The sequence below is a fragment of the Glandiceps talaboti genome, chromosome 10 (assembly GCF_964340395.1).
Source record: "Glandiceps talaboti chromosome 10, keGlaTala1.1, whole genome shotgun sequence".
NCBI classification, from domain to species: domain Eukaryota; kingdom Metazoa; phylum Hemichordata; class Enteropneusta; family Spengelidae; genus Glandiceps; species Glandiceps talaboti.
This window is the reverse complement of record NC_135558.1, coordinates 10,874,955-10,947,043: the sequence shown is the minus strand read 5'-3', so window position 1 is coordinate 10,947,043 and position 72,089 is coordinate 10,874,955. Positions and strand designations below refer to the sequence as shown.

General features: G+C 35.7%; 3 protein-coding genes across 3 annotated transcripts; 1 reads left to right on the top strand and 2 right to left on the bottom strand.

Moving 5' to 3' along the window:
* Nucleotides 1-14,461: 14,461 nt before the first annotated feature.
* LOC144440571 (ciliary microtubule inner protein 2B-like) lies at nucleotides 14,462-23,694 on the bottom strand. The gene is made up of 6 exons (XM_078129957.1): nucleotides 23,633-23,694; nucleotides 18,258-18,493; nucleotides 17,279-17,451; nucleotides 16,493-16,631; nucleotides 15,476-15,697; nucleotides 14,462-14,658 (listed from the first exon to the last, which is right to left on the bottom strand). The coding sequence occupies exons 1-6, from the start codon at nucleotides 23,692-23,694 to the stop codon at nucleotides 14,561-14,563; spliced, it is 930 nt and encodes a 309-aa protein (XP_077986083.1). The 3' UTR covers nucleotides 14,462-14,560.
* Nucleotides 23,695-30,013: 6,319 nt separating this feature from the next.
* Nucleotides 30,014-39,301, bottom strand: LOC144440569 (uncharacterized). The gene is made up of 10 exons (XM_078129956.1): nucleotides 39,213-39,301; nucleotides 37,969-38,029; nucleotides 36,298-36,389; nucleotides 35,545-35,716; nucleotides 34,606-34,707; nucleotides 33,685-33,817; nucleotides 32,738-32,900; nucleotides 31,753-31,910; nucleotides 30,941-31,103; nucleotides 30,014-30,308 (listed from the first exon to the last, which is right to left on the bottom strand). The coding sequence occupies exons 1-10, from the start codon at nucleotides 39,299-39,301 to the stop codon at nucleotides 30,014-30,016; spliced, it is 1,428 nt and encodes a 475-aa protein (XP_077986082.1).
* Nucleotides 39,302-40,499: 1,198 nt separating this feature from the next.
* On the top strand, nucleotides 40,500-68,602 carry LOC144440568 (guanine nucleotide-binding protein-like 1). Its single transcript, XM_078129955.1, has 11 exons — nucleotides 40,500-40,593; nucleotides 48,381-48,528; nucleotides 56,498-56,585; nucleotides 57,526-57,723; nucleotides 62,248-62,530; nucleotides 63,791-63,880; nucleotides 64,357-64,518; nucleotides 65,079-65,257; nucleotides 65,990-66,161; nucleotides 67,523-67,663; nucleotides 68,315-68,602. Exons 1-11 carry the CDS (start codon nucleotides 40,500-40,502, stop codon nucleotides 68,545-68,547), a joined length of 1,788 nt encoding a protein of 595 aa, XP_077986081.1. The 3' UTR covers nucleotides 68,548-68,602.
* Nucleotides 68,603-72,089: the final 3,487 nt, after the last annotated feature.

The following is a 72,089-nucleotide window of genomic DNA, read 5'->3' as shown; positions in this document are numbered from 1 at the left end:
TCCTGTTACTAGCACAGTGCGTGTCAACTTATTTTGAATAGACGATTCATGGTAAATGTGTGGCTAGTATATTCTCAGAGAAAATAGATAGTATACAGTCTCTAATTTCCTTTCAGTCTTGCAAAAGAATTGGAAAAGCTGTCATTTGTACAAAGATCTGAAGTACTTTCAGATGTATCACTCCCCGCATTCTCGTGAACCAGAGTAAATATATCCCTCTCACATGCGCAGAAATAGTACGATGGATGTGTACGTGTGTTTACCGTTACCGTAAACAGGTCTTGCGATTTTACGACAATGCGTTCTCCGGAGTATGTTTACATCCTAGTGGTGGGTTTTACGACAGTATTGCTTTGCCATGCGCACTGAGTTACAGTGTCACGCAACGTGACACCTGCGGTATGTTCACGTCGTCATCATATCTCCATTTATCACCGTCGTAACTCTGCAACGATGTAATTTACGCTGTGACCCCTTGACCCTCAAGTCGTGTCACGACAAGCTTCTAATAAATATACTAGTATACAGAGTGTCCATTCATGGTCGCTTTTACAAATTGATTCACTGAAGACTTGTCTCTGCCACGGGGCTCATAAACAAAGTTGTCTTAGACAATTACGTTCCGCAGTTTGAAGTTTCACAATATATTTTTTTTTCTGGAAAACGACAATCTTTAATCATAAGTGGAATTTTCAGTTACGTTTAATGCAGATTACAAACCGAATGCTCCTCGCATGGCTTCATGTTGGTACAGACCACCAAACAAGAGATTTGAGATGGTGGAAATGTTTCACTTAATTGCGTTCACATTTGATGGCGAGATCTCTCCATTTATCACGTAATGGTCTTGTGCAAAGGTACGCACAAATAAATCCTCCATCAGATTGGACCGATGCTTGGTGCGAAGTCAGCTTTAATTGGCCCCGTTCCAACCACTATGATTGATGGGGGATATTAGAGTCCGTACAAACACACCGTCTATATATTGTAATAGCAAATGCATTATTGTTCGTATAAACTTACAATAACACTCGAGGAAAGGAAAACAATTTCTCTTGACATTACAAAGTATTTCGATGTACGAGGCTATTGATTTCTCTGAAATTATCGAACTGTTTTAACAATTTTACTTTCTTTATAAAAAATGTGATGGAATTGAAATATTTTGTTTATTCTGGTACTTGCATTGTCGACGTCTCCGACCTATTCACTGGGGATTTTAAATGATATACTAGGAGCAAAGTGCAACAAATTTGGTATAGTCGCAACCATTTAGTTGTGTACGCAAAAACCTCCCCTCTGGACGGGCAACGCGCCAAGTTTGGCAGTGCTCAATTGAAAAGCCCCATTGCCAAGACAAACGAGGTATTCTGTAAGAGACGATGTGTACGGAGTGTCACGGAGCAGCAGCGAAAAGGAAAATTTCATTATTTGCTTTTAATCCGGAGAACTATTCGGATGCTCTAAGCCTGGCTATAATACTTCAAGTCAGTTGTGTTCAAGACCCGTTGCTTTGTTGCAATAATTGAATAACTGACACGCTCTCAGTAACTCTCAACCAGACACCCCTGGTTACACGAGCTTCCATCTGTAAATAGTACACAATCTTGTTTAAGAGGAAAACAAATACCTGGTTGTAAACAAGCGACGGAATTTTTAAAGCGTCACCTACGGATTGTGGGCTGGCCTTCTGGTTGCGAGGGACGCTATCTCGGCGGACGTGCTAGTGGTGATCTTGTGATCGCAAATTTTTCACCTGAGGTCGTTTTGGAATACCCTATTTTAGAGCTTTCAAAACATACAAGGTAGGTTCTATTCTGTTTAGTATTTCAGAATGCATTTCGTTTTATTTGAAGCTGTCACATCTTTCACGTGATTACGAACTCAGACCACTTTCCAGCATTCACAACTCTACTACTTTGCCGTGGTATGTATTAACCTGAAAAGCAACTAACATATCCCTGCGACTGAAATATTCCATCAAAATTTTTAATCGGTGGATTTAATTTACCACGAATCTGGGGCCTTGTATAAACCCTTGAAATAACTGCCATATATTAATACCTTTAAAAAAATACTATACTACTTCAGCTGGAGACACACGCGCTTGTCGATTATGTAAATTTACACGAGAAAATTAAACACTCGTGTTAATAACACCACCATTGAAAATGTTTTAATGTTGGTATTTTGTTATTAATACAATGTAATACAACGCCTTTACAATGTACAGTCGAATCATTTTGAAACTTCCGTGTAAATGTTGCATTTTTTTTATTTGACTTCTTTTTCGTGGTTTGACCCTCCGTCTAGTATGACTGGAGATTTTAATACTTTGCATATGACCTTTGCATCGCGTTCTGGTGTGTAACGCTGTATTGTTAAGCTATCACAATGCTTTTTGTTGACATTGTATTATGCCGTATCAAAAGATATGTTCACATGAAATCTGAGTGAGTGAGGTAGGACGTAAATCATTATCCGAACTTACTACTCCGAACCCTGCTGTCAAGTAGCAAACACGAGAAAGTACACTCGCGACAGCAATTCTAGTACGGTCGCTTATACTACGAATATCGCTGACATTTTTGACCGAGCATTAGTCTGAAATCACCGCTGTCCTGGTCTGTAGAACAAAAGGAAATGAAATTTCCTGTTTTACGATAATGGATTCAATTCTGTCCTGTTCAAAGTAAAGGAATTCTAAGGGAAACGAAATACCACTTTCAGTAGAATGCTTTGAGCTTTAGCAGAGACTGTAGCAAATTTGTTTAGATACACATGGATGGGTCGTAGTTCTGCAACAGTTCGGGTTAACACTATAAATTAGCATTTCTATCTAATTCTGAGGTATTAGAAATCGAGGCAGCGACCACAGTGATCCAATTCCGCTATATCGCTTCAAAATGACTCCATACTAGTTAGCATAATTTAATTAGTGGAAATATTAAATTACAAATATCGAAAGTAGCGCAAAGAGTAAAGGTCAACTAATGACCTCAACAAAACCACCTGTTGATTTCATTCACCCATCGGTATGCAATGCGTTTCGTGGGTTGTGTCAACCCCGGCTGTCAACCTCGGAATAGAATGAAAACAACCCCCAACAGGACGTTAATTTGAACGCGTACATCACAAGGACACGTATAATTGCTCCTAAGGAAAATATCACACGAATCCTGCTACTACAAATGCTAGAAGATAGCTAGTGTTTTTTCCAGATATATTCAAGCATAGACAGTGTCTATGATTCAAGTCAAAACGTTCTTATATATTATAGCCTGTAGACAAGGTAAACAACAATCTGTAGAAATACTACACGCCCCTATGGCGTACACTGAACTTGCCGGATGACTTTTCCATGTCTAAGTTGAATGACCTGTAATTCAGTGATACTGTGGTTTTGTTAAAGGAGAATACTCACTATAAATACCTAATTAAATTAACCACTCAAAGTGTCTGACACCAGTCTAATTGTCTACCGTAGTATTCAAATGAGCGAGTAATTGACACTGTCCTGCTTTGTAAGGATGGGTCCAAAATGTATTTTGATAACTTCCGGTCTCGTACACCCCGGAACACCAGGATTCATTGATTGATTAATTGATTGATTGATTGACTGACTGACTGACTGACTGACTGACTGACTGACTGACTGATTTATTGACTAATTGACCGACCGAGATTGATTGATTGATTGATTGATTGATTGACTGACTGACTGACTGACTGACTGACTGACTGACTGACTGACTGACTGACTGACTGACTGACTGACTGACTGACTAATCAAAACAAATAAATTCCTTATCTAAAACAAATAAATTGATTCTCTGATTAATTAATTAGTTTTAATAATTCAATATCCTTATTTGTCACCTATTCCATTTAATTAATCAGTAGATAAGGAGATGGAGAGCTAATTAAATTAGGTCGTCGATATTATTAAATTTTGTTAGATGGCAACTATGAAGTTTATAAGTCATTGATTTCTATAGATTGATTAATATGAATTACATTAAATAGACTAGAGTTTATTCCCTCTGTGCATAGTGACAATTGACACACACATATTCACCACATTCATGTGCTGTGTTTTGATACTGTAATTTCAAGGTTAAAGTTACACTTATTTTCCTTCCTTTTTTTTTCAGGTTCTGACGTACAAAATGTCTTGGCGACGAAGTCCGACGATATCGGCCAAAAATGCGAGTATTTTACGGGGAGACCGCGTGTCTTTCCCGTTCGATCTCCCAGCAACGTCCATTCACAGTTGTTTGGAGCATTTGGTAATTCCTTACTTTGGTGGAATGGCTGGTGAACGGGTGGCCTTGATCTGTAACGATAAAACACTCACTTTTAATGAACTTAACACCAGAGCGAACAAGTTGGCTAGAGCAATCAGAAAACGTCTCCAGGTTAGACCAAGATCTTCAACTCCGCCATGTATCGGCCTCCACATGGGTCCATCAGATAGCGTCATCATTGCGATATTCGCTACTCTAAAATTAGGTCTCGCGTTCTTGCCCTTAGACCCGACATACCCTCCCAAAAGACTGAAGCGGATGGTCGAAACAGCCAAACCCTTGTGTGTTTTGACAGAAGAGGAATTTGCAGACTCCATTATGAAAATTGCGAAAGATATTCCGAAAGATAGGGCTCCGAAAGTGTTCGACATCAATGAGCTAGAGAAAGAGAACGAGAACACGAAGTTGTACGGTTACAGGCTTGATGAACGAGATAAGATGACATACACATCAAACGGAGACTCGGCCACGGCTTGTATTTTATACACCTCGGGTTCTACAGGATTGCCCAAAGGTGTGATTATTTCACACAAAGCAGTAATACACAGAGCGTCTGCTCTTTGGAATTCATTTAATTTCACTAGCAAGGACGTTGGATGTTTTAAATCTTCGCTGAGTTTCGTCGACTCCATCACTGAGATATTCGGGTTTCTGTTGCGGGGCAACGCTATCGTGGTGGCGCCTTACTGTATCACTTCCACTCCAGAGAAGTTTGTCGATCTCCTCAACACCCATGATGTCACGTGGTTGATGTTAGTACCTACTCTATTGGCTGAAATTATCACCATATTGGAAAATAAATCCAACGAGGATCAAAATAACTTATTGAAACCCCTGCAATATTGGGTATCAACGGGAGAGGTCCTCCCCTTACAACTCGCTCGGCGATTTTTTGCTGTACAACCAGACAAAACTCTATGCAACATTTGGGGTGCCACTGAATTAACTGGCGATGTAACACACTCAGAGTTTAGAGCTAATGACATTGAAAATAACGAAAGCTTGGAAAAGCTGCCGATTGGCAAACCGATTCAAAATACAAACATTTATGTACTAGATGAACAAATGCGACCAGTTGAAGTCAGCGAACTTGGAGTGGCTTATGTTAGTGGTCCGAACCTTAGTGATGGCTATTTGAACGGCACCACCTACGATAGCAACGGTATTCAAAATGGCGGTTATGGGTATAACGGTAACCAAGGCAAGGCTCGGAAAGAACCCAAGCGGTTTCAGTACAATCTCTTTGATTACCACCCACAGCATACTACGTTGTACAATACTGGTGACTACGTAAGAGTAGTAAAAGATGATGATGCTAGTGGCGAGATGCATCTCGTGTTTGAAGGGAGAACAGATTCTCAGGTCAAGATTAGAGGATTCAGAATCGATCTAACGGAGATTGAAGCAGCCGTCTACGAAGTTCCTGGTATCATGCGATCACATGCCTTCTGTCATACGAAAGAGAGTGATGAGAGAATTGCAGTGGCGTACTATACAGCCAGAGAGTATAGTCCTGGTGCTGATCCAAAGATTGTTTCAGAGCAAATGAGGACAACTTTACCATCATTTTCTGTTCCAGCTGGTGTTGTACGAGTCGAAACCTTTCCATTGTCACCAAACGGTAAGTATTGAAATATATTTGATTGGGATTTTTTTTATGTCTGATATTTCACGACTGACTGCGAAAAACACTGAATTGACTATATATGAATTAATATATATATATATACCATGTCTTCAAGTCGACGCCAAAAATCGAAGTACCTATATGAAGAACAGTAGCTTAGCAATTTCAAGATGGTCACAGAAGGTGTGTTTACATATACATTAATTTTGCACGATGAAACTATTGAAAGCAATTTGAAAAACGAAATGTGTGTTAGTAAGTTTACTGTAGATGATAAAATGGCCAACCACAGAAGGTCAACCAGACTGTCCTATTAAAGGCTCGGTCCACCTTGTTTGGTGGTATGAGTCAAGGGGTAAAATTGTCTTTTATTTTCACAGGAAAAATCGATATTGATTCACTACATGAAGAATACAAAAACTCACTATTAACACCTGAGGAACGGGAACAGAAGAAAGAAGAGAAACTTGCCAGGGAAGCAGAGGAAAAAAAATTACGACAGGAAGAAATGGAGAAACGGGCAGAGGAAAAGAGACAACGACGAGAAGAAATTAGACTAAGAGCCGAAGAGAGGAGAAGAGAGATGGAAGAAGGAATTAGAAAAGCACAGGAAGAAGAGGAGAGGAGGGCAGAGGAACGAAGGAGACAGTTGGATGAAATGCGAAGACAGATTAAAGAAAGAGAAGAAGAATTGGAGCGGGAGAGACAAGAGAGTGAGAGGAGGGCTCTTGAAGTTGACTCAGACACATCCGAGGATGACTTGTCCGAACCAGAGCAAGCTCTAGTGACTGAAATCGAAGAGGAGGTTCCTGATACTGAAGTCGTAGAGATGAAGGACGCAAGTGACAGTGGGAAAGAATCAAGCGAGGATGAGCAAGTTGAGGAAAATGAGTCGGGAAAAGAGTCTGATGCAGATGAAGAAAAAGATAAAGAAGAAGTCGATGGGTCGAAGGAAGATACAAAGGAAGAAACAGAAGAGGTTGAGGAAGATGCTGAAGATTTGGCATCTGATGAAGAAATTGTTACTCCGGATCATCCTACAGAGGAACCATCAAAACCAGCTGTTGTCAAGCTGTCTGATGAGCATGAGATTGAACTCAAGGCAGCTAAAGCACAGTTAGTGACAGCTGGAGAGAGTGTAGTGCAACCACAGAATGGTCCTGAAAAAGAGGATGATGAAGATGATAGCAAAGATGATGCAATAATCGAGGAAGTGATAGAGGGGCCAACAATTGTTAAAGAGGTTGAGGCAGCACCAGCTCCTGCAGAGCAGGATGAGAAGACAGAAGATGAAGAGAGAACAGAAGAGAAAACAGAAAATGAAGAAGATAAGGAAGAGGATATTCCTGAGACCAAAGAAGAAACATCTAGTGATGGGAAGCCCACCCCAAGTGAAGACAAGGATACTGTTGCTGAGGTAACTGTCAATAACAAATCCCAATCTTCGTCAGCAACATCTTCTCCATCTTCTTCATCATCTGAAGATTCATCAGATGATGAAGATGGCAATAAAGATGGAACCCAAGAGGAAACGCCAGAGAAAGAAGCACAGAATGGAATGAGTGAGGACTCAAAAGTGAGGAGAAAATTGTTTGAAGATGGTGAAGAAGACTCAAAGAAGGGAGATGAGGATGGAGATGCCGAAGTCACAGAACCAGAAATTACAAAAGACGAATCTAAAGAAACTGAAGCAACGCAACCAGAGGAAGTCATTCCTGAAAAGTCACCTGAAGAAATACTGATTCTGTCAGTGGTGTCTGAAGTGCTTGATGTAACATACGACCAAATCACACTGGAGAACAATTTCTTCCAGCTAGGTGGCAACTCAGGTATGTTAGAAACACATTGGTACCTGTGTGTTTTTTTTGCATGTCAGTCAAAAAATGAGGGAGAAGAAAAAAGCTAAAACAGTACAATAGTGTGATTGTGCACTACCTCTACGCATAGTTAGGGACAACTGAACTTATTATTTGGGCACAAGCTGAGTTTATGTTTTTTGGGGGCTGTCATTTTTTCAACATGTTAAAAAGTACCCAAATTATTCTATTTACTGATTTATACTTTGCCATCACTGAACACAAATCTAGTATCAGGATACAACTTATAAACGATCCGATGACGTAATTTATTATACGTATCTTTGTATACAGGAACTCCCTGCTTTGCAATCACCAGTTCTAACAATGCCAGAACACAAATTGTAATGTCATAGGAAGCATGCATTGACATTAACAACACACTAAAATAATATTAATGAATTTTTTGTAAGTATTTTCACTTGAGTAAAAAGCTTACAACTCAGCTTGTGCCACTTTAAACAAACAATGAGGAACACTTTGTGATTGGTTTCATGACGTGGCTCACTAGTACTGGCACTGTATGAATATTGACATTCTTATTAAAATATTTTGATGTACATGTATTAAAATTTGAGCTGTGAATGATATTTTTTAGTATTATTGTCATGTTTTAATTTTATTTCTCAATAATTATTGGTTTAATTCATATTCTAAAGTAATTTTCCCATTTCTATATACAGTGAATGCGGTCCAAACTGTCGGCAAACTGAAAGATCGTGGACTTCAGATAAACATAATAGACTTCTTTCAAGCCGGTACCCTTGGTGACGTCATCAAAGCACTCGCGAAAGAGGCAGACGCAAATGACGAATTTGAAGTACCTGGATATGAAATAGTATCACTTGAAGACAGTACTGTAAAAGAACTTGAACAAGGATGTCAATTGGCTGTAGAAGGTTTCGTTAAATGTGAACCTCTAACCGTTGCCGTTGAAATCCCGGAAGAAGACAAGAGAGGTTTCCTAGATACAGGGATGAAGATGGCTGCAATCGATGGCAAAAACTTTTCGTTTCTTCTTCGAAAACTAAATCCACGTCGAATTGTTGGCATGGTGGTCAACATGGACTTTAACGAACGAAAGTTGGAAGAATCGGGTCTTGATCAGATTTCTTCTCCACAACTGAAAGCGTTTGCGGCCTATAGCACAGGACTGGAAAAGTGTGCCAAGGAAAGTTTAGCCGTGAACGAGGCTAACCAATGGTTGATACAACTTGCCACTGTCATATCACAGGACGAGGACACAAGTCTTAAAGCACCACTACAGAAATTAATGGAAGTTGGTAAGTGTAGTTAAATTACAAACAAACATATCGCATGTTCGGAATTGCACTCGAAACAACCAATCACAAGGCTAATATAAGATTTATAAATCTGAAGTCAGAAAAATGCATATTGGTTTCACGTATGTATTGTGTGTTCGTATTGTTTATTTATCTATATATGGTAATTTATTCATTTATTTATTTATATGTTGCTACTTATTTGTGCTCAGGCACACCGTGACCCTTGGCACTATGTTACATTAGGTACTTAACTCTGTTTTCACTTGTCTTCAGAAATGAAGTTATCCAGTTTAGCAAATCAAGTTCATTATTACATACATGCTTGTGATTTTGTTAATTACAGGTACTTTACAGATCGCAAAGTCCAGCAAATTCAAAGGCGTGTGTGGTATCTATACTCACCCTATGGCTCAAGCCGTTGCATTAGACGTTGGCATGGAAGAAAAGAAATCATTTGATCCAATCATAGACTACGAATTCGAAGGAGTCAAGTGTTTCGCTAAAGTCCAACCACCAGATTCGAGATGTTCGCTGATGGTCAAAGAACTTTAGAGTTCACCAATGCTTTCACTTTTCAGCCAAATGAGGGCGCTATTAAGACGTGCGATATTTTCAAAATTGATACACCACAGCCTGTATGATTTGATCATCCTGGAACTCAAACATCGGTATATCATACGGCTAAATAGATTATCCTGCGTCACATGACATTATATACCTCTTAACTTCATTTATTTACTCATGAATATTTCGGGAAAAAATATAAAATATGAAAATTTGTAAATTATTTTGATAACTTGTACTATATTTGTATCATAGATAAACATGAATCCGTAAGACTATCCATTGAGGTGTCAATCAAACTATATCCTTTAGTATACTTGAATAGACGTTATGTATATTGTAGATTGTCGTTTTATTTCATTTATACTCAGTATTTATTTCTCAATTATAATATTAACAAAATTCACATTTTTTTGAAGCACATAAACTAAGAAATTTAGAAAACTGTGATTTTAATCTGACATATTACGGAATGATAGAATGTTGGTCTTGCTGCAGCTACACACTTGGTGTAAAACTGCTTAATTTTGTGTGATCAAGGTCTTCCGCTCTAGAAGTGCTTCGACTTTATTCGGCGACTTTCGGAAGTCATCTCGCGGTTCGATTTTGACTCGGAAACCTTTCGCTGATAACGTCACTACTTACCAAGTAATTGTATGCTCATTAATAACATTTTTATTATTAATATTGATATATATGACAAAATTTAAAATCAATGTAAATGAATGTGTATTCCCAAGGTATAACGAGTAATAATGATATAAATAGCAGTACTTCTAAAAAAAATGTATTTACTACCACCTGTTGATTCACCAAATTCGATTCTGTCAAACTTACACCTTTTCAATATATTGAACAGATATTGTTAATAATCTAATGTGGATACTTACAATTTTGAATCAAAAGATAGATTTTTTGAGTCACCTGAAATTTATGCCAACACTGTACAGTGATTTAATGTAACTATTATGTTTAATATACGAGTATTGTTTAAGCTCTGTTTTGTTGAAATGCAAAATATCATCAGTATTGTTGAGTGTTGTTATTGATTTTATCGCCCATCTAAGACATCATAGCATTATCACACCAGTTCTCCTATCCTTGATAGCTTTCTCACATATCAGTAACGATGGCAACATGATTTTGCACTTGTAGTCTTTGTTGTGCTTTAATATTTATCACATTTTAAGTTTGTCCGTGTGGAGTCTTCATTCTGTTCAAATCATGATCAAAAAGCATGTAGCAACTTCAACGACAGCACAGTTATCTTACCAGATAGCTAAGTCTAGAAACGCCTACTGTTCCCAGTTTGTAGTTCACGAATCAATCACGCTATGTTTACAACTCAACCCGGTAGGGGTTCATCTTTCACTGTAAATTTTAGATTAATTTAACATCTTATTTGCTGTAAATATTGATTTTGTGCAAGAGTAACCTTAAATTTACCGTTAACTCGTGACCTATGTTGCACGCCTATGTCACTCGTCAGTTCCAGAATGAGATAATAACGTTGGTAATATGCAAATATGCCATCTTGAATGATGCATTGTGGGAAATTGAGTATCATTCCATTTTTGAACACAAGTTAACCACTGTTGTAAACAATCTTGTCATAGTGTTTGCAACAGCGAAAATAAACCAGTCTTGGTTACCCGGGCCATTTGTAGGAGTGTACTCGTTCCAGTTACCCCAAATCACATTTTACCGCAACTACAAATAATCCCATAATGCTTTGCAACTGAGCATGCTCAATTTAGAATGCAACTTGACAAACATTTGCATACTAATATTCCTTAAAAAATTAATATTAGTTCACTGTAAATACAAAATTTATAGATATACAATCAAAATATACTTTTATTTGTTTGTTTGTTAAGTCATGCCAATTTTTGTCGTGTTTCTTAGAATGTAATGAGTACATTATTGCAGTCAGTATTAATTTTTAGTTGTGTGTAAAAAAAATTGTTCTGCCCTGGTTTTCACCATAATGTGTTTTTTTACGCTCTGTAAGTTGAAAATCAACCCCACTGTTGACGGTGTAATTATAGTATTTTTAATCTAATGTCATATAAACTATTTTCAAATTGTTACCTGTCACTCACTGTGACAGTCCAAAGATGAGAGAGAAATTTTACATTTGTATTTCAATCATTATATCTCACACAAGCCAAGTTGAACGCGTTCAAACAACAACTATGGAATCGAATTTATACCCTAAGTCGTTCGACGTCATGACAATGTGCGTCTACTAGTACGTCACTACTGTTACTTGCGGAGGTATAATTATATTCACAATATTGTCCTTCCTTCAAACGAGAAACACTTGTGTGAACTAAGGGTGTCACTACGAACCTAGAGACTCGTATTGACATGGCCCCTTGGGTCACTCTTTTTTTCCTCGACTGATTCGATGAGAAGTATTGGGGAATAATATATGTGTCATAATATTTACCGACCAATATACCAATTGTTTGAAAGAAATAGTACTATTGATGTATTAATGTAACATTTTTTGTTTGATTTTTAGAGAGGGGGGAGGGGAGGGGGGCAATGGCCGTTGCCTATAGCAATTTAATTAGCATTTTGTTCCATTTACGGTGGTTACTTTATATGTTTCTACTTTGCAACTATTTCAACATGTACTATCTTTTTTTTTCGATTGAATGTTTAATGGCTGAGACGATAAGCAACAAAGTGTGGGTCTTATGATAACTATCAGATCTGTTTTCTTAAAACCTTTGAGGTGAAGAAATGTGAGGTTGATTTTATCTTAGGTACATTTATGTATACTTAGGGAGCTCATCAGCTTTTAAAGTCATGTATACCGATCATATCGTTCGCACCATGCTGTACTGTGCTGTTTAAAGCAATCTAGCGTATAGAAGAGGTCTGCTGTACACCGAGACGAGGCATTATGGGAAATAAACAATGCTAGGAGCTTCTGTTTGTTCTTACAGCTCCTAAATTTGATTATTTCCAGTATACTTGACTTTTCTTGATTTCCTTAACAAATGCGGCTAAGATAAAACGATGATGTATTAATCTCACTAATACATCCACAGATTGAACCAGACCACCTTTATTCCCCTTTAACTCTGTAATCTCATTTGCATATTACGTAACTTCTACAAATTGTTTGATTTGAGGCCAACTCCTTTAATCTTAATAAGATAAATGAATTGTTATCATTTAAAATATGACTATGCTAGTATCTACATTTCGATTAAGATTGAGGGTAAAAGTAAAAACTTACTAAATTATTGTAAAAATGTGATTTCCATGAAATGGAATAGTTTGAATTATTTTGATTAGAGCTTTTAATCATTTCAGACCGGAAGCAGAAAGTGGTACATTGTAATAATTTTAGTAGGTCGAACACATCAAGTCAGTGAGAAAATCTGACAAACATATTCCAGCATTGTATGTGTAATTGAATATTGAGATGAATAAAAGTTATAATGAATCAAATATTATCACTTTAATTGTGTCAGACATTCCACAGTTTCCCACAAATGATTTATATTGCAATACGTGACATATCACTCCCAACCTCTCCGTAATTACAGTTAGATTCTTCATTCCAGCCAGGGAAAACACAAGTTACCTGAGGGGCCTAGTCGCTATCTGCAAACGTAAACACTTCTCTGCACGAGCCTGCCCTCAGTGTCGGAATTGAAACGCTTGCCATCAAATGTGTTGTTGTTTTTCGAGATATGTATAGCATGACGTCAACAGTTGTCTATCAACTACCACTTTCCGCTCTTTTTTTTAGCTTCTAAACGTTTTCTTACTTTAATTACGTCATTATTGTTTATGACAAGTGGTCGTACACATCTCTGCCACGTAACAAAATAATAAAAAGTATTTTAACAACAAACCAATCGATCTGTTCGTTTATGTACCTGCCCATTAAATAAGTCATTATTTTGATAGTGTACATGTCCAGAGAAGATCACTCCCCTGACCCATCTTGTACTTTCTAACATTAGCAAAGGACCTCTTGATGTAACTTTGAATAGTTTTAATTTTTTAGGGGGTAAATTGCCTTTTAGTTTGTCGTGAATTCCGTCTTAGAAACAAATTTGGACAAGCCTACTGGTCGTTTATAGACTGTAAGACACGACATTTGTGCCACGCTATAATCTACCACTCTACCACACCATGCATGTGTGTGTGTGTGTGTGTGTGTGTGTGTGTGTGTGTGTGTGTGTGTGTGTGTGTATGTATGTATGTATGTATGTATGTATGTATGTATGTATGTATGTATGTATGTATGTGTATGTATGTATGTGTGTGTATGTGTGTGTATGTATGTATGTATGTATGTATGTATGTATGTATGTATGTATGTATGTATTTATGTATGCATGCATGTAGTGTATGTATGTATGTATGTATGTATGTATGTATGTATGTATGTATGTATGTATACGTGTGTGTGCGTGTATTGTTTGTCTATATGTGTCGTGGCCGATTGTAGACATTTATTTATTTATTTATTTATTTATTAGAGTGTTGCTATCTGGTCCTGGGTCAGCAATCCCATGCGTAAATATTATCTACTATCAAATTATATGATCAAAGCTGTCTTCGTTGTATCATCCATTCTCTCACTCCACTGATGTCTTCCATCAAAGTCCATGCAATTATTTATTATACAAGTAAAATCAGTTGACACAATATTACATTTGATGTCCTAATGTCAAAGACTAAATTGAACCAAAAAAACGTCAACTTCAATGTTGACATATATATTCACATTTGCAATGGACAACTAAATCACGTTCTGATGAAATTAACACAAGTCAGATGTTGATTTTTTTTCTTTTTTGAGTTTTTCTCGGCTTCTTTTCTTCTTTTCTGTGTGGACGGATATTCGGATAGGCTCGGAAAGGTTCGGAAAGTACTCGGATTGTGTTCCTAGTACACAGTTGCTGTTAGGAGATCGGATTCGCGTCTAAGTCTTCGCGCATTAAGGGTGCTATGACCGAAAGTGGTACCATACCGAAACTTCTGACCTACAAGAGAGAAAATAATGGTGCATGTGTATCATCATTTGTTTAGAGAGAGAGAGAGAGAGAGAGAGAGAGAGAGAGAGAGAGAGAGAGAGAGAGAGAGAGAGAGAGACAGACAGACAGACAGACAGACAGACAGACAGACAGACAGACAGACAGACAGACAGACAGACAGACAGACAGACAGACAGACAGACAGACAGACAGACAGACAGACAGACAGACAGACAGACAGACAGAGCCAAATTGGCCACTCTTCCTACGTATTTACACTGTTTCGGAATCAAAGCTAGTGAAAGAAATAACGAAATATGTATGGTTCATTTTCTTTCTCTTTTCTTATCATTTGTCTTAAATTGCGTCATCATAGACACAATTTTGTTTTCATTTGATGTTAATCACTTCGCTCTCTTTCCACCTTCTAAGTTCCTCTACCCCTTCATTTCCTCGGTATGTCGCCCTCTCACTCTTGCCTTTCCGTCTGTCTGTTTGTCTCCTCGTGTAGCTCTTACATCGTTCACCCCTCCCTCCCTCTTTCTCTCTATTTCTGTCTGTCTGTCTGTCTGTCTGTCTGTCTGTCTGTCTGTCTGTCTGTCTGTCTGTCTGTCTGTCTGTACATCTGTCTGTCTGTCTGTTCTGTCTGTCTGACAGTGTCTGTCTGTCTCTTTGTCTGTCTGTATGTCTGTCTGTCTGTCTGTCTCTGTATCTCTCTCCCTCTCTTATGTCGCCTACCATCTCCCCTCCTCTATCCACCTTCCCCTCCAAATACAGACAACCATTTTCATATATCAATAAGATCTCTACAAGATGATTGACGTACCAGGTATATGTCCGGTATAATGAGGCACCAGTCCAGACTTGATAGGGTAGATAAGTTTGGTGTCACGTACAATTCTCTCAGGTCGATCTAGAGTTACAGGCTGGTTTCTATTTCCAGCTACTATACCGCATTCAGAGCTGAATTCATTCAATGCATCATGAGTAAGCTGGGGATACCCAACTCCCAGAAGTCCTCTCGCTTTAGGAACGAAGCCAGTATAGCCTAGAGAACAGGATTAAATATTGCACATGCAAAAGCAAAGATGGTTGAAATGAGATAATATCTATGATATCCATGAATTTCATTGAATTATTTGATTCACAAAATGATTATATGAAAATAAAGGAAAAAATTAATAAAATCTATTTCATCACCTCTCATCGCTAGAATTCATCACAGTTACTGATTCATTTTTATTGATCAGTTATGTCAAACATCAATCCATCAATCAATCAATCCATACATAAACATACTTGTCACATCTTAACTGATTCTCAATCGCAAAATATAATTTAAAAAAAAACTATCCAACCCAGCCAGCAAATCAACAAACAAACAAACAAACAAACAAACAAACAAACAAACAAACAAACATTTAACTAACAATATCTATATATATTTATATTTATAACATATCACTCAATAAATCAACCAATCAATCAATCAATCAATCAATCAATCAATCAATCAATCAATCATACAGCGCCAAGTTAGGGCTCGACGAACTTCATCTTGCATTGAACTAATTAAGTATACGATAAACAACGACAGAATCAATCGTTCAACCACAGACAGTGGAGTCTACGATTCAATCATTTCGATCGATTAAACCATATTAACAGACTCGTATCTCATCTCTCGGTCCTATACAAATTCAGCACAGAGTCAAATTAACCTGTAGCCACGCAATTGAAAAAAAGAAAAAAAGAAAAAAAAACACGGCACACTTGAGTGATTGATTAATCGATTGATTGATCATATATAATGACCCAATCAAAGAAATAATCAATCGTTTACCTGACATAAAACATTTCTTAGGGTTGTCATGACCCATATTGTATGGTGACGTAGGGTGTTGTTTTGAGTACAATGATATATATGGTTTGGCAGTAGGCGAGATGGCTTTCAGCGGTGATGGATAACGTGCAGTAATCAACTGTAATAAAGAGAAGGACAGACAAACATGATTTTTAGTCATAATATGCTTACCACGATATGCGTAAATGTGATTGGTTGACAAGCGATCACATACTTTGCCATATATGGTAGGCCCTGTCATAAGGGGGTAATTTGCCACACTCTACAACATTCCATCGTAATTTACGTCTCAAAAATTTCATGCTATGCTTAGTTTGAACAACGGTTATATATCGTATAGGTCTGGACATTTTTTTACAAGTTTAGGGACCACATGAGCAATTATCAAAAACGTTATAGATTCGAAAGGGTCGTAATCACAGTTATTCACAAAGAATACACTCAAATGATACGTACAGTGAGTTCTGTAGTAGTAATACAGTAGAAAATAGTTTGAATTTACAACAAATTTGCAACTAAGCAGGCATTTTTATTTATTTTTATTTTTATTTATTTATTTTTTTATTTACTTATTTATTTATTTATTTATTTATTTTATTTTATTTAGGGGGGGGGGAGTTCCACTGTTATATCATTCTAGCTTAGTTTACGGTTGCCTTAAAAAAGACCTCGTTGTTTCGCGACAATGAGCGTTCCTAAAGTATGATTGTTTGATGGCATGGTTGAAAATAATGAAATTACATGTCACGAATCTTGTTACATTACCTGCTTTTGGGAACTAGGATCCCTTATTCTACCAGATTGTATGTTATTGATGTGCTGTAATTCGGCCATTTTACGGGAATGCGCTCTCTGGTCGCGTTCGAAATCGGAAATGGCGTTGAGAGAACTCTCTGCGTACCTAGTGCCGAAGTAATGTTGACCTTTTGGGATGTACCCTGATGAGGAAAAGAAAAAGATTCAGAATTGTCAGTGAGAATAACAACAGAATAGACAATATTTTAAAGTCACGATAGCAGCAGTTATTTGTGTATTAATGCAATCTCTTCTGTGTCGGTTACTCTATCACAATAGACATTTAAACATTTACACTTTTGAGACACTCACATAATTGGCATTAGCTGAGACCACTGTAGTGGCCTGGGATATTAGTGAACGCAAAATAAAAACTGACGCTGTCGTCCACACCTATGGACTTGTTCATTTGCGGATTTACATAATTTGTTTACAATTTGCTTTGTATTCAGTTCTTGTAATACTGTATCAACGTCTACTCTGGACAGGAAGATTTTTTTTTAAAAACAGCATTCGAAATTAAATTGACGCTTTTTTATTAAAAAACCAAAACAAATGTGGATGGAATACCAAGTGATTCAATTAAATTGTGCATTTAATTAAATCGGGCGGCTTGTGAATACAATGTGGGTACTAGTTTAATTAAATGGCATTTTCAATTTAATCGACACAAGAACAAATTGTGGATTGAATACAAAGTAGTTGATTAAACCGAATTTTTAATTAAATCGACAGTTTCATTTATTTTCAACCAACTGTGGATGGAGCCACCTATTACTAGTAACACATGCTAAATTATTAAAGCTTGGCATCATGACTTGACAGCACTATACCATCAGCCATCATTCTCCAAGTATCGGTGGTATACTTCTTAGGTTTTGATAAGAGCAACAACATCCTTTTAAATATGATCTTGTCAAAAGTTATATCTATTTTAAATTGCCATTACCTGTGTAACCGGGTACCATATTATCTACCAATTTTTGGTCACCCCAACTCTGGGTACGAGTTCTCAACAACTCCGAGCGGTCATCGATTTCGAAATCTGTGCTGGGGCGAGGGAATGTCTCGGCCAGTACAGGACGACCAGAGCTTGCAACTTCAGGGTTGGTAAGAAGCCTGGATGTTGTTTTGCCGAAAGTTTCACCAATCTGGTATTTGAATTGGGGACAAAATCCACAATACCTGGAAATGAAAAGTGTGACATCACGTTTATGAGAACGTGGAATTCTGAACAACAGTCCCCAAAATAACATACATAAGTACAAGAAGAACATCTCTGACTTTCTGTGTGACGTCGTGGTCAGACAGGGAATCACTGGTCGGTGACATTGGACAAAATGTTTCCGTTTTCAACATTGAAATAAATTACTATGATGAAGTCGCACTGGACCATTGAATACTAGTAACCACAGCATATTGAACACGCAACGTAGGTCGTTGACCTGAACAATTTGGCATAAAAAAGAGTAGAACAATATATTCAAATAAGCGTGTTGTGGTAGTCCATTTAATACATCAATTTGATGAGCTGATCTAAATAGCAATCCCTTCCTACATACAATTTTTAAAATAAAATGTCCGGATATTCGCTAAGAAATATACATAATAAAATTCATCGTTGAATGTCAGTTCACAAATTAAACCGTGTACGTTTCGTTTCATAGGTCAAACCACGGCATATCAATCACCATGACTTCCCAAATATCTTTTGTGACGATAAAGAGTTTTTTGTTGGTTGGATCTTAAACCACCTGTTTTATTTGTTATGCATTATGTTAATGACCAGGTGTATACACGAACTATTAATTGACACAGTCTTTAAATAGCGAAGAATACAATGCCACATCGGCTGTTTTATACAATTGCTGAGAGTTGAGGCAGTCAACGACTCGTTCCAGAAGTTTTCTCAGTGGTTACGTCAAAGGAGGTCCGTCTTCACTTTAGATGTGCGGAGTTAAATGTCGTTCTCGTAAAGTTGGACGTCGATGACAGTAAGCGGGCCCTGACGTATGGTATGGAATTGTGCAGATATTGCCGTAAAAGTCTGGAGAAATACTTCGAGGACAGTTCGGTACAATGGAAGAACCGTGAGTAGAAGTTTGTCCCACTTAGCCGCGCCACCTTCACCACTCAACGAACTCGATCGCCGTCGCGTCCTTTACTACACTTGGCTCTGTGTGCACCACCGGTAAGACTAAAAGTCGCGATATTCGAAAGTCAAGTCGCAAGTCAAGTCTGTGATCATGAACTGAACAATTTCGTTATTTAGAACAGTTGATGAACTACTTTAGTTTATAAGTTTGTAAATCCTGCAATGCACTTTCAAGACTTATTATTTTATTTCATTACAACTGAATTAAATAAGATAATGTATTAAAGTGTAATGCTGTGTAGTGTCCTGACACAGTTATTAACTTTCTCAGTTCTGAAACGTTCTACATGACGTCACAATTGTCAATCTCTGTATATTATGATGTTTAATCAAATGCAAATAAGATGCAAATATGCTTATTAAAATCGAAACTTTTCCACTATGTCGAATACATGAATACAAACCCACATGATAAAATACCACTCCTACTAGCTACTGTCTACATTTATGATACATAGTCACTAGATAAAACGTGATCCACAAACACACGAGTTTTGCATTATCGTTGGTTTTTTTATAAATGGGGGGGGGGGGGGGCATACTGTATCACATCGGTCTGTCCATGGTAAAAATCAATATTTTTGAAGATGTTTGGGAAGTTGTGTATAAGTCAGATTTTTTGTAAAAAAATATAAAACATTTTTTACGCGTAACTGGTACTAGTCAATAAGTTCATAATAAAGACTGAGTAAGGTGACGTGACGTACAACGTGGTAATGAAAATACGTCCATCAACGACAGGTCTCCCGAAATTGTGTTCGAGTCCGTACAGTGCACACACGCACCTGGCCCTCGCTAGAAATAAGGTAAAAACAACACACAGAAAAAAAGAGAGTGAATATTACCTATCACTACCACTGGTCAGATCATTGTCAATAACTTCAAATTCACCCCAAGAATCCACACAAGACAATATGTATCGTCAGTGCTGGTCAGTGTAAGTGTCAACTTGTTTTATTCCATCGAGCTAATGAAATGTTTGACACTATGCCTATTAATACTGACTGATCTATCTGTGGCCGAATTGCTTAGTTGCGTAGAAACTACCCCTATAACATAATATTTACGGTATTTAGGGCAGGGAGGGGGGAACGAATGGATAAATTCTTCATCTATTTTATGAAGAGTCTGATCCTTAAGATTCAGTTTGTTTACCTCGAGTTTACGATGTAGGACACGACAACAGATGCCCTGGAAGTTATAACTGCATTCAACTGAAAACGTTCGTGAGATTTGGATTTTAGACACATAGACTCGTCGACTAAAACACCCATGATAATAACAAAGTCCACGTCAAAAAGTTTCTACTTCAAATTAAAGAGTGTGTGTGGAAACACTGGAAGATCGATCATCACACATTGAATCCTTGATCCTTCACTCCCCTCCCCCCTTCGTTTTTTTTTTAAATACAATTTTTTTCCATATCACCATTACTTTTTTGATGAATGGTTCGACGTCAACATAATACATTGACACCAAGCATCAGATTGTATCTTATAACCGTACCAATTTCTGGTACGTTACACCATATACTTTGTCAGGCAACAACAAACTTAATGTCAAAGTTCGGTTGCACAATTTAATGGCGCGATTTAAATTTGTGTCATAATTGGAGAACATAGGACAAATTCAGAAATATTTGCAAGTAGTGCAACACATTAATTATAGGCCGGCTTGTTCTCTAACACTACACTGTCTGACGTTTACTGAGGTATCCATGGAACTAAAATTTGAACAACTTTAGTAAATGTTGTCCTTTGGAAATTAACAAAGTGGCTTTCAAGAGTCTTCGTAATAATGGCCTTACAATTAGATAATCCCTTCTTGCAAATACAGTACAATAACTCTGTTATATCGATAATCCCTTTATTCAATGTTCCCAGTCGTGTGCCATTATTGTTAAATGACAACATACCACCGAACGACATTGTTTCCATCCATGCATCCCACAACACTATAGGGGATATGGTATGTGGACTCACAACACGTGACTTTTGTACTTGAAATCAACACGGTGGTTGGTTCTTGCGACCCCGTGGTCCTATTATGTTCTTTGTGTATTGTGACAAATGGTAACATTGTGTACATTTCAATATACATTTCATGTACAGTGTCTGATTTCAGTACTCAATTGACAGGATCAGGAGTGCCACTTTGGTAAAGATCACTTTCCTGTCAAGTCCAGTGAACCCTAATATTAGTTGGCCATGAATAAGTATGTTGTTTGTCAGATTTAGATATGATTGTTTTTTGTCACCCATGGCAACAGAGGGAATGATATAATGGACATCATTATTTGTCCGAAGTTTTGGAGACGGTTCGTTCTTTTCACTTTCTTTCTCTTGTCATCCAATTTTATCGTCTTCATTGTCTGTCTTTACTGAGATTGTTGTTTACAGATTTATGTTCAATTTCTCTCTTCTCTGTATCCCCTCTCTGTCTATGTCTGTCTGTCTGTCTGTCTGTCTGTCTGTCTGTCTGTCTGTCTGTCTGTCTGTCTGTCTGTCTGTCTGTCTGTCTGTCTGTCTGTCTGTCACCCGCTCCATTTTTCCTTATTGCAATGTCTCGTTGATTGACATTCTCACTATATTTCCATTTGTCCGTCTATGTCGCTCCACCTATCCGCCATTCCGTCTCGTGTCAGTTTGTCTTCCTTTTTCCGTCTTCTCTACTTTCCTCTCCTCTCCTCCCTCTCTGTCTATCTGTCTGAAAGTCTGTCTGTCTGTTTCTCTCTCTCTGCCTCCCTCTCTTCCCACCTCCCTGTCTGTCTGTCTGTATGTCTGTCTGTCTGTCTGTCTGTCTGTCTGTCTGTCTGCCTGTCTGTCTCTGTCTCACTATCTTTGTCTCTCTGTCTCTGTGTACGTGTGTGTGTATGTATGCGCGCCTCTCTCTCTCCCCCTCTCTCTCTCTCTCTCTCTCTCTCTCTCTCTCTCTCTCTCTCTCTCTCTCTCTCTCTCTCTCTCTCTCTCTCTCTCAACTTTAAAAAAGAAGTTATTTTAGCCTACAACAGTGAGGAATTGCTCCCGTCGTTATTCATGATCATGCTACTTTGTCAACACTTCATCGTGTTCAAAAATATTTGACTTCTTCCTCCCGATCTGTGGTCGTTGTTTACATAATATAAGCAATAAACATGTGTTTGTGTACTAGAAAACATAACTATATGTTTTGGTGACATATCACCTAGTGATGACAAGTATTGCGGTGGAGTCACGGTCACATTACCAGGTAAATTATGGCGAGTGTGAACCGGAGTAACCTTAGCTAATTCGCGAATCGATATTTCATCTAAGTTATCACGGTATCAATAATACAGTTCTACGCAAACCGGTAAATAACACCGTTAAGTGTAACTAAATTCCCGTACTATTGTCACACACACAAATCCGATCTAGGGATTGAAAGGTTTAAGAGCTGTTGGTATCGAGTTGCTCTGAGAAGTTGACTTCTCACCGTGGTCATCTTGTGAGATTTCAGTGTACACACTCATGCATGTGGAGGGGATTTAAGTGCTGAGATGAAATCGGAACGGGTGATTTATTTGGAAGCAACTATGACGAATAATAATTCCCCCTATCAGTAGCAATAACGCACTCAATAAAAATCGATTCTTTCAATCGTAATGGACTCAAAATGGATTAACATCATGTAGTTAGTCTACTTGAATTTTGACAACATTGAAAATTGTACATCTGTTTGCTGGGCGACTCAGGAATGGACCGACCAAAGGCCACCAATCACACTTCTCTTGTAAAACGTAAACAGTCCATAACAACGCTCTTCATATCGGCTTATAATTTTTACAAATACAAAATAATAAACTTCTCACACAGCCATTGATTTTAAAGCAAATTTGTCGAGGTCTGGTGTTTTTTTTCTGTGTGTGTAACTCTATGTAATCCTACCACGATGACAACCGCTGAAATCGGTTATTAGGTAAAGAACAACGGCGTGAAATCGACATTTTAATAAATCAAATCTCTGTGTAGTTCAGTCAACAAACTATTTAAAAACAAATAAATTTAAATCTAAGATTACAGTCTAAAAATGAACGAGACAAAATGATGTCGATTGAATCAGTTTCGCATGGCAACAACTTGGAAAACGTCATATATATGTGTTAACAAATGATGCTCGAATATAAACAGTAACTTTAGCGGTGAACTTACCCTGGGGTATGGTAGGGGTCCGGAGTCATCAAAATGCTTTTCCCCGGCTTTCCTTGCGGCATTTTCGCTGCTATTTCGGTTACTTCTGCCAAAAAAATGCCCACTCATGCGCTGATTTTCGGTTAGAGGGGAATTCTAGTCGGCTACATAGGGGAATGCGTAACAATGTGCGAACAACAATCATACACTGTGTGCCATTCAGGTCTGTGCGTTCGAACTGAACAATAGCGTGGCTGCTGTGGTTGCCAAGGAAGCCAAGAGCACTCGGGTGGTTGCTATACAGACCGGGTGGTTATGTTTTTATGTCACTGCTATGCGCACTTAATTATGCATTATTTATAAAGAGAAAATGGCCACAGTGCAATGAAGTATAACGAGGACTAATACACTTTGCAATGGAATAATGGTCCATTACGATTGTTACGACTATACCTATTTGTCAATTGAAAAGTTTTCATCGGAAGTGTACAAAACCCAGAGACAATCAAAACGATAACGAGGAAGGGGGTTGGCGAGAAATTCCAAAGCAATGGTAGAACGATTTCCAAGGAGTTTGTTTACAAAGCAAAACATTACGGAAAATGCATCAAGAAAGTGGATTTTTACTTTTGCAATAATATCTTTTCATCATGATAATAGATACAAATTTTGCATAATGTTGCCTAGCAACGATACATATCAAGTTGTTTGTTTTACTAAGTTACAATATAGTATCCGATTCCATGAACTCTATTCATTCCCGAATCCTTTCCTTGTTACGCTTGTTTCATTTTTCCATGGCAGATTAATCACATTTCCAGACATACGTATGATCATGATGTCTTTCCGAATGCGACATGGTCTTTATATTGTTTCATTACATTTGTACTTGTGATTAGCATCATTGCTGAGTACAAAAACAACGGTTTTTTTGTTTGATTTTCACGTTGTGTACTAAGTCTTTCAAATGAATTTCTACTTGAGCGAATGACTGGTCAACTGCATCTCAATTGCAAGTCTCATGTGGTATTATGGACGCACAGTGCGCATGTCTTATAAAAATAGTGGCAATGGCGTTGTTATCGAATATTTCATTATTAGAGGTAACATTATTTTCTTGTTTCTCATGGCCAGGCCTACCATACATTTCTAGAAGCTGATCACAGAATTCCACCATCTACCGGTATGGCCCAAATTTGTAAGCAGACAATTAGACGTAACGCGTAACTGATGGTAAGAAGGAAACACACCACATGCATGTACAAGCTTATGGGCTAACTTTTCGCTAAAATTCAGGACCGTTGAACGGTGCTTACCATCCCTCTGCCATTACTGAGGCCTACAGACTGGTAAAACTAAGATTACGTACTGAAAGCATCACCGACCTTATTTTCATACATTTTTTCCAATTTACCTTTTTTTTCAACCGTGACCGACCCGTTGTAATTCAAGTGTTACGATGAGAAACATGAAATAAGGACTTGATATGGATAGTTCAGGGCCAAAAACTCATTGTCCAAACCCAATCCACTGTCAAAAAGTCATGCAGTTGTTGAATGTATGGCCTCTGGCGACTGATACTTCTAGACTCAGTCTGGATGGCTTTTTTTCTTAGTACACTCATATTCATATTTGTTTTATCCCGAAAATCTACGAAATGTTCTGTTGCTATGGGCAAGGTCATTGTTGCTAGGGATTTTTTTTCCATATAGATTGGATGAATAAGTACATTCGTTCGGATTATACTTATGACATCACCATATAGACTTACAACCCACGAAAAAACATTGGTGCGTTTACTTGAATGAAGTGAGCTAAAGGAAAGACTTCATGCAAAGACAAAATTTAGTAAAAACAACAATACAAAAACAACGGCGGGGCTCTCATGTAGGTTCTCTGACACTTTTATCCGTTTGTTTTTATCAGTGAACGTTACAGTGTAACACTAACATACTCAATTGTTATAACATGTAGCATTCTATCAGTAAACACAGTTATGGGATCCTGGCTCCTATGGTGTTTATGCCGTTGATAAACTACTATACCAACACTAATATACATCGTATGTCTCGGTATGAAACTTTTTTACTGGTTACCACAAGCAAGCAAACACACTGGCATTTTTTGGTGGGTTGTATATCCCATCTCAGATGAAGGTGAGTCTAATGAATACCGAGGCTGTAGCATACTCACACCATGCAAATTTTGACTTGAGTCTGTCTGCATTATGTATGTATGTATGTCTGTATGTATGTATGTATGTATGTATGTATGTATGTATGTATGTATGTATGTATGTATGTGTGTGTGTGTGTGTGTGTGTGTGTGTGTGTGTGTGTGCGTGCGTGCGTGCGTGCGTGCGTGCATGCATGCATGTATGTATGTATGTATGTCTGTATGCATGCATGTGTCTGTCTGTCTGTCTGTCTGTGTGCAGGGGTGAGATGGGGTGGATGGGTGGTGTATAAGGCAGGATAAGAAAACTCAACAGAATCTTATTTACTTTCAATTAATTGATCTTTTTATTTGAAGTTTCTTACCATTTTCTAAATATGCTAAAATTGGCAAATGCCTAAGCAACTACTGTCTGGAAATTGTTAAAAACGTAAAACACAGTTAAAAATTAACATTCCACACCAAATATATTTTAATAAATTTTGAAAAAAAACTTACAAAATATGTTTTGACATTTAACACTGTACAACTATTTACAATATAAACTTTTGAAGAAAAAAAATGAAATTGTTCAGATGGACAGAACACAATAAGTTCGGTTGATTAAGTAACAATGACTAGATCCTGGAATTTAGTGGAATATCATTATAATGTGCAAACTCTTTAAATAGAACTCGTGTTTTGAATGTTCAAGTAATCTCCCTGATACAGTACATGCATTAATATACATATAATGGTCTTGTATGTTCAAAATCGAAAAATTCTTCAAAAAACCTTTTGGAAGATTTCTAGTAGTTTTTGCCACTTAGACTGTTTTATCAAATTTCTTTAACCTAGTGATTATTTACATTTTAACAAAATTCTTGAGGAAATTTTTAAAACAAACAAGGTTTGGTTTATTGTCAGTGACCACCAAAACTAACATAAGTACCCAAATTTTTTATTCAGAAATATAAATAAATAAGTACTTTTTGTTTATTTTTTTATTTGAATTCTAAAATCAACTTCACATTTTTTCACCATTGTGAGGGCAATCTAAAATGCTGTGTCAAGATGCTAATGCAATTTTTGGTCTGAATATGATGAAACCGAATATATAATTTTTTAAATGACTTTTGTAAACTTTATTTTCATTTCTGTAAAACTTTACCATGCTGCACCTCTCAGACTAATAAATATCTAGTCTCATATGGTAAGACCTTGGGTCTCTGTGTGTTGAAGGTTACCAAATACAAGGAGAAAAAGGTAGAGGGGACAGCAGCTCTGTTCAGTCCCTATGGAGGACAGCAAGCCCTCAGGTACGTGACCAACGTTGCTGCTAAAGTTAGCAGAAGAGGGTCTAGCAACTAGAATAATAAATACAGTGTATAACATAAAAATAAACACTACAGTGGTGATATTAATTTCAACAAGATAGACACAAAGTAAAATCAATCTTGAATAATCAAGGCATTATAACTATAATATCTATCTCTCTATCAAACAGAGAGATGGATAGCATAGTCATTATGCCTTGATTAATCAAAATGACTAAAACAATAATTGTAGCATGTATAGATCATCACATATATGTAGACATGTAAAATGTGTAAGTTTAGAAGCCATGAAAGAATGGTTCAGTCCATAGGAAGCATTCTCACAAACCAGAGCTAATATTTCTTCTGCAAGACTGCGAAATCTTGACGGTGCATCTTGGACAGTGCCTTACAAGAGGCTGTGGTTTATGATGATGACAGGAAGACCCATGCAGTATTTCATTTTTGTTGATTTCCAGTGTACATATCCAGGGACTTCTAGTATTTGAACCATCTTGATTACAGGAGGATTCTCTCCACATCATAAAGGCACCGATAATCATCCATTTAATGTAACCTACTACATGCCATGATAAAAGTTCTAGTTTATGTCTGTCTTAGTTTATCAAAAATAATATTCCAACTGTTGTCAAGATAATGAATAAGAATGGAAAGTGTTAAAAAAATATATGGAAACAAAAAAATCAATTGCCAATATAACCAATATGACTACTTTCATCTGTGTCTAATAAACTTTACATAGTAAGTTGCCATACCCCTATCTCTATATACCTTACATTTGCTAGGCCATACTGTCCTTTACTCAATAATACACCCTAATGATGAACTTAATAAGATAAATACACTGGCGGATAACATCAGAATGCTATGATGTAATTCAAGGCAATAGACTGCAATATACTGTCCTCAGAATGACAAAACAACTCTTGATAAATGACTGAAACTTTAACTTCTAGGTGTATCATCTCTACAATCTGAATGGTATCACTCATAGCGTATTCTGTTCGAGCTACAGGTCAAAGGTCATATCGTTAAGTATATCATGTAATAATGGTCATATCAATTATGTTATGAATCTTTTAAATTTGGAATATATCCATGTTATAAATCCAAATGTTTTGATATTAAAATTTCAAAATGACATTTTACAGGTTGTTTTTTGAAAAGGTTCTTAGATGACTTTAAATACTATATAGTTAAGAACTTCTGGAATGTGATGTGAAATGAATAAATAACTGGTATAGAACAAAGCATCCTAATAGTTCATATTCATTGACATTCAAAAGGTGTTCACATGTATACATTTTGTACACTGGAATGCTTATGACTGGCCAAAGGCTGGCCACATATAGAAGTGTGAACAATTTTGCTTACCCTGGGAAAGTTTTATACATTTTGTATCTGACTAAGAATACAGTTTGGAACAAACTGAGCCTTGTTTTGTCCTCGTTGTCTCAAAGTAAGAGAAAGTTGGGCAACAACACATGGCTGGACACATGTCAATCCTTTGGTATATGTAAACTCAAAAAAAACAATTTTGTTTTGTTTTGTATTACTTATTTTGTTCATCTCATCAATATGCATAACTTGCTAAATAGCTGATTTTGTGATCAGCTCTCAACAGCCTCCATGTTTTCTTCAAGGTTGAAATGAATGATCAAGTAATAAAAAAAAGGTCAAGAAACAAAAGAGAAATACAGTGAAATCTTAGCAACTTTTGTTTACGGTGAAATCTATATCAATTTAGCAGAGATAGCTAGATGAAGTACAGTGATGGTGCGATACACCAACACATCAAATCAAAGTTGATGAAAAACGTAAATGAAAATTTGACAACATTGCACTTGCCTATTCCAAATCCTGCTCACCCACAAACATTTATGAAATCTCATAATTAACTATTTACACATTTCAAATATCGACAAAATATCAAGCATCTAAATAGTTAGGAAGAAAATTTGGTTTTGGTCAAAAATTTTTAAAGCTCCCATAAAAAACTCATAAAATCAAAATATTAAGTAGCTGATAAAAAAAAATTGTTTCATCGAAAGGTATTGATTATCAGACATTTATTTTGCTTTGTTTTGTTTACAAAATATACATTTAAGGCTTTATTGAAGTCTTTACCAACCTCTTGAATTTGTTCTGTAGCGTTATTATAGCGCCCTCAGTGACCATTTTGGTAAATTCTTGACAAGCGCCCTCATTGACACAAAGTGCATTTTTGGGTAACTATAAAGGTGCTACAGCATCAGAAACCTTTATAAATTACAGTACATCACTGAACTGAAGATTTCCTGTGGAAGTTAAACAGTTTGCCCACACCAGACTATAATTTCAGTTCATGAGGTACTTGACAGACCAATATGGAAACACCAATATCCTTGCTGCCATTTGTTTCTGAATAGCTAAGGTCTTTGGGTACAATTTGAACCAAGACTGGGCCTAAGTCATCCACGCTGTATAAATGGGGACCTTTTCAAAGGATTTAATCAAATGGACTTATAGAGGAAGCAGGGCTTGTATACTAGAGGGCTGCTGTGCCATTATTGGTCCATGCCAGGGGTAATAAATATATCTTGAACACTTTATGGAAATTGTTGTATAGAAATTTATATTGTTATACTTGTAATATATTGAGCAGGTGTATAATAACACCTAGTATGCTCAATACCTTAACACAACTCTCATTGGCTGACAGACTTGTCAGGTGTTATGAAACCACCTGGAGAACTCAATACCCTTACATCCCTCTGATTGGCTGAATCACATAAACAGGTGTTTAGTAATAGCCAATAGCACTCAGTCTTATCTTTGCTATACAGTCTGAAATTAAGCATCTCTTGATATATTTCAATGAACAGCTCATCTGCTATTTTCTTTTTCTCTCTTTTGTCCAACTTTTTTAGTTTTACCAGAACTTATTAGACCAGTGAGCACCCCTACCATAATACTGCGGATTGTTAGTAGTTGTAGTTGGATGTCTGGGTGGCACTCCTAAGATATTCCAGGATGAGTCAATAACAGCTCTTTCCGGCGGCATACTGAGGGTGTAATTCCCTGCTTTATTTGTGATGCTTGGCGATTCCTCGCTTTGGCCGACACCTGGTTTTAAAGGTGATACTGCAGCAGCAATTGCAGCAGCTGGAGTAGCAGTAGTAGCAGTTGGTGTTGTCATATTAGGTGAGCTGTTTACTTTTTGAGGGCTGTAAGGAAAGAACATAATAATCTTAAATTTGGCAGACCACAAGTATAAACAAGCATGTGCGTAAAGGTTACAGTTACATATAGGTTATGGATAGGGATAGAATCAGACCCACTAACACAAACAAAATTTGTATGACAGTCTTTGCATGCCCTACTACGCTACAGATGTCTTAAATATAAATATAAATATAGAAACTCATAGACAAAATATGAAATTAATTCCGTAGAAGAGACAGCAAATCGTTAGACATATAATTTTTTCAGTGATATTATTTGTTTCAGAAGCTATTCAGAAAACTCAATAGTCCTGTTAGCAGATGTATAAAGAAGCCTCCTACTGCTACTTTGGGTTGAAATCAACAAAATTGATGTCTGTGTGAACATGTTAAATCAGACAATTACAAGTCTTCTTAAATGTTCCTGTAACTGTCGTGGACTTGGCTTCTGGATAAATGTGTATAACTCTATAGAATTTACTACCCTGTGTGTGTACACACAAGCTCTTCAAGGGAACACCTGAATTAGAACGTTTGGCAAGCCTATCAATCAACAAGTGGTGTTGTCTGTGTTAGAAAATTCATAACTTTTTTTCATTCAGAAATTACAAATGTTATCAGAGATGTTCCCTTACCTGGCTGGTAACTGTGTCATTGTTGTAGCAGTTGGCGAGACTTTAAGATGACCACTTCTAGTTTGTGTTTGTAAGTGAGTATTATAATCAAAGTTGGTGATTCTTCCAAACGGTGGAGGTGTGCTCTCTCTTGTTCTTAGATTGGTTTCCCTTTCACCTTCACCTGAAAAATGTATTGTAAGACATCAAAGAATATCGTTACCACATCTGTGTACTTGTGTCGGATTTTACTATCTCTGGGAGTATATTTGGAGAGATAAATACAGAGCAGACCCCAATAACATTGTTACTAACTCAACTGTATGAAGATTACAACACAGTAAGGTATATTTGGAGAGATAGACCCCAATAACATTGTTACTAACTCAACTGTATGAAGATTACAACACAGTGCACTATAAGGTAGTATATTTGGAGAGATAGACCCCAATAACATTGTAACTAACTCAACTGTATGAATATGACAACACAGTGCACTATAAGGTATATTTGGAGAGATAGACCCCAATAACATTGTAACTAACTCAACTGTATGAACATGACAACACAGTGCACTATAAGGTATATTTGACAATTGAGAGATCATGCAAAATGTATGAGACTGTGAAATAGATTGTTATTTGTATGTCAATGAATCCCTGGATTCACTGTCATTGATAAATCAAACTCAGATCGGGAATCAATTTAAGGTAAGATGAATACTTGGCTGGTAGAGCTATTCCATACTCTCATGTGTCTGTTAAATAAATTTCACTAACACAACTTCTGACGTCTATTTTTGTTATGTCTATCAAGCCATTACTGACACTTACCTGTGATGGGGCTATACCTGGTTACTGCTGCATCAGCTTTACCAAAACTATTTGTCCTACTGCCAGGTCTTGGTGCTGGGGGAGGTGTAGTAGTAACAGGACTACCATATCTACTGTACTTGTTGGCTTGTGCACCAAGTCCTTGTGACAATACATCACTGAAAGGGAGATTATCAAAATATTTACACAAATCAATGTCTTTTGTAATTTCTCTAAATCATCTCTATTTATAGTCAAAAATAACAACGTGGGAGTCACATTGAAGGGCCTTTTATATATCTATGTATGTATAGACCTATAATATATTAAGATATATGCGCAGTGTGCCCTCTAAGCCATTTGACATACCACTGACGCACACAATTTCTAGTGACGCACCAAAATATGGTGTTCCCCTATCTCTTTCTATGTGGTGACTCACAAGAAATGCCAGTTTTTCTCATTTTGACTCACAACAACAAAATTTGGCTATCACTAGAGGGCACACTGATAATGCACCCTTGTTTGAGAAGCAGTACAGTGCTGATATATCATGCAAGACAGGTGCAGTACAGTACAGTACCGATACATGCAAACAAAATGCACCCCATTTTAGGTGCTGTACAGTAATAACATATGCAAGAAAGGTGCAGTGCACTACTGCCACGCATAAAACAAGATGCATCCCTGTTTGAGTTGCAGTACAGTGTTATTAAACATAAATGAAACAAAATTTTGGTGCTGTACACTACTAATACATACAAACAAGCAAGACTCAACTTGGAGGTGCAGTACAGTGCTGACACAACAACTGTGTAAAACGCATACCTGTTGAAAGTGCAGTACAGGGCTGATACACATCAAACAAGACAGACTCACCCCTGTCAGAGGTACAGGACAGTGCTGACACACATTGTGCAAGACAGGTGCAGTACAGTGCTGACGCTGACAGTACTGACACAAATCATGCAACACTCACCCCCGTCTACTTCCAGACAGTGCTAACCTTGTAATTCCTTCGTTTTCTGCTGTCACTGTATGTGATCTAGAAGCAGTATTTACACCTACAGGGTTTCTAACAACACCTGTTTCAAGCCCTGATGCAGCTCTACTGTTGGTTCCTGAGTTCTGCTGTCCTGGACTATTCCATGACGGGTCTCTTCCAAAGGCTGATAAAAAAACCCAGAAAACCCACAAAAAGTTGAGAACATCCAACTCATCATTACGATTTATTTCACAGTATAATTTTGAGTAGATTTTAAAAGCAAAACAAATCTGATGTATATATAATGTGAATCTTAGTCAGTGAAAGTCCGAGTGACAAATATTCATAGCTGTCATTTTCCTGTATTTCTCTATTCCTGTCCGCCATTAGAATTTCATTCAAAAATCTATCAAAATCTAGTTGTTCTCTTGTCCAATTTGTCTCTTAATATATCCCAGTTTTGCCTGTTCCTCTCTCTCCTTTGTCCACCACCCTCATTTTGCACTGTCTGTATGTAGCCAATCTGATCAAATCTGATGTAGAAACACAACTTGATTCCATTATTTACCTCTATTTCCTTCGTATTTTGTCATTTTGTTTTGAATTTTGTTGTTCTGAGAGTGATTAAGTTTGTAGGGAAAAGGAAATTACTCTCAGAATAACATAAAAAAAGTAGTAGTAAAAATCACATTCCTACAACAGATTTTAATCAGATTGTATCTATTTCTCTTCCTGTCTGTCTGTCTGTCTGTCTGTCTGTCTGTCTGTCTGTCTGTCTGTCTGTCTGACATTGTCTCTTTTCCATATGTCACCCTGTCACTGTCTGTCAGCAGTCTGTCTATCTATAATTGTCTCTTTCCATTTGTCTTCCTGTCACTGTCTGTCAGTCTGTCTGTCTGTCTGTCTGCAATTATGTCTCCTTTTCTGTCTGTCTCCTTTTCTATTCATAGCGAGTACCAGTTACTCACAATCTCTTCTCCCTCCTGGTGGTAGAGGGGGTCGTCGACTATCTGGGTTACTCACAAAACGTGATCTTTTCCTCACATAACCAGACTCTGGATGTCCTCTGTAAAAACCGTCAAAAACAACAAAATGGTTGACCTAAAAATGAGAAGAAAAAGAAACATTAATTAATCAGATTTCACGATTTTACATCCCCTGAAATTTTATACATATTTTTGTGTGTCTGAGAATTTGTTGTCTTTTCCACTGTGGATACTCCTAAGCAAATGCATCGGTGGTATGTAGGGAAGTGATGACTCAACACAAAGGAATTTAAAGTTTTGATATGGAACACTAACAATGCAGTAATTCCAATGTTTATATAGTCTGTTGACCATATCTCACTTCTCAGTAAGCTAAACCATGTCATACTCACTTATTCTACTGATTTTTTTTCAAAAAGATTATACAATGTAATATCAAAAGTGATGTTGAATGAATTCTAAATGTTCTGATTATGTAAAGTTATATAGATGACCTGTTCATTTGTAAAAATGATAGAGTCTTTCAAAGGTCCAGTTCGGATTACATGTAAATTTAAATTTAGGTCTGAAAAATAGTTACCGGGTAGAACGACAGAAAAAGCTGAACCAGAACAAAATAGGGATCCTATGTAATACTCATGACTCCAATTAGAAGATAACACAAATGTGAGAACCTGGGATTGAATCCCTGGCCTTTAAATATATCTACCTTATTTGCTCATCGTATTACTTTAGTCACGGTTACCCAGACTCTTACTGCTGGGGGCTGTACTACAAGACTCTCATCTGGATGGTCTCATAATAGAGCCCCCAGTGATGAGGAGTCTGGGTAACAGAAACTAATCATACTTAAATTAAGATAAACAAAGTTTTATTGATATGGGTGAGAATGAAACAGCTTACCTGTGGAATGGTTGCTCTTAAATTGTAATGTTTGATTAAAAAAGATGTAAATTTTGGTGATGGTCTGTCAATGGCTAGATGTTGTGGTTTCTGATTCTCCATCTGTAAAATATAAAATACATGTTGAAGGTTGATGGTATACTATCAAAAGAAATCAAACCTGTAATGTTACTCTAAATGTATTCTCAAATATTGTTTCATTCCTTACATTACCTTTGTGTTTACTACTCCTATGAATGAGTCATTTAGACTAAATGAACATTTTGAAACATATCTTGCCATTTTAAAAAGCTCTCAACTCTAGCATTCTTACCCACAATTTATATACTTCTATCATAAGTTAATGACCAAAATGGGTAGATACATGACTATACTGGTAGAAGACAGAAGATGCTGTGTGTGTGTGTGTGTGTGTGTGTGTGTGTGTGTGTGTGTGTGTGTGTGTGTGTGTGTGTGTGTGTGTGTGTGTGTGTGTGTGTGTGTGTGTGTGTGTGTAAGTGATTCTAATGAAGTGGTGTTTGAAGTTCATTTTCTGATCAACTGCTCTAGTTCCAGTCAACAAAAACACAGTTCCACTATTTATCCTGATTGTATGGATAAGAATGACGAGACAAAGTTCAAGTGTAGATAAAACTATTGTAGTGACAACTGCAAAGTTCTTAATGGGATTGTTTCAGGAACAGGACAATATATATATTCCTTTTTTATCTGTTGTGTTGTGTTGTGTTGTGTTGTGTTGTGTTGTGTTGTGTTGTGTTATATGGCTAACATAACCTTCTTTATTCGTTCTATGTATTTCTGTACTCCTCCTCTCTGGATAAATGGAGGTATGTTCAGTTATTGGAATAAAGAAAGACTTGAACTTGAACTTAGTTAAGAATAAAGACCAGCATGACAACCTATCCATTGTTTTTTTACAAGTACTGTAAATCAACTTACCCTCAGCATATGTTCAAATAATCTTTTACCATAGCCTTTCCTTTGACAAGATTCATGTACATAGAAATCCAACACACATAGTGGTTCCATCTCAGTTTGCTCACCATGAATGTTAAGTATAAAAAGTCTTTTACGGCCAACTTTTAAAATACCAATAACAGCACCAAGACCCCTGGGATAAGGAGAGAAAATGTAGTTATTAGAAACATGCTGATAAATTTGATTGATTCTTTTCATTACTCATTAAAATTATCAAACAAATACAAGAGGTACAGATGAACATCAAGGAAATATAAGGTGAAATGCCAATGTCGGCTAACGATTCAAATTAAAATGAGAAAAAAAGTTGTTTGACAGAGCAAGTCTATAGAAGCCTTGGTCCTGAACAATGTATGGTCCTATTCATGTATAATAATGGAATGTTCCAAAAAACAACACCTTGTGCAAAATCAACATTTTTTACTTGTATTACATTTTACGAATAACTTTGGAGGCTAATATTACATGTACACAGTCAGGTGTATACACAAAATAATGACAAATTTCCTTAGAACAAATTTATTTCATATCTTAAAAGCAAAGTTTTGACCTACTCTATCAATGCGGCTAGAATACTTTCAATGGATTTTTCTTAGTATTGTTAAGTTCAATAATTGGCACGAAATATGGGCCTCAAGCCGTAACATATAATCTTTTCCACATTTGTCCCTGTGATAGTAATTAACTTCCATAAATCAAGTTTTTGGTACTTACCTGTTAGCTTCAGCGAGTTTCATTACATATAGATGATGATTTGAGACTCTTAGTTTGCTGGCAGAAGTTATCGGAGCACGTAACCCTTGCGCCTGTCAATCAGAAACACAGTCAGCACATAAATAACTTCAAAACAATTTAAAACTTAAAGTTTTGTCCATGGAAAATACACAAGAATCCATTCTTTTAAAAAAAGTGCTGGAGTTTATCTCAAACTGGAATAATTGGCTATGAATGCATTGACTGCTTTGATGCCATATTATGAATTGGAACTTGCTGAGGGGTCTAATTGTCAACTTTCGTGAGTTGGAGCCTCTATCTTGTTTAAGGATAGCCTACCTGTAGATTTGAAGAACTATTGCTACTACCAGGGATGTATAAACAATATTTACATTTGTTTATACATCTCTGCTATTACTATTCCGCTATCCTAACTGTTATTGTGATTATTTGAATTTTCGCTTCGAGTGTTGAATGGGAAAGTGTCCTTTGCCATCCACATCCACCCCCACCCTCACCCCCACCTCCAGCTTAGAGTCAAAGTAACCCAGAATCTAATCCTAGTTTGTGTGTGACTAGCATTTTTATCCTTAACATGTTTTGTGAAAATTTATTTAAAAACATTGTCTAAGAAATAATACACAGTGTGAGTATGTGAGAGACATAACTATTGTACTCTGTTTACAAACACCCTCTAGGTCTAGTGATTTCTCTCCTAACACCCAAAGAATTTACATTCCATTAGAAAAATAATCCCACAACAACATGAAGGAAACTTGGAATTTCTAAATCAAGTATTAATTTTGTTTTCTCATGTTAAATGGTGGCCTTTTTAAAAACAGTGGTACAATAATGTGAGAACTTGGCTTTAGAAGTTGAAAATTACGGTGTATTGAGATAGTGAAAAGATTTGCATGGCCCCCAGGACCCTTTATACTGCCATGGTAGCATATACAATAGTGGTATTCACGATTGGTTAAAGAACTAATTTGGCCTGTGGTACACTCACTCACGCAGGGTTGAGGCAAGTCACAGGATATACACTATCTATAACCTTCAAACTGTACAGTGTACAATCACTGAATCAGAAATGTACAATCTTGGTGACGGATACACTTTATGCTTCAGTGCCTGACTCATATAGAAAACTGACCTCAGGATGAACTTGAAAAAAGGGTGCCAGAATTCTGCGTAGTCTGGATCAACAAATATTTATAACATATGGTAACACTGAAATTCCAAAGCCTTGAGGAAACATCCTGAACATAACTATTCAATATCTAAACATTACATGTACATGGATCTTGTGCAAAATTATCACAGAGGAGATAAGATTTTACAAGAATGACAAAAAATATTATTAAAAGGTTTGACGTAGACTAAAAGGACTTGTCAACTTGTTATCAAATACAATTTTACACATATTCTCATGTCCATGTCTCCAAATTGACCCACCACTGTGGTTGGACTGATGAAGTTTTTGTAACAAACCCCAACAAATATCCAGCAACGAAACTACCCATGTAAAAATTGTCTTTTCATTTTGTTATGATACACTGATATGGTGGGCCTAGCTGATGATTTATACATAGGTCATTAACCTTTGTAAGTTCCTCTGATGACCTGTACATATCTTTTCACATACAAACTGAATGAATCATAATTCCTTACCTTAGCCGATGCCCTTCCCATGTCATCAATAAGTGTATGTAGATTTCCAGCAGTTGCTGAACTGTGAAATATAAATAAGGAAAATCAATAGATTATACTAAATAATAATAAATATTTTCAAATTCAAATTTATACTTTAATGTCTGAAAGTCAGTCTGGAAAGCATTATCCATCTTTTTTTTTCACTTGGTTTTTATGAAATTTAGATGACTTTACACCACTGTGACCAGTCTGCAGCTGTGGTTTGCTGTTTATATATATATATTCCTACTTGCAGAGACAGAGTATGGGACTTGATTTAGACAAAGTCCCTAAAAGAAATTGACAATATCAGAACCATGCCTCAAGTTACTCTGTCTGCAAGCAGGGCTACATTTTATACAGACTTGCTTTCATTTCTTTTCACAAGTTTCAACACATACTACAAACAGAAACAGAAAAGTGAAAAAAATGCAAAAATGCAACAACAAAAAAATGCAAAAAAAAAAAAAAAAAATTAAAAAAAAAAAATAAATTGCAAAAATAAGAGAAAAAAAAGATTATTTGATGTGAAAACAATTATTGGAGTCTCACCAATGTCTATGGTTGACCACTCAATTCATTAAATTTTACACATTTTTTATGTTTAAACATTGGAATACAAATGTACAGTACTTAACTATCTTTCATATGTAATTATCAGCAATATTATTGCTATGACGTCATCTGAATAATAATAGCACAATGATATAGTAATTATTATTGTATTATAACACGATACGCCTGAGTAAGTTCTCTGTCTGTGAAATATCAATTTCACTTTTAATCGAAAATATGTCTGAATCATACGATACAGAGAACAGTTTGTATCTTGGTATGCAATGTAAAATGCGGCCATTCCATGTAACATATTGTTGAAGTTAGTATCAATTCTGTATTTCTCATCTTGGTACATATCCGTGATATCAATTCGATTTCAAAAAAACTGTATAATAAAAATTTAATAGTAATAATAGTATATATCCAAAAAAATTCTCTTTTGCCTTCTTTGGCAACAAGCAAACCTATGTTTAGATGCTGAAACCATGGAGGTACCCCTTACATGCGAGGACAAACGGGGGTCTCATGGGTTGCTTAAAGTATGTGTGCGTACAAGTGAGTCTTCCAAAAGAACAAGGTGCGCACACGCACACCTGTGCATTTGGTGCTAATGCACACAGCGGCTGTTGGCAAGTGTTGCCATGATAAATAAATGTTTACCATACCTGGTTGTCCGATACGGCACGAGACGCTCATCGAAAACTGCTATATCGTTTTCACCTAACACGTGATTGACATTGAATTGAAAATCCATAGCGTGTTGAGTCGGTGTCAAAACTAGACACGAGTTTGAAATACGAATCGAATTACAGCAAAGTTCACACACTAACGTCACCTATTCCAGACGAGAACTATTTTGATCACCGCCATTTTGAATAAAAATACTTCAAACTGAGCATGCCTGAAAAGAGACCCCATAAGTTAGTATTATTTCAAGACCCTATTTGTTTTGCGCTATGGCCTATGTGTCAAAATCAATATACCTATAACTAAGTTATATTTTAAGTAAGATAACGTTGTTTTTTCTTCTTTAGCACAAACGAAGTGAGTAAAACTGATATTTTTTTACGGTAATAACCTTATTAGAGAACTTTTTTTGTTGTTTTCCGAATTCCTCCTCCGTGTATGTGTTGCTGGAGAAATGGAATTTGTCCTTTTTTACAATTTTAGTCGTTTCCGAAATGTAAACGTGTTTGTTCCTCTGAAATGTTTTATTCACAGGCGCTTGAATCAATCTGTATGAAATGATTTGTTAAAAATTAAAGTAAAACTTGTTTACATATTAGGTTGGTTCAAATGCCTGTGGTTTTAAGAAAATAAACCGTGTCTGTGGTTATTTGAAAAGTAAGCTCCAGTTTATATGTTACACGACTTTCCAAAAAATAATCTTAAAATACACAAACAAAGTAATATTGAAACCATGGTGATACAACATTTTCTTAGTAAAATTGGAGTATTATGAAATACACTTAATAATTCTGGAGATAATTGAATTTCTTTTATTGACGAGATCATTTCATTTTTTCTATGCAGTCTTTGCATTCTAATTTCTAGTGATGGATATGATGTTATCACGAAAAATCAAAATAAGTGAAATCAATACGAACTGCGGGGAAATTGTCACTTGTTAGGGTTTCATGAAATAATGCTGAAAAGTTACCTACTCGAAGAATGTTTCGACAGGCTCGATCGGTGTACCAGTGCACTGACCCGTCCTAGTTTCACGAGTTTTATATTTCAAGATTCGATGCAATAAGCCACATTACCCATAATGCCCCGTGAATCCATAATGGCGAGAGCCCAGTCGGCGGCGTATATTTCAAATTTACTTAGTTCGCATCGTCTCTTCAATATTACAACATTTTCAAGGGACGTGTAAAGTTGCTGTAAATCCCCAAATCACTCCGAATCCCCGTAGACATTGAGCGATAACGGAAAGACGAGATTTCACTATGCCTCGAAAGAAGCCATTCAGTGCAAAGCAGAAAAAGAAGCAGTTGCAGGAAAAACGGGAGAAGAAACGGCACACGGTTGCATCATTTGCAGGTAAGGACACTCACTCACGTACACCGTAGACAGTAAGGTGAACTAATGATAAAGAGGCGGCGGAGAGATTTCAAACGGGTTTTTCTTAATTTTTTCATGATCGACAATGTGCCATCGTGGTCTTTTTGGGAAAAAAATACACGTGGGTTTGTTTTCTATGTCAAATTACATGTGTTGACATTTTCTCACCCGTAATATATTATTACTGTCAAACCTCCGTCTGGGGGACCGTATGCCGGCTGCGCGTACTTCATTTCGGTTAGATGCAGATAATATACTGATTTTCATAATGCCTTCCGAGTAAAGGCGAAACCACGTTTGATTGGTTGACAAATTTCCGTGTGTGTGGATTCTTTCGGTTGCCACTTGCCCTTTCATAGCGATGCCATATCAGTAGTATTAATGCACTGTTACCACTGTGAACGTTATCCAAGACAATTTTGCCTAGCAGTGATTGACAACGGAGATTTGCACACCAGACGTAAATGCACCGGCCATTGTCATTTTACAATTATGAGTCTTTCAAAATTATTCGGGAGGGTCAAGAAACGTGCTCTTAAAGGTAGGGAAGTATATTGTTTGTTTTCTTTCTATTTCTAGTAAAATTGAAACAATAGAGCCAAAAGAATGGGTGGGTCAAAGAAAACAATGCAGAGGTGGTAATTAACAATACAAATGTGTAATTAGAGGTGTGCTGTATGAACCAAGGATAAACGTGAGCAATAGAAAGGAACCGAATTCATTCTAGTAGCTCTGCCCCTGCTATGCTGAAGGTCATTTAATAAAATCACTCCAGGCCAAAAACATCCATCACTGACTTAAACCTTGGTGATTATACTCATGTAATCATTCAAATTACACACTAAATTTACGCATTCGGTCATATGACATAAAACAACCATGGAAGGTCATTGTATTCAATTTTCAATTAGGATTATGACATGAAGATAATAAGCAATATTTTACATTTTGATGAATAATTCATTGATGTCATCACAGAGAGTTCTCCTGTACGGGATTTCTTTCAGCTATCATTGACGTCATTAAAGTAATGTCCGTATATCATTTTTCACTGTCACTAGCTGATATCTGATTTGTTATGTGGTTCAGTAGAGAGACGGAATTCCAAAATAAGAAATATTTATCTCGGTTGTATAATATAACATGCATTTTTTCATTAATTTGTAAATATTTTCAGTTATGTATATGACCGTACTCCAGAGTATTTGATTACACCTGCTATAGATAGTCGTAATGTTCAAATCAGCGATTGGATTATTGAAACTGATATTCCATGTCAACATCTCTAAAGGGTCTAGCTGTATTGTTCAGATAATTGATTGAAAATCACTGCTGTGATACTGAATTTCAAATTTACCCCAGTAGACACAAAGATTCGTGAAAGTTTAATCAAGTTAGCTTCTCAAAGTCTGAATGGAAAGCAAACACTGTAAAGTACAAATTTCTCAAATCAAAGCATAATTATATTATATGAATACAAATTCAACTTTCAAATGCAAAATTTAATATTCAGTACAGACAGAAATTTTGGATTCGTGTTTTTGCTGTTAAGCACCCAGTTCTAATTAGGATTTGTCAAACCTACAGCCTGGAGTGTTTCAAAATAAAACAAAAGACTTATTTGTTAACCAAAAGCCTATGATATGCTTCAGCCAGTGTACATAAGTATGTACGTACATGCATGCATTCACGCACACATGCACATACATACATACATACATACATACATACATACATACATACATACATACATACATACATACATACATACATACAGTTACATACATAGTTACATACATACATACATACATACATACCTACCTACCTACCTACCTACCTACCTGCCTACCTACCTACCTACCTACCTACCTACCTACCGACATACATCCATACATACATACATACATACATACATACATACATACATACATACATACATACATACATACATACATACATACATACATACATACATACATACATACATACATACATACATACATACATACATACATACATACATACATACGTACGTATGTACATATACACTGTCACATACACATGTATATATAATTTGTTGTATACTAGTATTATATTGTTTTCAAATTACAGTAATTTTGCTAACAAATCTGCGTACATTATAGACTATTTCGTATGCAATGGTTGCAATAATACTATTTCAATATTTGATATGATATGTCAATATTAGTAAATGTTATATCTGTATTGATTTGATAAAAGTAGAAAAGGCCTTTTATCAGTGAGTCTAAGAATTGATTTTGCCATATGCAACATACACCACAAGTACACTTAACAATAGTACATGCAAGGGTCTTGTTAATGGTATTGAATGTCTTCATACAGGAAATAGTACTAACATGGAATCTCCGCAATTGAATGAGAAACCTGCAGCCATTTATAATGTCAATGGACATGTTAAGGTTACTGTTGTTTTCGATCAGTATTTTGTTCAAGGCTGGTTGAATTAGAGAGTTATGGGGACAGAGGTTGGTAAATTGGGGGGGGGGGGGGGGTATTTCACAAATATTCAAACATATAAAATTTTCTCTGCAAGTTTCACATTCTGCATCCATAGTTAATTTTCAAGCAAAACGTATACCTCAGTTAGATTTTTCTTTATAATTACCATTATCATATTTACAATTTAGAAGTTTTTAAATGATTACTTTTAACCTTGAGTCCATTCTATGATGGAACTAGTGAAACTGATATTTTTACTGTGACCATGAAGAAACTAGCAAATACTTCAATTATGTCCACCAGGTCATAGGTCAAGTATACATTAATTAGAATAGCAGACCAGGTCATAGGTCAAATAGATGTTAATTAGCATAGCTGAGAAGCTGGAGATATGGGCCAATCTTATTTAAACTCCGATGTAGAAATCTACTCTATTTCACTTATCAGCCATAATATTTCATTCATGAATGTCCTTTGTTTGTGCTGTTGTTGAGGCATTCAACTCGGAATGACAAAATGAGAAATAGACATAAATATATTTAGTAGTAGTAGTAGTAGTAGTAGTAAAACCTCTTTAAAAACAAGGTAGCCAGGAAACAATGAAAAGTTTGATTTCCACCTGGGCCCTGTTACCTTTGGAAATAAAAGGCTGATAAATGAAGCTGAGCCGATTCCTAAATCAGAATTTCATCCGATTGGATCTCGGTAAGATCCAAGCTAATTCAGAAATTTAAATTCCATTGACAATAGTGTTAATTTTACTTGATCCAGTGATTGAATGATCACTTACATCATCCATGGATTAACCCGAGTTGTAATCAGAAGTAATCATGCAGAAGGTTCAAACCAATCATGTGAATAACAAAATTCAGTTGAAATAAATAACTGCGATCTCTTCAAACCTGTATATTATATTTATCTGATTATTGGAGATCAGATTTGGATGTTTTATTATTTCCTGTAGATATAAAACAACTGGGGAAACTGATGAGATATACTCAGACTAGTTGATAGAAGTGATATATGATAAATTACTGATCTGTGCTTTGTATCAAAGTTGACACATAATCTAAGGGATTATTTCAAATACTTATCTAGGGACAAGTATACTATTGGATTGATGTTTGGGAAAAATTCACTGAATGGGATTTAATTTATGTGTGTTAGGAGATTTTTCAAGCATGAATTATTGAGATTTAATTAAAAATTATCTACACTATTATTCCAGTCATTGAACCATGATAAACTGTGTAGAAAACTAAAACCTTCAGCTGTCAGTCACTGAAAGTCGACTTTTCTTAGTGCTAGGGGGTCAAGTTTTAGAAAGATGATCTTTGTCATTGAATTTGTTATCCTAATATGGCTGAGTTCTCTTGAACAATGATATAACAAACTAGGGCACTATGCCTTCTTGATTTTTGAGTATCCTCTGGATGTAGAGAAAATTATATTCCAAACTCTTTCATTTTATACAACATTAATAGCAAAATAGTTACCATGGTGATCTCTCCTTTCCCTGTCTGAATCTGGGTAAGTTCAGGTGTTTATGGTCTTTGAACCTTCTTTATGAATTTCTTTTAAGGACACTGGTATAACATTGAAATGACGTTTTCCTGTCAGGTTTAATAGCCTGTCATTGTATTTACGCTGTTTTTTTATTTTCATTTATACAATGAATTTGAATCATTCTATACGTTAACTACAAACCATTTTTTTTTTAATTTTTGAAGTTCGGCTATTAGTGTTGCTGTTAAGATAATATTATTGAATATAATAACATTGGAGAAATCTTAAGGAAAATTAAGTATTATGCTAATATTTTTCTATTATTAATGTACATCAATGAAACAGTTCATATGCAAAGAAGGAAAATGCTATATTTGTTGCTCTAAGCATGCATCGATTTCATAAAAATGTAATTCATGGAATAGCTTTGAATTTTACTTACAGCAACCAGCAAATATAGGCTTTCATTCACGTCAGGTAGCACTAAAAACCTTTTTTTACTCACAATGGTCTTTATAAGAACTAGTTTGTTTTTGCACCAAACACTTATTGCAGAAAATCCAATGAAGAAATTTTCTTAACGATGCAATAAAGGTTCTATTCAATACTACCCCCGGTATTCTATTTTACTCCCAGAGATAAAACAAAGTTCATGTTGCGTAGCTGTCAGCAATCGAGCTATCATGCCAAACAACCAGTGAATTTCTATTTTCAACTGGTAACAGTGAGCAAAATAACTTTTTATCCTAGTACCAGCAAAATGGCTTTTCTAATTATACTTCATATAAGCCCTCAAATATAACACTCATTCCAAGCAATTGTGAAAAATTGCTTCTACGTTAAAATTGCAAAATAGGTCTTCAGTAACCAACTGAAAGAACTCCCTTCTTAGTAAGTAAGTAAGTAAATAATGACATACATTAAGCAGATTTAATGGAATAAGCACCAACTCTATATTGTTATTACATTGTTTTAAGCAAACTAAAAAAAAATATATGGATACCACGAAAATTTTTATGTTAGGCTTAGGCCTAAAAACCAATTGTTTTGTTCTGGTTACCCGACCCCACCTAGTTTTTCACTACCAATCCTAAATTTATTTTTACGTATTGGAGAAAAAAATAATGGAATTGTAAAAATTGTGAAGTCTCACGAGAAATAGTGGATGCGGGAACTGACATCAACTTTTAATAAAAAGACAATATAAAACTGTACTTCCAATCTGTAATGGCTGTACATCTGATATGAAGAAATAAACAACGCAGAGACCATTTAGAAAACTATGGAAAACCTGAATTAGACACTCACACATGAAAAAAAAGATAAAATAAAAATAAAATAAAAAATCTACCTACCCCACCTATTCTAAAATTGAGCGTAATTGGAACCTCACAATTTTTGTTATTAGGCCTTACATAGTGGTTAGGGCAGTAAATATGTTGTCGTTCAATTAATACTATTGAGAGTGATCATGGGAAGGGGTACAAAGGGAGCTCTTTCCCTGAATAACTTCAGTGCTCTCTTGTATACAGTGTACCTGATTGCTTTTACTTCCAACAGCTTATCACAAAATTACACCTCAAGCAGATGACAGCCAAATCTATCTCAGAAGTTGTGATCCTATTTATTCTACCTTTCATATTAATTCTAGCGAAAATGAATACTGTAGGATAAAGTAATTTATAAGAGTATAATTATTGTTTTTCTTTCGATTTGACCTCAAGCGTTATCAAGTATATATGGAAGAGAAACACATAAAGTGGAAATTAGGTCAGAGAGAGAATGATTGACAGCGAGATAAGGTATTTGAATACCTGGTAGTAATACAGAGTCAAATTTAATAAATTACTCACACATATCAACATTGTATATGCCACTGTCTGAGAAATGAATAATTCATTTTATTGATTGTTTCTGTTTTCAAAATTAACTATATTAGATATCTACGATTTTTATCCCCAATGGACACAGCCCAGACTAAGCTATAGAAATAGCTCCAGTCAGCCTGTCTGTTCATCGAAACATGTCCAGCCTTATCTCTAGCATGCATGAGCTGATTTCGTTTAATTCAAACTTGGTACAAAGGTGACAAACACAATGGGGATATGCATTTCAGCATTTTCAGTTTTGCCAAATGTTGGTGATCCGTGTCATGTAAATATATTATTTATTATACACGGGGAACTTTGCACACCCCCCTGTAACATTCACATACTTAGGACAGGGTTGTGCAACGTTCCCTGTGTAATACTAAAACGGCATATAATACCTGCACTTATGTGTGTGCATCAAAATCCTAGGTTCATAGTACTTTTTTAATGAAATTTTTTTACTCAGAGATGAAATGTTTTTGGAAAATTCTATCATTTGTTTATGATTCCTATTCATTTTTCCATAAAACCTGAGAAAGCCAACTTGCATGCTTAAACCTAAACTGAATATCCAGTACCTTGGGAGAGTAGATGTACTCAGACAGCCTGAACTGATAAAAGTAGACTGATAACAAAAAATAATTTACATAAATTGAATATCTTGTACCTTGAAGGTGATGTTTGGTTGTCTGAACTGATTGACGCTATGATGAATACAAAATACTGAATGAGAATAAAAAGAGATGATTTCTGTGATTGACAGACTTGCGTTGATGCTTTTCAAGATTTTTGGAGGTTGTGTGAAAGTTGTACTCTTTGACTTTTTCCTTTTGAGAGTTTCTGACTGCCAATCTGATGATGAATCTGTAGCAAAAGTCACATGGTAATGACAAGCATGAATAGTTCATCCTGGAAATGTCAAATGCCATCCAATTTTCTAAATGCAAACATTGTCAAAAAGCTGACAAGTTTTGTGAATTGTGCCAAAAATGTGGACACATAAATACTGGTGTCAGTTTGTCTGCTTGAATTATTCGTGTAGACGATGTCAACTAATCAGTTGATTGGTTTCTTGTTTGTTTATTTGACCAATTACCTGATTGGGTCGTTTGATTGAACAGGAACAGACATAAACACAGAAAATCTGAATTGTTGATGATAACTGTATGAACACAAGTGAATGGTTCTATTTTCGGTGTTATGTGTTGTTGCAATTGCAAGCCGCGGACACTTTCCTTTTCAGGGATTTCACACATTTTCTCTGAAAAACAAGTTATAGATAACATTGTAAAAACATGATTTGAGAAAAATAACAAAATTTTTGAACTATTGGCAAGTATAACTACTATATATAATTACACAAAATGCTGTTGAGGTGATGTAATTATGCAATTTTGTTTTTGAAAAAAATTGTTATTGAACCTTTTACATTTGTATTGACATTGGAGAGTTAGTGTTCTAGTAATTGTTAGTAAAATCAGCATACTTCACTTTGATAGGTCAATATTATATTCAGTACGTTTGGGTAAGAATTAGTAAGAATATTTAGAACTGAAATAATATCAGGGGGGGGGGGAGGTATAGAGGGGGTCTCTTATAGATTTGTTGTTTTGTGTGTTGTGAAAGCATACGTTATCACTTGGGTAAGTGTTGGCAAGTCGTACGTAACATCCCCCTCAATGAGTTTTTAGTGTTGAATGGAATGGATACATTGTAAAATTGATAGTTTCCCATGTATGATTTTCGAAAACCCAGTAAAGATGACCGGTTGGTTGTTAATTATTGTGAACTTATCATCTTTAAAAAAAATTTCCAGGTATCAACCAAAATGAGTTCTTGATTATATTCCTTTGATACTGTCAGTGACATTAACATGCTCATAATGAAACTACTTTATCTATCTTTCAGCACAACCACATAGATCTCGGATGCAATCTAAGGAAGAGAGTAGTGAGGATTTTGAATCTACATCAGATGGTGACAATCCAGATGTTTTCAAACTTAACCAGCAGCCTGCTAAACGAGCACAGACAGACAAGAAATATGACCCTAACAGGTAATACACTTCTCATTATGCATTAGACATTGGCAAGAACAGTCTCGACTAGTCTTGTTCCTATATGAAATAAGTTACGATTACTACGATCATCTTCACTCACTACATCTAGTCAAAGTCGTTATTCTGGCACAAAAATCTGTGCTACCACCAACAGCATTCATATAAATGTGATGACATTATCACATCCCCACATGATTTTAGTCAAAATAGCTGTACTCTTGAATGCTAATGAGCAATAGGGAACTTGCAAACCCGCCATGTTGAATGTTGCATCATGGGAAATGTGATAATAAATTCCAATCAATTAGTATTGTGAATAATAATGTTACATTGTTTGTAACCACAAATAATCAATTCATAGTTACCCTGACCATTGTGGGAGGTTTATTTTATCGGTAGCTCCAGATTAGGTATTACGATAACCACAGATAATCCTGTAGTCCTTTGCATCTGAGCATGCTCAGTCTGGATTGCAAGTTCCCTACTGTCTGAATGAAGTAAACCAATTACAACTGTCTGTCAATTTGTGATGCCTTGTAAGTAAGATAGTCATTGTTAACAAAGTGAAAGAAAATGTACATGGGATGTCTACAAAAAGAAATAACAGTTGTATTGGTCTTCCTTACTATAGACTGCGCCATTCTTTTCGTGACTGGTAAACATAGACATTTTAGAGATCTAGGGACATCTGATATTATCGATCAATCAATCAATCAATCAATCAATCAAAAGAATTTGTATAGCGCCAAAATCCAATACGACATAATGTTCTATGGCGCTGAACAGGAACAATAATAGATCAATGTAAAAAGTTAGAGAAAGCTCTTGCAAACAGATGTGGCTTGATATCCTTCTTGAATTTATCGACAGTGCATCACTGCCTCAACAATTCAAACTAAGCAATTACTGTGGTATGGTTAGTTCCAACAAGCAATAAAGGATACAAACTAAAACCTTAATGCATAGTGACATTAATCTATCAATGGACATAAATGAATATACTTACTAAAGGGTAAAGCCAGGGAAAATAAAATAAGCTGTTCAACCTACCCATATTTATGCCATTTCAAATTAAAAAAAAAAAAATTTGCTAATGGGCGATACATGTGGGCCGCAAATGACAGTAAAATGGCTGTGAGACTACGGGTGACAAATTGTTCCAAAAAGTATTTATGGATATTTTCTGAACAGTATATATGACCTGATACATTTGTGTCAATTCCAAATTACATAATATCTATATAGAGGGATTTACTTGGCTCTGATGATGCATACAAGAGTGAATTGAGAGAAAACTAGACTAAGTAAGCTGTTGTATATCCAACCTGCACTAAGGGAATGAGGAGAATTTATGACAAGGGGAGGAGGGCTGAGGAAAAATCAGTGGGGGCCATACAAATTCTGATAGCCTGAAAGGGGGACTTCATTGAAATGTTTGGCTCTTTATATATGAATTTTGGACTAAAGTAAACTGTAAATTAAATAAATCAAAGTCATTTACCCAGTGCCACAACAAAATTACTTCATCGTCAAATAATATGTACTGCATTGTAAAATTGTTTCAATTCTGGTATTTTAAGACCATGTTCAAGTATTGTAATAAATATGTCTATGGTTTGATATTTCATACCTCTAAATGCCCTCATACATGGTCTAATTTTAAAAAAGGTTTTTGCCTTTGGCGGTTTCCCCTCCCAACTAGCAGCCATTATTGTGATAATGTCTTTTCCTTTCAATTAAGATGGCTAGGGGAAGATCTGTTGGCTAAGTACCGCCAAATATATATGTAGGTCAGAGCTCATTGTGAGATTTCTTATGCATGTGGAATCCACATCCCAATTATAAAGCCAATCTCATTTTGGGCTGTTATTGTAGTTGGTTGTCACTATTATTTTAACGCATCATCGTACCATTATAATTTGATATCTCCACTGTAGTATGTAGGTGACAGAGGTGGGTCGCTGCAGTAATGCTAGAGTTTCATTTGGCTGTTCTTAACATTTTTGAGAGGGGAGGGAGAGAAGAGCTACAAAATTTGTTTAACCTTTGAAGTGTGTACCTTCCCAAACTGTAGAACTGATGGTAAGAAATCACTTGCCATACAGACAATTTGCAAAGGGATGAAATTGAAGTGACTGAATAATATGTAAAGAACACAGCGCAAATAAAATAAAGAATATGTAAAGAACATAGAGTATGCAAACCATGAGAGACAGTAAATTCAGGTAAAGAATTTAATTTTAATGTTTTGATGTATTTTTCAACAGGCAAAATTAAAGTTACACTAGCTATAGGGGCTTTACAATTCCACTCATGCTGTCATGACAAAACAAAATTGAATATGCATTTTGACCTACAAGGGTAATTTGATGGATGCTCCGTGTAAAGTCAAGATGCCTTTCTTGATATAAACCACAGCAAGCCTTCCACTGCAAGCTAATTTTCTAACAAATTGAAAAGAAAATTTCCCTTTGGACATGTTGTGATATAAGTCACTATGACCTTTTAAATTCCCAGCCAACATTTTTAAATGATTTCTATAAACGTTACACTGAAAATGTTATCAAGGACAAATTTTGTTTAATTCCTTTTTCTAATATGTGTAGTCTATTTCAGAAGATCATGTGTTATATTTATATAGCTCTAAGAATACTGGAAAGTGTACATAGAGTTTTCAATTTGAATTTGAATTTTGTTTCATTCTTATGAAAAGAGAGAAATGAAAAAGTCTTTTTAATAAGAGAAAGGGAGCAGTATTGAGGATAGTTTTGCAACATATTTATGCATGACTTTCACTTTGTGTTGTACATCCTGATCCAAAACCCGATGTCAGTTTTCATCATTACTGTTGCTTATACTGGCAACAGCAGAGGAGTGCAAACAACAATGAATTCTTCGTCCCCCCCCCCCCCCCCCCAAAAAAAAAAAAATACTCCGGTTACAGCTATTGCAGCTTTAAGAACAGACCCATGCAAATAAGAAAAATAAATGCCAAGTGAATATTTACCATCTCAGAATATGTCACAGTAGTGAAAAATGTCTTTATCAGTATTGAAACATTACCCTTAAAAAGTACTTAGACCAACATTGAAAGTGTTTTGCCATCTGGGATTTCCATTTCTCATTTGCCTAGTTGGTAATTTGGTATCTAAAAGAAGTTAAATGTACAGCGTAAATGAGAAATTGTATAATTTCCATCCTAATGTTTATAGTGTTGTATATTTTGTTGACTGTCAGGTATGTACATCACAGTTTAACGTCACAGAATGTACAGCGTATTAAAATGAGATATTGTATAATTTCCTACATGCTTTGGGTTATGTTTTTGTAGTCGCAGTATGTGCATCATTGTTCAGTTAAGGAAGTAATGTAGAGCATAAATAAATAAAGAATTGTACAATTTCCGTCATGATGTTGTATGTTGTTGTCAGAGTATGTGCATCACAGTTTAACTGAGGAAGTAATGTACAACGTAAATGAGAAATTCTACTTTTTCCAACATGATATGTTTTATATTGTTGTCAGGGTATGTGCATCACAGTTTATGTGTAGCATAAATGAGAAATTCTACTATTTCCAACATGATATGTTTTATATTGTTGACAGGGTATGTTTATCACAGTTTAACTTCAAGGAAGCGATACATACCATTTCCACTTACAATGGTTTATATCGAAGTCAGAGTACATGTATTACAGTTTGACGTCAAGGAAATTAATCTCCAGACTGATGTATATAAAAACTTTTCCCTCGAGATATAATAAAAAAGTAAAGTATACCTAGATTAGATAAATGTGGTCTCCCTGGTAGTAAATTAGATAATAGTTATGTCCTATGAAATATGTATGTTATAAACATGATGAAATGTTAACTTGTATCATGTGTGGTGCAGGCTTGACTTACTAAAACGTGGTTTTTGAAAGGACACAGGTCAGATCTAAATCACAGTCCATGCATTCCTTCCAAGTTATGAAAAATTGGCATAATACAACTACAAGACCCGTTCTTTGTAATTAAGATGTATTAGTCGCTTGAGACATGCAAACCTGTTGAGAAGAAACCTTGATCATTTTAGCATGCAATGTTGGATGTGAAGTATTCACCAGAATGCACTGCTCTGAGATAGAGATCTGATCCGGGTGATGTTGTATGATGATCTACATTCCCTGATATCGTAGGTTGTATCGCGTCAGTGGTTTAATATTGCAATAAGTAAATGGAAAATTATGAGATCCCCAGGTTCATTTTTACCATAATTATCATCTAAAATGATCGTTATATGTAAAAATTATATGAGCTGAAAATTGCACTTAATTGATCCACTGGCTTTGCTTACTTCGCCCACTCGAGGACTTTGCAGAAAGACGAATCAATGATTTATGATACAGTCTGTTTTTTGGTTGAACTTCATGAAATCTACTTTGAATTTCCAGCTGTAATATAACAGTATATGCCTGAAGGCACATGTGATCATTTGCCCTACATTAGGATTACAAATGGCTTTCTACGACTTAGTGTACAAAATCCATATTCAGATTGTAGTCCTGTAGCTGTATCATACTCATTAGAGCTACTACGAGACAAGGGAATTAGTTACTACACTGATAGGTTGATAAAACTAACAGAGTGACATTTAGAAATCTGACAATTTCTTTGTGCATCATGTTTTATTAAAGGTTATGTGTAAGAAGTCAGTGTTTTTGCAAAGGTTAGGGAACCCTGGTAACAGAAAGGGAGAATATGGTTAAAATAGTCCAGGAAAAGTTTCCAATACAATTGTACAGTAACTGTAGTTCTGGTGGGGAACCCTGGTAACATGACAAGGGAATTAACCCAGATAGATTTTACATACAAAAACACTGCAAATGTTTCAAAGAATTAGTCCATTATTTTGCTAAGGTTGGGTAGCCTGTGGGGAACCCCAGTAACAAAGGGGGAATATGATACATTTGTATTGTAGGCTTCTGGTGAGGAACCCTGGTGAAATGGCAGGGGAACTCAGGTAGATTTTACCTACTTACAACCCTTAACAATAATTTGTCATAATCAGAATCCATCAATTACATAATTCCAATGATATTCTACTCGTTCATATACAAACAAACAAATGTTTCTCATTATTAATATTTCTAATTACAATAACAAGTGTTTAGTATACAGCAACATCTATGCATGATGAACATAAATTTAAGTTTGCAAATCCATAATTTCTGATATAGACTCGGTATTCTATATCCAAGTATGAGATGTGGAATGTTCTAAAATCTACAAGTCATTGCTTTTGGGTATAGTTGCTATGGCTTTGAGAAGAGTTGCTATGACTGTGAGTGTAGTTGCTATGGCTGTGAGTGTAGGTGCTATGGTTTTGAGTATAGTGCTATGCTTTGAGTGGTGCTATGGCTGGGATTGCATGTAGGTGCTATGACTGTGAGTGTAGTTGCTATGGCTGTGAGTGTAGTTGCTATGGCTGTGAGTGTAGGTGCTATGGTTTTGAGTATAGTGCTATGCTTTGAGTGTTGCTATGGCTGGGAGTGCATGTAGGTGCTATGGCTGTGAGTATAGTTGCTATGGCTGTGAGTGTAGTTGCTATGGCTGTGACTGAGTGTAGGTGCTATGGTTTTGAGTATAGTGCTATGCTTTGAGTGTTGCTATGGCTGGGAGTGCATGTAGGTGCTATGGCTGTGAGTATAGTTGCTATGGCTGTGAGTTTTGTTGCTATGGCTTTGAGTTTAGTAGGTGCTATGGCTGTGAGTATAGTTACTAAAGCTGTCAGTGTTGTTGGTATGGCTGGGTGTAGGTGCTATGGCTTTGAGTATAGGTGCTATGGTTTTGAGTGTAGTTACTATGGCTTTGTGTGTGGTTGCTATATGAGTTGACCCATCACAGTCATGTTGAATAGTACCGTTAGGTCTTTGGTGAGTTGAACCGTGTTGTGTTGAATTATACTAGTTCCCTGTGTGGTTAATGAAACACTTCATCAAATCACTCACAGCTTCTAAATCAATCCTGTCATCCTTAAAGGTGAACTGTCTATCTAAGGCAGGAAGAATTATGATGGCTGGTTATTGTTGAATCTAGAGAATTGATAGCCAAGACAATGAATATGAAAGTGAAAGTTGAGTTATTATAAAGGCAGTACGAAACCTATGTTTGGTTGATTTTACAATATTCTATTGTCAAATAAATGAATCTAAATATGATAATCTATTGGAGATTATTTCTCAATTTGAAATTGATCTATAGTTTTAAATAATGCACTATTGATAATAATGATGTAATTTACTAAATTATATTTATAATCTATAGGAGAAAATTCCATCAGTGTAGACATTGAGTTAAAAACCTGACTGATCTCAGCACGTTTTAAGCAAATCATACCATCCCAACCCTTCCGTCATATATTTGGCAGAAAGGACTCCCCACCCCCGTCATATATTTGGCAGAAAGGACCCCCCACCCCCACCCCCATCCCACCCCATCCCCATCCCACCAAAAAATACAAAATTTTATAGAAAAGCAAATAACTAATTATCTAGCTTGCTTCTTTGCTGTGATACTGATATGAATAACAATGGCAAATGTATGTCAGCACCTAGTAAAACACATAATGTAGCTGCAAAATTTGTGAAAAATGATTCCATAATATTTTCATATTAGAAAATCAGGTTTCTAGTCATGCGAGTCATCCTTAAAATATATCAAATCATGTCTAGAAATACTTAAACCTACGATGATGTGTACATCTATCAAAGTCTTGAAGAAAGTTAATGGAAATGATAAATCCCATGAGAAATGTTCAATATTATGTTCTACGTGACCAGAGAGTGTACTTTTTTCTGTCAACAAGGAGCTTGAGTTTTCCATTTCGATATTAAAGTATAATGGTAAATCTGATTTTAACTATCGATAGTGTTCTAAATCTATGAAGTAATCTTGTAAGCTGGTCATAATGAGCACCCTCCCCCCACCCCGCCGCCAATATTTCACTTTAATATATACTGTACATGTACATATTATTGAAATACATGTGAATGCGGATATAAACATTGCCACAATCAGTTGTAATATTTAAAGTTTAAAGTTTAAAATTTATTTATTTTCTAAAGCGCCTTTTCTATTTATTAATATTCAAAAGCGCTGTACATAAAATAGATTTAAAAGCATGGTAAAACAATATAATAAAGCTAAAAACAACAAAATAATGAAATATATGCACAATTAAATTCATGAGATAATGTTTTCTCAGTGAAATACATATTGTTGAGATGCATATCAATCAAGTTCCTCTAAGAAAGTCATCGCAGTCTGAGAAAAAATCAAACTTTTTTTGACCTCAAAAAACGTGGGCCCCAGAATGAGAACACATTGAACATTGAAGTCTTTAGTACAACTGAATATATGAGTTGAAATAGAACTGTTTAGTAATTCACAAGATTTGTTTGTCGGTAAGAGTTCTCTAATTGCTCTGTAAAATTATACTGTTTTACTAATAGTACCCAGAGACCTCAGCAATCCATTTTGTTCACTACTTGATGATATTACAGGACTACTTTACATGTCTTTGGAAACAGTACAATGTACATACACTAGTTGGCAATTAGGTTTTGATAGCTTGTACCATAGTCAACATGTCAGCTTGTGTTAATATCATAGACTATTAACCTTTGCTTTGTTGTAGGAGTGATCGCTGGGAGTAAAATGTAGCACATAACAGTCTGTGTGTATTATACCAGGTGTAGTCGATGTTCTTAGTATTCAGAAAGAGTACATCATTTCTCAACGATCAGATAGATCGGGAAGCTAAGTCTAGCTAAGTCTAGCCTGGAAAGACGTGATTCATGCAATGTATATCAGCTGCTTTGTATTGCATGCTGAAAAAGGGTCCATTATTACTGTAACAATAATAAGTACAGTGAATATATTAATATAGTCTGTATCTAAACCATGTTTTGGTATCGCTCTTCAGGTATCGCCTTCATTTTGAAAGAGAATCAAAAACTGAGGTGGCAGAGAGGAAAAAGAAAGCAACAGAACCATTCCAGACATTACCAGAGGTAAACATTACAAAGCATACAATTATCATAATACACAATGTATTTTGTTCTGAGGTGGCTTATTAGCATAGCTGTACTAACACCATAGCAACCATGACTGCCCTCATAGAGAGAGTTTTGGAAGCTTTGGACAAAAGAAGAATGGGTATGGATTAATTCCAATTTCTGAGATCCTGCCATGGCACCAGTGATAACCATTGCAACTGTGAACTCCAATTCTTGAATTCCCTAGCAACCATAATATGAAATTCCTAGCAACCATGATAGTGGCCATGCTAACTGTAAACTCCAATTCTTGAAATTCCAAGCAACTATGATAACAGCCATGGTAATTGTAAACTCCAATATTTGAAATCCCTAGCAACCACAATGTGAAATTGCTAGCAACCATGATATGACCATGGTAACTGTAAACTCTAATATTAGAAATCCCTAGCAACCAGAATGTGAAATTGCTAGCAACCATTATATGGCCACGGTAACTGTAAACTCCAATTCTTGAATTCCCTAGCAACCATAATATGAAATTCCTAGCAACCATGATAATGGCCATGGTAACTGCAAACTTACTTAATTTCTTCATGTACAACAAATTGAATTGTCAGTTGTGTTTAATACTGTGTGTCATTGGCAATATTTTGACAAGCACAGATTCATAGAATTTGACAGAAATTATGTAAGAGACACGAAATATATCAAAATCAAAATAACTCCCATCAATTTTATTTTGTTTTGAGTTTGATATATTTAGAGAGAAAACTGATAATATTTTATTACTGTGTGATCATGTACGAGTCAAAAAGTAAAACAACATAAATAAATCTAAAATAATAACACCAGTTATTGAAAAGAGTTTCAGTTTCAACCACTGGAACTAAGATGACAAATATCATATCCACTTTCACTGATACTAATAAATCTGACCTTTGACCTATTGCAGGAAATGTTAGAGGTAGACATTGATGATATTTACAGACCAGGATCAGTGCTGGATATGCCTAAAAGACCACCATGGAATTATAGTCTAAGTAAGGAACAGGTGGAAAACAGAGAAGAAAAGTATTTCCTTGAATATCTAGAAAATATATATGAGAAACATTCACCAAAGGAACTTAGTTATTTTGAACACAACTTAGAGGTAAGTCAATTTTTATTGCCTGTTATAAAGGAAAAGTCCAGTAAGGCTTATTTTGGGCTTTAGTCCACTTGTATATTGATTAGTGTATAAACTTGGAGACGATTTTGGGTGATAAATAACTTATTCAACTTTAAAATCTTGTAAAGAAGCTGGACTGCACTTGACGTGTTCAGTCATTTTGGGATTTCCTGCAAGGGTTTATGGGAAAACTTCTGGTGATGACATCACAGTCTCTTTGTTTTGACAAATACAGTGTTGTTGTTCACAATCCAGTTATGTCTGAATTCTCGTTATCTGAAATATCAACAATTTACCACCTACATGTCTTGTAAACATAACTGTGAGAATCATCTGATTTTTTTGGTCGACACCGTGACTTCCTCTCCAAGTGCAACAAATGCATCACAGACAAGCACGAGAATTGGCTACCTTCTTGTTTCATTTTGACCCTGTAGCATGAACTATAGTAAATGCTATTACAGGTACCAAAAAATTGCAAACTTACCTACCAAATTCTGGCCATTCCTATTTTGAAAGAATAGCAAGATAGAAAGTGCAAATTGTTGCAAGGAATAGATACAAATGCCAAACTATAAAATGAGCTTGTCATTGCAGTAGTACATATACTCATTAACACATGTAGTACCGTATACCACACACACAGATATACCCAAATTTAATACATGTACAGTGTCATTAAACAGCACATAAAACCGTGTTCACACATTAGCCATGATTTATTATTACATGTAACTGTATGTTTTTCAACCATACATTCACTTATGTACCACACACAAGCCAAACATAAGCTGTAATCTGATGCATGTACAATTTCAGTGTACCACACTCGCTTAATACAAGGCCTAAGCAAAAAAAATTGTTAGGTTCCGGTTACCCAACCCCCACCTAGTTTTTCACAGGGACCCTAAACTTTTTTTTATGTATTTGGGAAAAAAATGATAAAATCGAGAAAATTATGAAGCCTCACAAGAAATAGTGGATGTGGAAACTGACATCAACTTAAAAAGACAATATAAAACTGTTCGTCTAATCTATAATGGCTGTACATATGATGAGAAGAAACAATAACACAGAGACCATATGGAAACAAGGGAAAACATAACTACCTGATCTAGACACTCGCATATGAAATATATTAAAAGAAAAAAAAAAAAAAGTTTAAAATGTACCTACCCCACCTATTCTAAATTGAGCGTAATCGGAACCACAGAATTTTTTTTTGTTAGGTCTATTATATAATAATTTAATACACAGTTGTGTGTATAATGTCAATAGTACATTCACACATGTAGCACACACAAGCCAAACGTAAGCTGTTATTTGATGCATGTACAATTTCAGTATACCACTGTCGCATAATATAAGCTATAATAACTTAATACCCCATTCTAAAATTGAGCGTAATTGGAACCACAGAATTTGTTTTTGTTAGGTGTAAGATATAATAATTTTAATACACAGTTGTGTGTATAATGTCAATAGTACATTCACACATGTAGGACACACAAGCCAAACGTAAGCTGTAATGTGATGCATGTACAATTTCAGTATACCACTGTCGCATAATATAAGCTATAATAACTTAATACATTGTTGTGTATAATGTCAACAGTACATTCACACTTGTAGCATACACAAGTCAATTCAAGCGTTAAGCCATAATTTGATGCATGTACAATTTCATCAATACATTCAATAATACAGCATACCACACTCACATAATATAAGCTAATTATAAAAAAAGTAACAGTTGTGTATAATGTCAACAGTACATTCACACTTGTAGCAAACACAAGTCAATTCAAGCGTTAAGGCATAATTTGATGCATGTACAATTTCATCAATACATTCAATAATACAGCATACCACACTCAACATAATATAAGCTAATTATAAAAAAAGTAATAGTTGTGTATAATGTCAACAGTACATTCACACTTGTAGCAAACACAAGTCAATTCAAGCGTTAAGCCATAATTTGATGCATGTACAATTTCATCAATACATTCAATAATGCAGCATACCACACTCACATAATATAAGCTAATTATAAAAAAAGTAACAGTTGTGTATAATGTCAACAGTACATTCACACTTGTAGCAAACACAAGTCAATTCAAGCGTTAAGCCATAATTTGATGCATGTACAATTTCATCAATACATTGAAAAATACAGCATACCACACTCAACATAATATAAGCTAATTATAAATAATAGAGTAATAGTTGTGTATAATGTCAACAGTACATTCACACATGTAGCAAACACAAGTCAATTCAAGCGTTGAGTCATAATTTGATGCATGTACAATTTCATCAATACATTCAATAATATAGCATACCACACTCAACATAATATAAGCTAATTATAAAAAAAGTAACAGTTGTGTATAATGTCAACAGTACATTCACACTTGTAGCAAACACAAGTCAATTCAAGCGTTAAGCCATAATTTGATGCATGTACAATTTCATCAATACATTGAAAAATACAGCATACCACACTCAACATAATATAAGCTAATTATAAATAATAGAGTAATAGTTGTGTATAATGTCAACAGTACATTCACACATGTAGCAAACACAAGTCAATTCAAGCGTTGAGTCATAATTTGATGCATGTACAATTTCATCAATACATTCAATAATATAGCATACCACACTCAACTTGATATAAGCTAATTATAAATAATACTGTTAACAGTTGTGTATAATGTCAATAGTACATTCACACATGTAGCATACACACATAAGCCAAACATTAAGAAAACAGCTGTTATAAATCACGAAGTATTTCAAACACCGTGTATGATTCATCTAACTGGCATGCGTTGATTGTAATATTAGAAATAAAGTATACAGTTCATTTCAGTACTCATTTGTCAGTTAATGGTAAATGAAACGGTCGGTATTTGGTTATCAGATACTTGTTATGAGTGAGACAAGTAAATGTCTATATCTGATGATGATTATCATGCTGATAAAAGAGATTATTGAAAATTTTGATCATTTTGTGGGCATGCTGATCCATTTGGAGTGTCTCAAGTTGTTGCAGGAATTCAGAAAATGAAATTCAATACTCAAATGATGGGGACTGGAATTTGGAGTGGGTGTAGGGAACTTGAGGAGTGGGTGGTGGGGGTGGCTTAATGTGTTCTACCTTGTTACCACAGTATCCCTAAAGAATTTAACATTGTAAAGGGACACAAGCTTAATTGATATAGTTTTTTGGATGTCATTTTTTGTCAAGAATTAGTAGGTACATAATATTGTGTTCTATTTACTATCAACGCTAACCATCACTTGATATTTACTGAACTGAAACCTGTCTTGAGGCAAAATACATATGCTATTATAATTCAATGACAATTATTGAGAAATGAAAATTTCCACTCAATGAAATTCTTGGAAAGAAATTTTTGCCGACATCTCATCAGTGTCGTCAGGGGTATACGACAATGGGTTCTTGTAGCTGACGATTCTGACAAGATGTTGACGAAAATTTGGGATTCATTTTCAGGAATTTGTTTGACTCTGTGAGTAGAAACTTTCATTACTAAGTATGAACCCAGAGACCATGAACATTTATTCTGACATTTATTTTTAAGTATACATGTATTAATATGTAAGTATTGTGAAATGTTGATTAAACTCCTGCTGTGTCATTAACTGTACAAACTATGGCAGAAGACAATCTTGAATTCCTTTGAAGGCATGCAACAACATTTATTTTCATCGTGCCAAATAAAGACCATATTATCTCAGCTTATATCGCTTTGAACTAACTATTCATTATAAAACAAAGACAGTCGGTATTGAAACTTAATAACAGATACAAGAATGATAGCTAGATATGTTAATAAATACAGGCATGGTAAAAAGAGACCGCTCTGTGAAAAGACACTGCTCTGTATATATGTTGCTATGGTGATAGATGGAGATTACTTCCTCAGCCATGGTAACAGAGGAGAGGCTGATGGAGAGATAAATTTGATTGCACACCTCTAACCTCTTATGTAAACTTGTAGTGATGGCTGTAATATGAAGTATGAAGTTGTTAACACATACATTTAGTACAGCTCATTTTCAATATTCTCAAGGATATATCGTCTTTTGAAAAGGGCAAACCAAACCTAGAACCAAATAATCAGTGCACAGAATAGATCAAACACACTATTTACATCGACCAAACACATTCTCACAAGTGGGGTAAATTAGATGGAACTAGCATAGACTATCCAATTGATTTGAATCTGCACATCTCCTCACCAAATGTTGGGTATAAAAGAGATCTTCAGTTTCAAACCCAATGGATAGCATCTATACATACGATTGAACATACAATTGGACTGGTTTGGACTAGTTTGGACCAGTTTGGTCCAGTTTGGACCGGTTTTGACTGGTTTTGACTGGTTTTACTATGTGAATGCACCAACATATGCTTGCAAACATGCAAGATTAATGAGATGATCAGTAATTATGTATTTGATTTGATTACAGACTTGGAGACAACTCTGGCGTGTTTTAGAAATGTCAGACATCGTTTTACTTATCACAGATATTAGACATCCAGTAGTTCACTTCTCACCAGCTCTTTATAACTATGTCATCAAGGACCTGAAAAAACATCTCATCCTAGTACTCAATAAAATAGACTTGGCACCGCCATCATTAGTGGTGGCATGGAAACATTACTTCCAGACTAAGTATCCAGAGATCCGGATTGTCTGCTTTACGGCTTTTCCCAAAGAGAGGATACTGGATAATGCTGATCCCAATAAAAGTAAGTACCGGTATAGTGAATTATGTGTCATTTGAAAATTTGAAAAATCCCGGAAAAATAATTCCAAATTGGATAGAAATTATGACATTCTGCTGAAACCTAAAAGAAAAATTATTTGGTTGCTGTTACCCGACCCCACCTAGTTTTTTTGCTGCTGATTCTAAACTTTTATTTATGTATTTGGGAGAAGAAAATAAAATCACAAAAATGTTGAGTCTTAGTGGATGTGGAAACTGACATAAACTTAAAAAGACAATATAAAACTGTTCTTCCAATCTGTAATGGTTGTACATCTGATGAGAACAAACCAATATCACAGAGACCATATGGAAAAAAATGGAAAATATAACTACCTGAACTAGACACTCACATATGAAAAAAAAAATATCTACCTACCCAACCTATTCTAAAATTGAGCGTAATCGGAACCGCACAATTTTTTTAGGCCTGAGATCTCGAACCGCCTTCCATGTCACATTTCAAAGGGGCATACTCTATAACTGTGTGCTCTTTGGAGGTTATAATTTTGTTTCATATTGATATATATACTTATAATTACCGAAATAACTAGTTCCACTAGTAAAGAATTTTGAATTATAAGAACAGGTAGTTTCTAGCTCTCACCAGATATTATAAAACTATCTTTATGACCTAATTGTTAGGGTAATATCATAAATTAATAATACAGAACTGTGACAGTTACTATGTTTAATGTGACTGTCTACTCTAAGGCAACATAAATCAGTTAATAGTTCTATGTGTTTGTATATAATAGGCAAACAAATAACTTGGTTTATGGGTGCCATTCACATTGTATTTTGTACCTGATTCAGTATCAATATAAGTCAGAGACTACAATTAGGCTGTCTATAATTGCCTCCATTTTTCCACTCCTTTAGTAGTAACTCTGAACTTTGACCCTGTAAGTAAACTTTCACTTTGTACCTGACAATCAAATAGAATTTGTGTACATAAAAAAATATGTCAGCTCTGAATTTATACCTTCTTGCACCTGGCCTAATTTAATCCCCCTCTTGTCCAACTTAAACTGTTCACATTTATTTTTTTCAAGCCGGGTTAAAATTAGAGTCTCCTCTAAGTCAACACCACATGTTCAACCCTTTATGTATTGGTTTCAAAGCCTCTTTGAGCACATTTGACCTCCTTTCAGCCATCTATCTAAATGTATCAATAACTAGTTGTCTTAATAGCAATACTACATTGTGTCACTTAATTTTAACGCTATTTTTTTTTTACTAGAGTTACATAAAAAGAGAAGGAGAGGACATTTCACAGCTGTTGGACCAAATCAGTTACTAATGGCATGTGAAGAAATAGGGAAGGATAGAGGTATGTATTGCCTAGACTTATCAAAACAAGATAGGTTTTCAAGATCAAAAGATTGGCAGACAGCCATTAAACTATTAAGTGAATTATCTATGAGTCATACACTTTGTGTGCTTGTTATTGACTGATTGATTGATTGACTGATTGATCGATTGATTGATTGATTGATTGATTGATTGATTGATTGATCGATCGATTGATTGATTGATTGATTTATTCAGTCAGTCAGTCAGTCAGTCAGTCAGACAGATACTGTTAATCCATTGGTCAGTCAGTCTGCTGGTCAATCATGAAATCATGTTTTTCAGATAGCCAATCATTCAGTGAGTCTATCAATCAATCAATCAATCAATCAATCAATCAATCAATCAGTCAATCAATTAATTAATGAATCAGTCAGTCAGTCAGTCAGTCTATCAATCAATCAATCCATTGATAACTAATCAATCCATAAAGTAATGTGATGTTCTCTATTGCAGTGGATTTGAGCAGCTGGAGAGGAAAGATTGAAGCAGAAATCCAAGGAGAAGATAGGGCTAGTGATCATCAGATATCAATTAGTCCGGCAGAAGATACTCCAGACGCCTCATACCAGGAACATGAACAGTTTAAAGATGGCATATTAACTATAGGCTGTGTAGGTATGTCAGTGGATTTCTTTATCTCACCATCTGTTGTAGGTTGTGAAAAAAATGAACCGTGCCAAGTGATGAAAGTAGACAAACTTAAATATTATAGATGTTTGTAAAACTGTGATAACGTAAACACAAACAGAGAACAGTGTACTGCAATGTGGTGATTTTCTTTGCTGATAGCACTGTCAGATCAACTTTGCCAAGTACAAGTATGTAGAATACTTGAACATTTTCAAAATCTAAGTTGGGCTAGATAGAGGAGATCTTTGTGTTCGTGTCTACATAGACATAAATGGTTATCCACACTAGTAGTGTAATGATCAGTAGAAAACCAACAATCACTATCGTAATAAAGTTTCCTTTTTGGCAATCTAGTTTTGAAGCTTCTACATAGCATTTCTTTTTTTGTCACTTTTCTGTATTTCGCGTACACCCATTTTTTTTTCTCTTATGTTTTGTATACATTTCAGATTCCAAAAAGGTAACTTTATTCCTTTCATCATTAATACTGGAGTCAAGTATCAATTTCACAATTCTACAGTGTCAAATTCTGTTTTATATTACAGGACATCCAAATGTTGGCAAATCTTCGTTAATGAATGGTTTAGTTGGTAAGAAGGTAGTGAGTGCCTCGAGGACACCTGGTCATACTAAACATTTTCAAACTATCTTTTTAACTTCTACTGTCAGACTTTGTGATTCACCAGGACTTGTATTCCCTAGTCTTGTTGACAAGCAATTACAAGTGAGTTTATATAATATGACAGAACCCCATTGACGTGTGAGTGCAAGTTTGACGTACTTTGGGTATTTGCATGAGTGCTTGCAGTGCTCCCTGAGGCAGTACACTCATGAAAGTGCAGCAGAAAACACTGCAAGCATGAGTGCAAATACCCCTGAGTACCCAAACTGGCAATCACACAGTATGGGGTTCTGTTATATTACATGATTGTGTTTATCCGAAACAATGAATTTCTGTAAAAACGATACTATGCGATCACATGTTTTTGTGTAGAATGAACATTCACATCCTCATTTGCATATCGTTTGCATGCAGGTATGTAATAATGTTTTCGGTAGTGCAAATACCACTACTATGCATGCACACCAGTGCAAGTAATCTCTGGTACATTGTATTGGTAGTTATCTCATGTATGTTAGATAGTACTTTTTATGACGCCAATATGGTATCCTTTATTAGTTTGTATGCTGCCTGGATGCCCATGTGTAAATAGTGTTGATACACAGTCCAGACCATTTCACCATTTGTCAACAAATTATGAATTGTAGGATATTGATAGGATGTGATCACTAGATGATCACACATATTGTAACAAGTACACAACAGCATAAAAAAATGCCAAAAATAAAACAAGAAAAATTATGTAAGGAAAACTTCCCTGGTCTTGATTCCTGTTTTGTGTTCATTTACTCTACAGGAAATATTCAGTATCCATGACAACATTTCTATTTTTAGATTCTTTCAGGTATCTATCCTATTGCCCAAGTACAGGAACCATACACAGCAGTTGGTTACTTAGCTCAGAGAATACCACTTATCAGTATACTAAAACTAAAACATCCTGATATAGATTCTACAGATAAAGGGGCATGTGCACCACAGTGGTCAGCATGGGAGATTTGTGATGGTGAGTAATTAGCCCAGGGGGGCTACTCCCCTTATTTGAGTATACATATAATTTATGTGCCGCCCTTTGGGGTGCATTTTCTAGCTCAAATGGGGTCTGTTTTTTTGAGCTGAAGAGTCTAAAATGGGGTGCACTTTGCATTATTTTTTATTTTACTTGGTCCTTTACCAAATCATAACTGCTATTAATTGCCCCAAAATGTTGCCTCCTAAGGAAAATAATTGTGTTTTGGTCAAAAATTTCATCTTTTAAAAAATTGTAATGGTCTAAAATGGGGTATTGGTTTTTGGACGAAGTGGGTCCAAAATGGGGCTTGGGGTTTCCAGCTCTGGTCACACAACCCTACCAGCGCTGGCCACTGGTACTGCCCTGAGGGTAATTAGTAGAGTTGTATTCTGGTTCTCAGAAAAAACAAAAGTTCATATAGTTTGGTCTCTAGGAGTGCTATTTGTGTGCTGGGGTTTGACTTGAAGTGGGGCTAGAAAAGTTGAATACTGCAGTGTAAAGGAGAAAACGTGTATTCACAGAATAGCACAAGACTGGAATGCTAGTAAGATAAACCCAAATATTGTAAAATACACTTTAAAGATTGACTACAAATATGGTTGAGAACGGACATTGGACAGTGGACAATTTCAAATGGTCGGTTTTAGCTAATGGGGATGAACTTTGCAACATCTTGTGATTGGCTTGATGTTAAACTGAATATGAATATAGAGGGATGGGACCATGGGGAAGGGAAGGGAAGGGTCTTCAGAATATCATGTGCCATAGAAATGAGGTGTCTTGTTTCAATCAATTCACTATCACATTGTTACACCCCGGGTCTGTTTATTTTTTGAGCTGAAGAGTCTAAAATGGGGTCCACTCTACAATATTTTCAATATTACTCAGTCTAAAATTTGCTCCACTTAATTCCTTTACCAAATCATAACTGTGCTATTAATTGCCCCCAAAATGCTGTCTCCTGAGGGACAAATACAAGCATAATAACTCCATTTTGCCATCCACCATGGAACAAATATTTATATCTATAAATTTGATCTTCTAAAATCCTGTAATGGTCTAAAATGGGGTGTTGGTTTTTGGTCAAAATGGGTCTAAAATGGGGTATTGGTTTTTGGTCAAAATGGGTCTAAAATGGGGTATTGGTTTTTGGTCAAAATGGGTCTAAAATGGGGTATTGGTTTATGGTCAAAATGGGTCTAAAATGAGGTATTGGTTTTTGGTCAAAATGGGTCTAAAATGGGGTCTGGGTTTGCCAGTATTGGCCACACACCCCTACCAGAGCTAGCCACTAGTACCACTCACGGGTGTTGCGCCATGTTAACCTCACTATACACTTGTTATTTTAATGACAGCATGGTCTGAGAAACGTGGTTTTCTGACAGCCAAGGCAGCAAGGAATGATGCTTATAGAGCAGCTAATAACATCTTACGACTAGCAGTTGAGGGAAGACTAATTATGTGTATGAGACCACCAGATTATACCAATGAGAAAGGTAAACTAAAATAGACAATTTTCTATGCCCACCACACATCTTGGTAGCATCATGTTACTGCAATACATCAAAATTTAGGAATACTGCTAGAACGATTACAAAACTGCCCAGTCCCTACAATAATATTGTAGTGTGAAGATTCATCAAAATTGGCACAAGTTGATTTTATAAGACATTATACATATATAAAAATACTTACTTAAAAATGTTACTGTCGATGCACATTATGAGTTGAAGACACTAAAATTATCTTGTAACTTTGGTTGCACAGCTGCTGGCATAAAATAGATTTGCTTGACATTTTAGCATACATATAATAAATTATGGCATGAAATCTTTTATGTGTTATGCCCGAATACTGGTTTGATTTTTGTTGATAACAAGTGATGGTTCAGTTTGCTGCTGAATCAGTTATTAGAATACTACTAAAACCTTTAAAATATACAGCAAAAAACGATCTCCCATAAATGCATAAACTTGTAACTTCTTCCATAAAGAAGTAGGTATATGGCTACAAATGTATGAGCTATGTTTTTGAGGGTTTTTTAATACACGAATGAGGTCGATGACACTACATCTCAGCGTGAAAATAGCAACTCTGTCTGACACCTCTAATGGTTGACTTTCTGTCACCACTTTGTTACTCTACAGCTAAGTGGGAAGGACACCACGAGACCCAACAAATCGCAGCTCTTCAGGAACAACACAGGAAGTTGGAGCTAGAAGATGAACAGCAGTCTGATCTCTCTAGAGACTTCACTAGCTCAGAAGGAGACAGTGACGCAGACGTTGAAAGTGAAGTAGACAGTGATCGCAAATCATTAGGACCGGATAGAGCTATGTTTTTAAGTAGTAACCCATTTTCTGCCTTGGCTGGAGATTGATGACTCAGAATTGGACCAATGTGGAATTTTTTTTTATCCCTATATTTACCTGAATAAGCAGTATTGGCTAGTGTATTGCTTTGTGTGGTTGCTGCATGGGAAACGTTGAATTGTGAGCAAATGAAGACAGCATTCCTAGAAGATTCAAGATGTCCCTGGAGTACAACCACAAAACTTCATTAACTGTGTGAAAGCTACAAACGAGATTTGATGACAATTCAACAGCCTAGTGGTGGTAATTTTAAAAATTTGTGTTTCGTTGGATGCCATAGTAACCGTTACCCAGGACAACAATGCCAGTATAGTGGATGTAGGGATGCCGTGTATGAGACGTTGTTTGAACTTTTGTGTTTTGTGTATGTAAACTTCAGTGTGATGTACATAACAAAAGCAACCTTGATATTTATATCTGGACACATGTCGAACAATGTCCAGTAATTGTAGAGTTTTCAAATCAGGTTTATGCTAGGGAGTCTAATCCTTGTCATATCCACAACCTTAACTCCCTAGCTTGACTACAAATGAGTGTATTGTATATTCAGTCTACTGTTCTACAGTCTTGCCATGCTTGGCCACTACAAACCAGCTTTATGCTAGGGAGTCTAATCCTTGTCCTATACGTAACCAAAACTCCCTAGCTTGACTACAAAATGTGTGTATTGTACATTCAGTTTACTGTTCTATACATATACAGTCTTGCCATGATTGGCCAGTTCAAATTTATGTGCAATTTAAACTGAATATATTGTCGTTCCTCATGTTATTACAGGGCATTCTATCCAAATACCAGTATATTGACGATGAACTTGAGCGCATTGTTTTTGTTATTTCCCAGTTTATCAGAATACATTGGTGCAATAATACAGTATGATAACCAAAGGTACTGTGCACTCAAATCACATGCAAGTTTAAAAAAGTAGGTTAATAAGATCAGTGCAAAATACTTCATATCTAGTTGAAATATATGTTTTTTCTTTACTGATTTCCATTTTTCTGTAACATTCAATTTAAAATAATCCAAAGTCAATGAATTTTAAGTAAAATAAATGAACTACCTTGAAAATGAAGTATTTTGTATAATTCTGCACATAGTACAATCAATTGTGTATCTACTGATAACTACTTGTACAGTTTCGTTAATAGGCCTACAAAAAAATTGTTTGGTTCCGGTTACCCAACCAGCTAGTTTTTCATGCCTACCCTAAACTTTTTTTTACGTATTAGAGAAAATAATAATAAAATCGCGAAAATTGTCCCGTCTCGCAAGAAATAGTGGATGCGGAAATTGACATCAACTTAAAAAGACAATATAAAAATGTCCTTAAAACCTGTAATAGTTGTACATCTGGTGGGAAGAAACCAATAACACAGAGAACATATGGAAAACAACGGAAAACATAATTACCTCAAACTAGGCACTCACACATGGAAAAAAAATAAAAAATAAAAAATCTACTTACCCCACCTATTCTAAAATTGAGCGTAATCGGAACCACAACATTGTTTTTGTTAGGTATAACCTTTATTAAGCAATCATCAAGATGTCATCACTCTGTATTATACATATGATATAGTAGTCATGACGATGATGTACAAGTTGACAAAATGCAAAGTGATCTGCTGTGGTTTAGAATCATTTTAACAGTTCCCTATATACATTATACTTCGAAGCAAACATATAATTAATATTTAATACCCCAAGAATCACAGAACCTTTGGGGAGAATTTTGATATTAAGTTTTTACTCATTTTTCTGATTTTGAGGAAGACTGATTTGGGACAAAAGCAGATTTTATTTTGACCCTGAAGAAATAGACTCATGATTAAGAGTATAACATATGATTTGCATAATTTGTCAATCTTAACTAAGTATGAAATACTAGTAAAATAGCATCTGGCACAGTCTGTAACTTCATTGGTTTTAGTTGTTACTTTTGCAAGTATTACAACTACTAAAACATCAAGATTAAGCAACATCAGGATTTAACATCTGGTAGTCTGTAAGGTATGCCATGACGAGACTCCCTCACACATTGGTCAACCCCTCCCACCAGGAGGCCAGTGAGGGCGCAGTGACACAACATATCTTACAGTCTAAGCAAATGGTAGATCTCTCACAGGAATTCATATGAAAATGGCATGAAGTAATTTATTAGTTACCAATAAATTAAAAACAAACCTATAAAGTCTTGGTTGTCAATCCTGTTTGTGTATATTTAATCACTACTATTATGTCCCGGGGTCTCAAATTTGAATCTAACGACGTTTTAGAGTGTATTTTACCAGTGTATTGTGTATAGGGATGAGCTAAAAATGGGACCATAGTTGCAGACTGTGTCACTTTAAATGATCAGTATGTGTGCAATAAGAACTGAACACATTATGTTCTAATGATAAGGACAGTAGCTAGAGAAAGTACTGAAATGGTCCCAAATGTATCGTTGCAACTGAAAGCTAAAAGAAACCTTGAATGTATACCAATAAAGCTGTTCAGCTATTCCTGTGAGGAGTGCATTATTGTTTACATGTGTACAATGTGTTTTTAAATCCCATAGAATAAACTTAAATTTAAAATTTATATCCAGTGGAAATATGTTTTATATTGGTGCTTTGTTTATTTGTATTAATATAGGTATTGATAACATGTAATGTTTGCAGGTACAAGTAACTGGGTTTTGTTTATGAATTCTACCACAGAGGGCGCAATTCGTGTTCTCATTTTCATTATTTTTTGATACTTACCTTCTTCTCTGACATACCAATTTTCGAAATCTAGCAGAGTAGTTAGTGTAGCTTGTATCATAGAACAGAAACACTTTCTGTAAATTCTGAATTGTACCACAGAGGGCACAGTTCATGTTCTCGTTTTCATTTACGTGTTACTTTATGGCCAGCTTTCCGAATTCTTCCTTTCATCTATGAAATATAGCTGCTGCTGATTTGATTGTTTACTTTGTACCAATGACAAAAAACAAACTATCACATACTATAGCACAGAAACAAATTCTGTAAATTCTGTGTGCTTTGAGTTTTCATGAAATTTGTATCATTCCAATGACTCAACTCATATGACTCCTCTTTTGCCCAACTAGTAATTCCTTTTATATAAACAGTACCCCTGTGGAAGAAAGAAAATTAATTAACATCCCTGTGAGAAGTTTTATGTTTTATCTATGTGATTAACTCAATGTAAATTATATTTCCAAGTGACTATATTCTGTGCATTTTCAATTTCATACGTGCAGTGTTGGTAAGTTACAACAATACACTTGGAATTAAGCAGGTGAAATCATTTGCTGATTGATAAGAAAGCTTGGATTCTTAGAATTTGGGGGAAAATAGTAGAAAAGATTTATCTAAGTTTACACTGTACAAAAGTTGTCTTCTATTTGATGGCACACTGTTGACCTAGCTAGCCTCTGTAGGTAGCTGGGTGGTGGATTTGGTAAGCACTCTTGACACAGAAAATGTTTGCCAGGTCGACCTTTCAACATGCTGTGGAGTCTATTATGCACTTATTGCCTGGCTATGAAGGCAGTAGT

Coding starts and splice junctions, on each gene's coding strand:
- LOC144440571 (XM_078129957.1), bottom strand. CDS start 23,694: ATGCCGCAAGGAAAGCCGGGGAAAAGCATTTTGATGACTCCGGACCCC. Junction 18,494..23,632: donor GACCCCTACCATACCCCAGG/GTAAGTTCACCG, acceptor TTTCATTTCCAG/GTATTGTGGATTTTGTCCCC. Junction 16,632..17,278: donor ATCCTAGTTCCCAAAAGCAG/GTAATGTAACAA, acceptor TCTTTATTACAG/TTGATTACTGCACGTTATCC.
- LOC144440569 (XM_078129956.1), bottom strand. CDS start 39,301: ATGGATTTTCAATTCAATGTCAATCACGTGTTAGGTGAAAACGATATA. Junction 35,717..36,297: donor AAACTCGCTGAAGCTAACAG/GTAAGTACCAAA, acceptor TCCTTATCCCAG/GGGTCTTGGTGCTGTTATTG. Junction 33,818..34,605: donor TAAGAGCAACCATTCCACAG/GTAAGCTGTTTC, acceptor TCTCATTTTTAG/GTCAACCATTTTGTTGTTTT.
- LOC144440568 (XM_078129955.1), top strand. CDS start 40,500: ATGCCTCGAAAGAAGCCATTCAGTGCAAAGCAGAAAAAGAAGCAGTTG. Junction 48,529..56,497: donor AAGAAATATGACCCTAACAG/GTAATACACTTC, acceptor ATCGCTCTTCAG/GTATCGCCTTCATTTTGAAA. Junction 56,586..57,525: donor CATTCCAGACATTACCAGAG/GTAAACATTACA, acceptor GACCTATTGCAG/GAAATGTTAGAGGTAGACAT.